At 50.0% G+C, this 70,600-nt stretch overlaps 2 protein-coding genes and 1 pseudogene across 3 annotated transcripts in view; 2 read left to right on the top strand and 1 right to left on the bottom strand.

Annotated features, from left to right (window-relative positions):
* Positions 1-25,939: 25,939 nt before the first annotated feature.
* Positions 25,940-34,599, top strand: LOC132319008 (uncharacterized; annotated as a pseudogene).
* An 8,877-nt stretch (positions 34,600-43,476) lies between these two features.
* Positions 43,477-63,980, top strand: CSNK1D (casein kinase 1 delta). 2 transcript variants are annotated; one of them, XM_059828359.1, is made up of 10 exons: positions 43,516-43,639; positions 49,014-49,124; positions 50,042-50,190; positions 50,675-50,903; positions 51,276-51,446; positions 53,057-53,205; positions 53,776-53,947; positions 54,322-54,461; positions 59,715-59,781; positions 61,649-61,686. In XM_059828359.1, the coding sequence occupies exons 1-9, from the start codon at positions 43,564-43,566 to the stop codon at positions 59,745-59,747; spliced, it is 1,230 nt and encodes a 409-aa protein (XP_059684342.1). In that variant the 5' UTR covers positions 43,516-43,563; the 3' UTR covers positions 59,748-59,781; positions 61,649-61,686. The 2 variants fall into 2 exon arrangements, with proteins under 2 accessions (XP_059684343.1, XP_059684342.1); XM_059828360.1 differs by lacking the exon at positions 59,715-59,781 and having other exon boundaries at positions 43,477-43,639; positions 61,649-63,980.
* A 6,567-nt stretch (positions 63,981-70,547) lies between these two features.
* SLC16A3 (solute carrier family 16 member 3) overlaps positions 70,548-70,600 on the bottom strand; it is a 5,688-nt gene continuing 5,635 nt past the window's right edge. Inside the window, exon 4 of the mRNA XM_009810812.2 lies at positions 70,548-70,600. This exon is cut by the window's right edge and continues 2,271 nt beyond it. The gene's annotated coding sequence lies outside the window, so the exon portion shown is untranslated.

Here is a 70,600-nt window from a genome sequence, read left to right as displayed (position 1 = left end):
CTCGCCGTTCCACACGACGCCTCTTCTTTCTTCTCCGCCAGCTGCTGCCAAGGAAGGAGGACGCAGTTAGCCCTGAGAAGCGCCAACTCCTCCGCCCAAAGGACACGGGGTCCCCTACCCCTGGAGGGAGCTCCTCAAGGCACAAACCCAGCCACCACCCACCCACCCGCCCGCCCGCCCACAGAGCCCCCACCTCCACAACACCCCTCCTACTTCAGCTTGTCTCACCCAAGCGACACACAGCAGAGTCCCAGCCGGTGCTGGAGCTGGCCTCAGAGGCGGGCACCCTGGGCAAATGGAGCTGGGCATGCAAGGCAGTGGCCAAAGAGGCTGCACCCCTGCTTACAGGGGGCTCGAGCCACTGCCTGGACTGCAAAGCGCCCGGGACTCCAGGGCACTGGCCGGGCCCCGACTTACAGGGCAGCCCTGGTCCCAAAGGCCCACGGAGGCTCCTTCTCTCCGGATTCAGGGGCACCCTGACCCGCACCCCGCTAACGGGGCGGTCACCCCACACAGGCTGCCAGCTGAGCACAAAGGCTCCCAGACCCAGACCCCGATTACAGGCGGGTCGACACCCAGGGAGCCAGAGAGCTCGGCCTTCCCCCGCAGCAACAGGAACGAGACTCAACAGCCAGGCAGTGGAGCTTCACGGCCAAAGGCCGGGGGGGGCCGGGGCCCCAGCCCCGAGACCAGGGGGGGCACACGCCCGGCCCCACGCAGCCTGGCCCCACGCCTCTGAAAGGCCGGGGCCAGGGGCACCCGCCTGCTTACAGGGGGTCCCTCCAAGCACGGGGGGCACGCGCAGCCCTGCTTACAGGGCGGTCCCCCTCGGCTCGGCACGCACTCCCAACAAGCCCCACGGAGCCCGAGGCTCCGACCCGCGCCCGAGTTACGGGCTGGCCATCCTGGCTGCAGCACAACACCACATCTTCAGGAGCCCAGGGAGCGACCTCGACCCCAACCGCGGGGAGGTCGCCCCAGCCAAAAGCAGCGCCAAAGGCGGGACTGCGCCCTCCGGCACAGCGCTTCCTCAACCTGCACCCTCTAAAGGGCGAGGGAGGGCTCGTTCCTGTTGGCTGGCTAAAGGAGCCTCCCCGGCCCTGCTTACAGGGAGGTCGGGCTGCTCCTGGGGACAGAGGGCTCCACAGCTCGTGACACACGCCCCGACTCCAGGGGGTCCCGCGGGCCAGGCCGCCAGCAGGACAGGCAGCCACGCAGGCAGAGACCCAGGCCCTGACTACAGGCGGGTCGCATTACCCGCGCTACGACTAAGCGGCTTCGCTCCATCCTTAGAAAGAAGGGGCAAGCCCGCACTCTCCCTCCGCTCGCGGGCTCAGAGGGGACTCCCCGTAGCTGCACAGAGCCCTTCTTTCCCTCCTGGGAAGTTTAAGCTAAGCTGCAGCGACTTTAACAGGGGCCTAAAGGACAAGCTCACTCACACCAACAAGGACAAGGACACACAGACAGAACTTCCCAGAAGGGAGCGCGAGCTCTGTGCAGCCAATGGCTGGGGAGCCATCCCTACCGCCGAGCAGGAGAGGAGAGCCTCAGACCTGCCCCCCGGGCTGCTGCGTGGAGGCCAGAGGGGCCTCAACACGCCAAGGGACAAATGCTGTGACACGCCCCAACTCCAGGGGGTCACGGGGGCCAGGCCGCCAGCAGGCAGAAAGCCGCGGGGCCAGAGGAGGGGGACAGGGAAAGGGCCCTCCCCTGCTTACAGGGTGGGCTTGGGGTCCAGAGAGCTCCATTTCCCCCTCGGGTGCGGAGACGGTGGCTCTCACCCTCCTTACAGGGTTGCCACTCTCTCCGGGCAGCCAAAGGAGCAAGGTGGCAAAAGGCCAACAACAGCAAAAGCAAAGACCGAGCCCTGGTTACAGGGCGGTCGCCCAGCGCAACGCCAGCCAAGGGCACCCCAAAGGTGCCCGCGAGGCTCTTACGTGACCACGCCCTGCTGACAGGGAGGTCCCTTTGCCCAGAGCGCCTTTCTCGTGCCCCCTCTTCAGCCCGACGCCGCTCCTCTTCTCGCTCACTCTTGCCTCGCCGTTCCACACGACGCCTCTTCTTTCTTCTCCGCCAGCTGCTGCCAAGGAAGGAGGACGCAGTTAGCCCTGAGAAGCGCCAACTCCTCCGCCCAAAGGACACGGGGTCCCCTACCCCTGGAGGGAGCTCCTCAAGGCACAAACCCAGCCACCACCCACCCACCCGCCCGCCCGCTCACAGAGCCCCCACCTCCACAACACCCCTCCTACTTCAGCTTGTCTCACCCAAGCGACACACAGCAGAGTCCCAGCCGGTGCTGGAGCTGGCCTCAGAGGCGGGCACCCTGGGCAAATGGAGCTGGGCATGCAAGGCAGTGGCCAAAGAGGCTGCACCCCTGCTTACAGGGGGCTCGAGCCACTGCCTGGACTGCAAAGCGCCCGGGACTCCAGGGCACTGGCCGGGCCCCGACTTACAGGGCAGCCCTGATCCCAAAGGCCCACGGAGGCTCCTTCTCTCCGGATTCAGGGGCACCCTGACCCGCACCCCGCTAACGGGGCGGTCACCCCACACAGGCTGCCAGCTGAGCACAAAGGCTCCCAGACCCAGACCCCGATTACAGGCGGGTCGACACCCAGGGAGCCAGAGAGCTCGGCCTTCCCCCGCAGCAACAGGAACGAGACTCAACAGCCAGGCAGTGGAGCTTCACGGCCAAAGGCCGGGGGGGGCCGGGGCCCCAGCCCCAAGACCAGGGGGGGCACACGCCCGGCCCCACGCAGCCTGGCCCCACGCCTCTGAAAGGCCGGGGCCAGGGGCACCCGCCTGCTTACAGGGGGTCCCTCCAAGCACGGGGGGCACGCGCAGCCCTGCTTACAGGGCGGTCCCCCTCAGCTCGGCACGCACTCCCAACAAGCCCCACGGAGCCCGAGGCTCCGACCCGCGCCCGAGTTACGGGCTGGCCATCCTGGCTGCAGCACAACACCACATCTTCAGGAGCCCAGGGAGCGACCTCGACCCCAACCGCGGGGAGGTCGCCCCAGCCAAAAGCAGCGCCAAAGGCGGGACTGCGCCCTCCGGCACAGCGCTTCCTCAACCTGCACCCTCTAAAGGGCGAGGGAGGGCTCGTTCCTGTTGGCTGGCTAAAGGAGCCTCCCCGGCCCTGCTTACAGGGAGGTCGGGCTGCTCCTGGGGACAGAGGGCTCCACAGCTCGTGACACACGCCCCGACTCCAGGGGGTCCCGCGGGCCAGGCCGCCAGCAGGACAGGCAGCCACGCAGGCAGAGACCCAGGCCCTGACTACAGGCGGGTCGCATTACCCGCGCTACGACTAAGCGGCTTCGCTCCATCCTTAGAAAGAAGGGGCAAGCCCGCACTCTCCCTCCGCTCGCGGGCTCAGAGGGGACTCCCCGTAGCTGCACAGAGCCCTTCTTTCCCTCCTGGGAAGTTTAAGCTAAGCTGCAGCGACTTTAACAGGGGCCTAAAGGACAAGCTCACTCACACCAACAAGGACAAGGACACACAGACAGAACTTCCCAGAAGGGAGCGCGAGCTCTGTGCAGCCAATGGCTGGGGAGCCATCCCTACCGCCGAGCAGGAGAGGAGAGCCTCAGACCTGCCCCCCGGGCTGCTGCGTGGAGGCCAGAGGGGCCTCAACACGCCAAGGGACAAATGCTGTGACACGCCCCGACTCCAGGGGGTCACGGGGGCCAGGCCGCCAGCAGGCAGAAAGCAGCGGGGCCAGAGGAGGGGGACAAGGAAAGGGCCCTCCCCTGCTTACAAGGTGGGCTTGGGGTCCAGAGAGCTCCATTTCCCCCTCGGGTGCGGAGACGGTGGCTCTCACCCTCCTTACAGGGTTGCCACTCTCTCCGGGCAGCCAAAGGAGCAAGGTGGCAAAAGGCCAACAACAGCAAAAGCAAAGACCGAGCCCTGGTTACAGGGCGGTCGCCCAGCGCAACGCCAGCCAAGGGCACCCCAAAGGTGCCCGCAAGGCTCTTACGTGACCACGCCCTGCTGACAGGGAGGTCCCTTTGCCCAGAGCGCCTTTCTCGTGCCCCCTCTTCAGCCCGACGCCGCTCCTCTTCTCGCTCACTCTTGCCTCGCCGTTCCACACGACGCCTCTTCTTTCTTCTCCGCCAGCTGCTGCCAAGGAAGGAGGACACAGTTAGCCCTGAGAAGCGCCAACTCCTCCGCCCAAAGGACACGGGGTCCCCTACCCCTGGAGGGAGCTCCTCAAGGCACAAACCCAGCCACCACCCACCCGCCCGCCCGCCCACAGAGCCCCCACCTCCACAACACCCCTCCTACTTCAGCTTGTCTCACCCAAGCGACACACAGCAGAGTCCCAGCCGGTGCTGGAGCTGGCCTCAGAGGCGGGCACCCTGGGCAAATGGAGCTGGGCATGCAAGGCAGTGGCCAAAGAGGCTGCACCCCTGCTTACAGGGGGCTTGAGCCGCTGCCTGGACTGCAAAGCGCCCGGGACTCCAGGGCACTGGCCGGGCCCCGACTTACAGGGCAGCCCTGGTCCCAAAGGCCCACGGAGGCTCCTTCTCTCCGGATTCAGGGGCACCCTGACCCGCACCCCGCTAACGGGGCGGTCACCCCACACAGGCTGCCAGCTGAGCACAAAGGCTCCCAGACCCAGACCCCGATTACAGGCGGGTCGACACCCAGGGAGCCAGAGAGCTCGGCCTTCCCCCGCAGCAACAGGAACGAGACTCAACAGCCAGGCAGTGGAGCTTCACGGCCAAAGGCCGGGGGGGGCCAGGGCCCCAGCCCCGAGAACAGGGCAGGCACACGCCCGGCCCCACGCAGCCTGGCCCCACGCCTCTGAAAGGCCGGGGCCAGGGGCACCCGCCTGCTTACAGGGGGTCCCTCCAAGCACGGGGGGCACGCGCAGCCCTGCTTACAGGGCGGTCCCCCTCGGCTCGGCACGCACTCCCAACAAGCCCCACGGAGCCCGAGGCTCCGACCCGCGCCCGAGTTACGGGCTGGCCATCCTGGCTGCAGCACAACACCACATCTTCAGGAGCCCAGGGAGCGACCTCGACCCCAACCGCGGGGAGGTCGCCCCAGCCAAAAGCAGCGCCAAAGGCGGGACTGCGCCCTCCGGCACAGCGCTTCCTCAACCTGCACCCTCTAAAGGGCGAGGGAGGGCTCGTTCCTGTTGGCTGGCTAAAGGAGCCTCCCCGGCCCTGCTTACAGGGAGGTCGGGCTGCTCCTGGGGACAGAGGGCTCCACAGCTCGTGACACACGCCCCGACTCCAGGGGGTCCCGCGGGCCAGGCCGCCAGCAGGACAGGCAGCCACGCAGACAGAGACCCAGGCCCTGACTACAGGCGGGTCGCATTACCCGCGCTACGACTAAGCGGCTTCGCTCCATCCTTAGAAAGAAGGGGCAAGCCCGCACTCTCCCTCCGCTCGCGGGCTCAGAGGGGACTCCCCGTAGCTGCACAGAGCCCTTCTTTCCCTCCTGGGAAGTTTAAGCTAAGCTGCAGCGACTTTAACAGGGGCCTAAAGGACAAGCTCACTCACACCAACAAGGACAAGGACACACAGACAGAACTTCCCAGAAGGGAGCGCGAGCTCTGTGCAGCCAATGGCTGGGGAGCCATCCCTACCGCCGAGCAGGAGAGGAGAGCCTCAGACCTGCCCCCCGGGCTGCTGCGTGGAGGCCAGAGGGGCCTCAACACGCCAAGGGACAAATGCTGTGACACGCCCCGACTCCAGGGGGTCACGGGGGCCAGGCCGCCAGCAGGCAGAAAGCCGCGGGGCCAGAGGAGGGGGACAGGGAAAGGGCCCTCCCCTGCTTACAGGGTGGGCTTGGGGTCCAGAGAGCTCCATTTCCCCCTCGGGTGCGGAGACGGTGGCTCTCACCCTCCTTACAGGGTTGCCACTCTCTCCGGGCAGCCAAAGGAGCAAGGTGGCAAAAGGCCAACAACAGCAAAAGCAAAGACCGAGCCCTGGTTACAGGGCGGTCGCCCAGCGCAACGCCAGCCAAGGGCACCCCAAAGGTGCCCGCGAGGCTCTTACGTGACCACGCCCTGCTGACAGGGAGGTCCCTTTGCCCAGAGCGCCTTTCTCGTGCCCCCTCTTCAGCCCGACGCCGCTCCTCTTCTCGCTCACTCTTGCCTCGCCGTTCCACACGACGCCTCTTCTTTCTTCTCCGCCAGCTGCTGCCAAGGAAGGAGGACACAGTTAGCCCTGAGAAGCGCCAACTCCTCCGCCCAAAGGACACGGGGTCCCCTACCCCTGGAGGGAGCTCCTCAAGGCACAAACCCAGCCACCACCCACCCGCCCGCCCGCCCGCCCACAGAGCCCCCACCTCCACAACACCCCTCCTACTTCAGCTTGTCTCACCCAAGCGACACACAGCAGAGTCCCAGCCGGTGCTGGAGCTGGCCTCAGAGGCGGGCACCCTGGGCAAATGGAGCTGGGCATGCAAGGCAGTGGCCAAAGAGGCTGCACCCCTGCTTACAGGGGGCTCGAGCCACTGCCTGGACTGCAAAGCGCCCGGGACTCCAGGGCACTGGCCGGGCCCTGACTTACAGGGCAGCCCTGGTCCCAAAGGCCCACGGAGGCTCCTTCTCTCCGGATTCAGGGGCACCCTGACCCGCACCCCGCTAACGGGGCGGTCACCCCACACAGGCTGCCAGCTGAGCACAAAGGCTCCCAGACCCAGACCCCGATTACAGGCGGGTCGACACCCAGGGAGCCAGAGAGCTCGGCCTTCCCCCGCAGCAACAGGAACGAGACTCAACAGCCAGGCAGTGGAGCTTCACGGCCAAAGGCCGGGGGGGCCAGGGCCCCAGCCCCGAGACCAGGGCAGGCACACGCCCGGCCCCACGCAGCCTGGCCCCACGCCTCTGAAAGGCCGGGGCCAGGGGCACCCGCCTGCTTACAGGGGGTCCCTCCAAGCACGGGGGGCACGCGCAGCCCTGCTTACAGGGCGGTCCCCCTCGGCTCGGCACGCACTCCCAACAAGCCCCACGGAGCCCGAGGCTCCGACCCGCGCCCGAGTTACGGGCTGGCCACCCTGGCTGCAGCACAACACCACATCTTCAGGAGCCCAGGGAGCGACCTCGACCCCAACCGCGGGGAGGTCGCCCCAGCCAAAAGCAGCGCCAAAGGCGGGACTGCGCCCTCCGGCACAGCGCTTCCTCAACCTGCACCCTCTAAAGGGCGAGGGAGGGCTCGTTCCTGTTGGCTGGCTAAAGGAGCCTCCCCGGCCCTGCTTACAGGGAGGTCGGGCTGCTCCTGGGGACAGAGGGCTCCACAGCTCGTGACACACGCCCCGACTCCAGGGGGTCCCGCGGGCCAGGCCGCCAGCAGGACAGGCAGCCACGCAGGCAGAGACCCAGGCCCTGACTACAGGCGGGTCGCATTACCCGCGCTACGACTAAGCGGCTTCGCTCCATCCTTAGAAAGAAGGGGCAAGCCCGCACTCTCCCTCCGCTCGCGGGCTCAGAGGGGACTCCCCGTAGCTGCACAGAGCCCTTCTTTCCCTCCTGGGAAGTTTAAGCTAAGCTGCAGCGACTTTAACAGGGGCCTAAAGGACAAGCTCACTCACACCAACAAGGACAAGGACACACAGACAGAACTTCCCAGAAGGGAGCGCGAGCTCTGTGCAGCCAATGGCTGGGGAGCCATCCCTACCGCCGAGCAGGAGAGGAGAGCCTCAGACCTGCCCCCCGGGCTGCTGCGTGGAGGCCAGAGGGGCCTCAACACGCCAAGGGACAAATGCTGTGACACGCCCCGACTCCAGGGGGTCACGGGGGCCAGGCCGCCAGCAGGCAGAAAGCCGCGGGGCCAGAGGAGGGGGACAGGGAAAGGGCCCTCCCCTGCTTACAGGGTGGGCTTGGGGTCCAGAGAGCTCCATTTCCCCCTCGGGTGCGGAGACGGTGGCTCTCACCCTCCTTACAGGGTTGCCACTCTCTCCGGGCAGCCAAAGGAGCAAGGTGGCAAAAGGCCAACAACAGCAAAAGCAAAGACCGAGCCCTGGTTACAGGGCGGTCGCCCAGTGCAACGCCAGCCAAGGGCACCCCAAAGGTGCCCGCGAGGCTCTTACGTGACCACGCCCTGCTGACAGGGAGGTCCCTTTGCCCAGAGCGCCTTTCTCGTGCCCCCTCTTCAGCCCGACGCCGCTCCTCTTCTCGCTCACTCTTGCCTCGCCGTTCCACACGACGCCTCTTCTTTCTTCTCCGCCAGCTGCTGCCAAGGAAGGAGGACACAGTTAGCCCTGAGAAGCGCCAACTCCTCCGCCCAAAGGACACGGGGTCCCCTACCCCTGGAGGGAGCTCCTCAAGGCACAAACCCAGCCACCACCCACCCACCCGCCCGCCCGCCCGCCCACAGAGCCCCCACCTCCACAACACCCCTCCTACTTCAGCTTGTCTCACCCAAGCGACACACAGCAGAGTCCCAGCCGGTGCTGGAGCTGGCCTCAGAGGCGGGCACCCTGGGCAAATGGAGCTGGGCATGCAAGGCAGCGGCCAAAGAGGCTGCACCCCTGCTTACAGGGGGCTCGAGCCACTGCCTGGACTGCAAAGCGCCCGGGACTCCAGGGCACTGGCCGGGCCCTGACTTACAGGGCAGCCCTGGTCCCAAAGGCCCACGGAGGCTCCTTCTCTCCGGATTCAGGGGCACCCTGACCCGCACCCCGCTAACGGGGCGGTCACCCCACACAGGCTGCCAGCTGAGCACAAAGGCTCCCAGACCCAGACCCCGATTACAGGCGGGTCGACACCCAGGGAGCCAGAGAGCTCGGCCTTCCCCCGCAGCAACAGGAACGAGACTCAACAGCCAGGCAGTGGAGCTTCACGGCCAAAGGCCGGGGGGGGCCAGGGCCCCAGCCCCGAGACCAGGGGGGGCACACGCCCGGCCCCACGCAGCCTGGCCCCACGCCTCTGAAAGGCCGGGGCCAGGGGCACCCGCCTGCTTACAGGGGGTCCCTCCAAGCACGGGGGGCACGCGCAGCCCTGCTTACAGGGCGGTCCCCCTCGGCTCGGCACGCACTCCCAACAAGCCCCACGGAGCCCGAGGCTCCGACCCGCGCCCGAGATACGGGCTGGCCATCCTGGCTGCAGCACAACACCACATCTTCAGGAGCCCAGGGAGCGACCTCGACCCCAACCGCGGGGAGGTCGCCCCAGCCAAAAGCAGCGCCAAAGGCGGGACTGCGCCCTCCGGCACAGCGCTTCCTCAACCTGCACCCTCTAAAGGGCGAGGGAGGGCTCGTTCCTGTTGGCTGGCTAAAGGAGCCTCCCCGGCCCTGCTTACAGGGAGGTCGGGCTGCTCCTGGGGACAGAGGGCTCCACAGCTCGTGACACACGCCCCGACTCCAGGGGGTCCCGCGGGCCAGGCCGCCAGCAGGCAGAAAGCCGCGGGGCCAGAGGAGGGGGATAGGGAAAGAGCCCTCCCCAGCTTACAGGGTGGGCTTGGGGTCCAGAGAGCTCCATTTCCCCCTCGGGTGCGGAGATGGTGGCTCTCACCCTCCTTACAGGGTTGCCACTCTCTCCGGGCAGCCAAAGGAGCAAGGTGGCAAAAGGCCAACAACAGCAAAAGCAAAGACTGAGCCCTGGTTACAGGGCGGTCGCCCAGCGCAACGCCAGCCAAGGGCACCCCAAAGGTGCCCGCGAGGCTCTTACGTGACCACGCCCTGCTGACAGGGAGGTCCCTTTGCCCAGAGCGCCTTTCTCGTGCCCCCTCTTCAGCCCGACGCCGCTCCTCTTCTCGCTCACTCTTGCCTCGCCGTTCCACACGACGCCTCTTCTTTCTTCTCCGCCAGCTGCTGCCAAGGAAGGAGGACGCAGTTAGCCCTGAGAAGCGCCAACTCCTCCGCCCAAAGGACACGGGGTCCCCTACCCCTGGAGGGAGCTCCTCAAGGCACAAACCCAGCCACCACCCACCCGCCCGCCCGCCCACAGAGCCCCCACCTCCACAACACCCCTCCTACTTCAGCTTGTCTCACCCAAGCGACACACAGTAGAGTCCCAGCCGGTGCTGGAGCTGGCCTCAGAGGCGGGCACCCTGGGCAAATGGAGCTGGGCATGCAAGGCAGTGGCCAAAGAGGCTGCACCCCTGCTTACAGGGGGCTCGAGCCGCTGCCTGGACTGCAAAGCGCCCGGGACTCCAGGGCACTGGCCAGGCCCTGACTTACAGGGCAGCCCTGGTCCCAAAGGCCCACGGCGGCTCCTTCTCTCCGGATTCAGGGGCACCCTGACCCGCACCCCGCTAACGGGGCGGTCACCCCACACAGGCTGCCAGCTGAGCACAAAGGCTCCCAGACCCAGACCCCGATTACAGGCGGGTCGACACCCAGGGAGCCAGAGAGCTCGGCCTTCCCCCGCAGCAACAGGAACGAGACTCAACAGCCAGGCAGTGGAGCTTCACGGCCAAAGGCCGGGGGGGGCCGGGGCCCCAGCCCCGAGAACAGGGCAGGCACACGCCCGGCCCCACGCAGCCTGGCCCCACGCCTCTGAAAGGCCGGGGCCAGGGGCACCCGCCTGCTTACAGGGGGTCCCTCCAAGCACGGGGGGCACGCGCAGCCCTGCTTACAGGGCGGTCCCCCTCGGCTCGGCACGCACTCCCAACAAGCCCCACGGAGCCCGAGGCTCCGACCCGCGCCCGAGTTACGGGCTGGCCATCCTGGCTGCAGCACAACACCACATCTTCAGGAGCCCAGGGAGCGACCTCGACCCCAACCGCGGGGAGGTCGCCCCAGCCAAAAGCGGCGCCAAAGGCGGGACTGCGCCCTCCGGCACAGCGCTTCCTCAACCTGCACCCTCTAAAGGGCGAGGGAGGGCTCGTTCCTGTTGGCTGGCTAAAGGAGCCTCCCCGGCCCTGCTTACAGGGAGGTCGGGCTGCTCCTGGGGACAGAGGGCTCCACAGCTCGTGACACACGCCCCGACTCCAGGGGGTCCCGCGGGCCAGGCCGCCAGCAGGACAGGCAGCTACGCAGGCAGAGACCCAGGCCCTGACTACAGGCGGGTCGCATTACCCGCGCTACGACTAAGCGGCTTCGCTCCATCCTTAGAAAGAAGGGGCAAGCCCGCACTCTCCCTCCGCTCGCGGGCTCAGAGGGGACTCCCCGTAGCTGCACAGAGCCCTTCTTTCCCTCCTGGGAAGTTTAAGCTAAGCTGCAGCGACTTTAACAGGGGCCTAAAGGACAAGCTCACTCACACCAACAAGGACAAGGACACACAGACAGAACTTCCCAGAAGGGAGCGCGAGCTCTGTGCAGCCAATGGCTGGGGAGCCATCCCTACCGCCGAGCAGGAGAGGAGAGCCTCAGACCTGCCCCCCGGGCTGCTGCGTGGAGGCCAGAGGGGCCTCAACACGCCAAGGGACAAATGCTGTGACACGCCCCGACTCCAGGGGGTCACGGGGGCCAGGCCGCCAGCAGGCAGAAAGCCGCGGGGCCAGAGGAGGGGGACAGGGAAAGGGCCCTCCCCTGCTTACAGGGTGGGCTTGGGGTCCAGAGAGCTCCATTTCCCCCTCGGGTGCGGAGACGGTGGCTCTCACCCTCCTTACAGGGTTGCCACTCTCTCCGGGCAGCCAAAGGAGCAAGGTGGCAAAAGGCCAACAACAGCAAAAGCAAAGACCGAGCCCTGGTTACAGGGCGGTCGCCCAGCGCAACGCCAGCCAAGGGCACCCCAAAGGTGCCCGCGAGGCTCTTACGTGACCACGCCCTGCTGACAGGGAGGTCCCTTTGCCCAGAGCGCCTTTCTCGTGCCCCCTCTTCAGCCCGACGCCGCTCCTCTTCTCGCTCACTCTTGCCTCGCCGTTCCACACGACGCCTCTTCTTTCTTCTCCGCCAGCTGCTGCCAAGGAAGGAGGACGCAGTTAGCCCTGAGAAGCGCCAACTCCTCCGCCCAAAGGACACGGGGTCCCCTACCCCTGGAGGGAGCTCCTCAAGGCACAAACCCAGCCACCACCCACCCACCCGCCCGCCCGCCCACAGAGCCCCCACCTCCACAACACCCCTCCTACTTCAGCTTGTCTCACCCAAGCGACACACAGCAGAGTCCCAGCCGGTGCTGGAGCTGGCCTCAGAGGCGGGCACCCTGGGCAAATGGAGCTGGGCATGCAAGGCAGCGGCCAAAGAGGCTGCACCCCTGCTTACAGGGGGCTCGAGCCACTGCCTGGACTGCAAAGCACCCGGGACTCCAGGGCACTGGCCGGGCCCCGACTTACAGGGCAGCCCTGATCCCAAAGGCCCACGGAGGCTCCTTCTCTCCGGATTCAGGGGCACCCTGACCCGCACCCCGCTAACGGGGCGGTCACCCCACACAGGCTGCCAGCTGAGCACAAAGGCTCCCAGACCCAGACCCCGATTACAGGCGGGTCGACACCCAGGGAGCCAGAGAGCTCGGCCTTCCCCCGCAGCAACAGGAACGAGACTCAACAGCCAGGCAGTGGAGCTTCACGGCCAAAGGCCGGGGGGGCCGGGGCCCCAGCCCCGAGACCAGGGCAGGCACACGCCCGGCCCCACGCAGCCTGGCCCCACGCCTCTGAAAGGCCGGGGCCAGGGGCACCCGCCTGCTTACAGGGGGTCCCTCCAAGCACGGGGGGCACGCGCAGCCCTGCTTACAGGGCGGTCCCCCTCGGCTCGGCACGCACTCCCAACAAGCCCCACGGAGCCCGAGGCTCCGACCCGCGCCCGAGTTACGGGCTGGCCATCCTGGCTGCAGCACAACACCACATCTTCAGGAGCCCAGGGAGCGACCTCGACCCCAACCGCGGGGAGGTCGCCCCAGCCAAAAGCAGCGCCAAAGGCGGGACTGCGCCCTCCGGCACAGCGCTTCCTCAACCTGCACCCTCTAAAGGGCGAGGGAGGGCTCGTTCCTGTTGGCTGGCTAAAGGAGCCTCCCCGGCCCTGCTTACAGGGAGGTCGGGCTGCTCCTGGGGACAGAGGGCTCCACAGCTCGTGACACACGCCCCGACTCCAGGGGGTCCCGCGGGCCAGGCCGCCAGCAGGACAGGCAGCCACGCAGGCAGAGACCCAGGCCCTGACTACAGGCGGGTCGCATTACCCGCGCTACGACTAAGCGGCTTCGCTCCATCCTTAGAAAGAAGGGGCAAGCCCGCACTCTCCCTCCGCTCGCGGGCTCAGAGGGGACTCCCCGTAGCTGCACAGAGCCCTTCTTTCCCTCCTGGGAAGTTTAAGCTAAGCTGCAGCGACTTTAACAGGGGCCTAAAGGACAAGCTCACTCACACCAACAAGGACAAGGACACACAGACAGAACTTCCCAGAAGGGAGCGCGAGCTCTGTGCAGCCAATGGCTGGGGAGCCATCCCTACCGCCGAGCAGGAGAGGAGAGCCTCAGACCTGCCCCCCGGGCTGCTGCGTGGAGGCCAGAGGGGCCTCAACACGCCAAGGGACAAATGCTGTGACACGCCCCGACTCCAGGGGGTCACGGGGGCCAGGCCGCCAGCAGGCAGAAAGCCGCGGGGCCAGAGGAGGGGGACAGGGAAAGGGCCCTCCCCTGCTTACAGGGTGGGCTTGGGGTCCAGAGAGCTCCATTTCCCCCTCGGGTGCGGAGACGGTGGCTCTCACCCTCCTTACAGGGTTGCCACTCTCTCCGGGCAGCCAAAGGAGCAAGGTGGCAAAAGGCCAACAACAGCAAAAGCAAAGACCGAGCCCTGGTTACAGGGCGGTCGCCCAGCGCAACGCCAGCCAAGGGCACCCCAAAGGTGCCCGCAAGGCTCTTACGTGACCGCGCCCTGCTGACAGGGAGGTCCCTTTGCCCAGAGCGCCTTTCTCGTGCCCCCTCTTCAGCCCGACGCCGCTCCTCTTCTCGCTCACTCTTGCCTCGCCATTCCACACGACGCCTCTTCTTTCTTCTCCGCCAGCTGCTGCCAAGGAAGGAGGACACAGTTAGCCCTGAGAAGCACCAACTCCTAACTTCTAAACCTGGAGAAGGACTGACTCCTGGAGCAGCATTACCTTAAGTCCCTGTTCTGTCTTCAACCCGTATCAACTACAATTTTTGCTTCATGCATCCTCCTCTCCTTTCTTACCCAGCCCCATGTTCTCTCTCTCCACCCCTCCTGCCCATTCACTGCAAGTAATCCTTTTGCTGAACTCACCATTAAGTACCGGTTGATCCTTTATCTCCTTTCCTCCAGGAAGATTATGTCCATGCATTTCTGTTAAAACTGGGCTTCAGAACTCTAAATAATAGAAAATACCATTGCTAAGTTGTTATTTTGAATCAAGTCCTATGCGGATGCCTTTTTTTTTTTTATGAAAATCCCTCTCCATGACCCTCTTTTCAGCTGTCCTGCACCTTGGAGCCTAAATAACTACACAAATCATGTAGCATGACCTCCTAACATCTTCATCCTAAATCCTACTTTTAGCATCTTGCAACACCATAGCTTCTCCCACAAAAATGCTGCCAATATCTTCCCTAAGGTACCTTATATACTGCCCTCAAACATGCTCACCCCATCCTAACCATCCTCAATTTTACTCTGATAAATGATGGAGGTCTCTCCTGGTGCCTTCCCTATCATCTCAGTTACCTCAAACTTGCCCCTCAAAAATACTGTTTCTGTTCCTCTTAAGAAACCTAAGGCTTTCCATTGATAATGCTTACTCCGTCCATTTTGAGGTGCCTCAGATTTTCCATAAAAACTGTCTGGTGGTTCCCCTCTAAATTACCTCAACTATTCCCTCCCCAATGCCACCTGTCCCCTCTACATTACCTCAGATTTTCCTACGAAAACACTTGTTTTGTCCCCTTTAAATTACCCCAGCTATTCAGCTTGAAATATCACCTCTATACCCTCTAAGTTATCCCAGATTTTCTGTCGAAAATGCAGCCTCCGTCTTCTCTGAGTTACAGCACTTTCCCTTAGAAATGCTCATTTTTCCCCTCTAAATCACCCCAGATTCATCCCTCCAAAAAAGGTCATTTTGTTTCATCTAAATTACCTCAGGTTTTCTGTCAAAAATGTCACCTCTGTCCCCTCTAACTTACCTCAGCTTTTCCCGCCAATAAGTTCATCCTGTCCCCTATAGATTATCTCACATTTTACCCTCAAGATGTCCCCTCTCTGACCCTTTTAAGTTACTTCAGCTTCCCCCACCCCCATAAAGCTCACTGTCCCCTCTAAATTACCTCAGCTTTTCCCTCAGAAATTGCACTGAAACACCGTGCTGTCCCCTGAGGCTGCTGCCCAGCACTCCCTCCCTGTGCAACAGCCCAAAGCCTGCCCCACGGCCACTCCAAGACCCATTACCAAACCCTGCACAGCGCACCCCAGCCGCAGGCGCGCATTTCAGCCCGTGTGGCTGCCGTCCCTCTCGCTGAACGGCGGAGCAGTGAGGCAGCGCAGTTTCAAACCCGGCGCCGTCGGCGCCAGACGAGCCCAAGGCGGCGCGAAAGCGACACGCCCCGCCCCGCCGCTGAGGGAGGGCAGGCACAGGCGCGGCTGAGGGCGAGAAGCGCCCCCCCTGTGGCGCGCGGGAGCGATGCACCCGCGTAGCCCACGGCGGCACAGCAGCAACCCGCCGCCCCCCCCTCAGGACACTCACAGCCCGCTCAGCGACACACGGGGCACCTCCCGCCCCTTTGTCACCCTCAGGACACTCACATTCCCCTCAGCGACACACGAGGCACCTCCCACCCCTTTGTCACCCTCAGGACACTCACAGCCCCCTCAGCGACACGCGAGGCACCCCCCACCCCTTTGTCACCCTCAGGACACTCACAGCCCCCTCAGCGACACGCGGGGCACCTCCCGCCCCTTTGTCACCCTCAGGACACTCACAGCCCCCTCAGCGACACACGGGGCACCTCCCGCCCCTTTGTCACCCTCAGGACACTCACAGCCCCCTCAGCGACACGCGGGGCACCCCCCGCCCCTTTGTGACCCTCAGGACACTCACAGTCCCCTCAGCGACACGCGGGGCACCTCCCGCCCCTTTGTCACCCTCAGGACACTCACAGCCCCCTCAGCGACACGCGGGGCACCTCCTGCCCCTTTGTCACCCTCAGGACACTCACAGCCCCCTCAGCGACACGCGGGCACCTCCCGCCCCTTTGTCACCCTCAGGACACTCACAGCCCCCTCAGCGACACGCGGGGCACCTCCCGCCCGTTTGCAACCCTCAGGACACTCACAGCCCCCTCAGCAACACGCGGGGCACCCCCCGCCCGTTTGCAACCCTCAGGACACTCACAGCCCCCTCAGCGACACGCGGGGCACCCCCCGCCCCCCTTTGTGACCCTCAGGACACTCACAGCCCCCTCAGCGACACGCGGGCACCTCCCGCCCCTTTGTCACCCTCAGGACACTCACAGCCCCCTCAGCGACACGCGGGCACCTCCCGCCCCTTTGTCACCCTCAGGACACTCACAGCCCCCTCAGCGACACGCGGGCACCTCCCACCCCTTTGTCACCCTCAGGACACTCACAGCCCCCTCAGCGACACGCGAGGCACCCCCCACCCCTTTGTCACCCTCAGGACACTCACAGCCCCCTCAGCGACACGCGGGGCACCTCCCGCCCCTTTGTCACCCTCAGGACACTCACAGCCCCCTCAGCGACACACGGGGCACCTCCCGCCCCTTTGTCACCCTCAGGACACTCACAGCCCCCTCAGCGACACGCGGGGCACCCCCCGCCCCTTTGTGACCCTCAGGACACTCACAGTCCCCTCAGCGACACGCGGGGCACCTCCCGCCCCTTTGTCACCCTCAGGACACTCACAGCCCCCTCAGCGACACGCGGGGCACCTCCTGCCCCTTTGTCACCCTCAGGACACTCACAGCCCCCTCAGCGACACGCGGGCACCTCCCGCCCCTTTGTCACCCTCAGGACACTCACAGCCCCCTCAGCGACACGCGGGGCACCTCCCGCCCGTTTGCAACCCTCAGGACACTCACAGCCCCCTCAGCAACACGCGGGGCACCCCCCGCCCGTTTGCAACCCTCAGGACACTCACAGCCCCCTCAGCGACACGCGGGGCACCCTCCCGCCCCTTGGCGACCCTCAGGACACTCACAGCCCCCTCAGCGACACGCGGGGCACCTCCCGCCCCTTTGTCACCCTCAGGACACTCACAGCCCCCTCAGCGACACGCGGGCACCCCATCGGCTCTCCCGCCCAGACCGCTCGCAGCCCACCACCCCTTCTCACCTGAGGCCGGCCCCGCCCACCGGCTCTGCCCCCTCCTCCCCGCACACCCCGCCTGTCCCCGCTCTGTCCCCCACCGCCACCCCTGCGTGAGCTCTTCCCGCACCTGCATCCTGGCCCCAGCACCTCTCATCTCCTTTCCACCTGCCCTGCCTAGCTAGACCCCAGCCGAGTCCTCTGGCTTGCTCCAGCCAGCCCCCGGCAGTCCACAGGCTACTCCAGAGCTTGGCTTGACACAAGAGGCCCTCTCATTTCCTTTATTTTTTTTTTAAACTCCAAATAAGCATTATGTGCTCTGATGTGATTTCCCCCAAGTTCTCACCACATGCGCCTACTTAAGGTGATTTTTACATAAATACATCCATTTTGATCTTTGCCACATTTGTGCTGCTGTTTTCCCATAACAAACGCTTTGGCAGTATCATTCCTCTGCCAGTAAGAATTCCAAAGGGAGTAAGTATGCTGTCTTTGCACTGGAATGCGTGGTCAGACAGAGCTATAAAAGTTAAGGAAATAAGGCTGGTTTCCTATGCATTTTTAAGCACGTATTTTCTAGAACTCTCTGATCTTTCCACCTGCACAGAGGTTCTCATGGTTAGCATACATTTTCCTTTAAACAAGGTCCTGGGTCAGACTGCAACCCTGTGGATAATTCCCCAGGGATCCTACCTGACCGGGCAACTATCGTAGTCATTTTAAGGGGTGGGGAAAACTGCCAGCGACAAACACAAGCAACCTCGAGTCAGCAGAGGCACCAGGGCTAAGTGGTCTCTGCCTATGAAACTTACTCAGGACTCTCCAACGCCACAGGGCTAGCTGCTGGCCATACCCTTCAGCTTGCTCAGGTAGGTACAGAAGGGAGAACTTTGAGCATTGAGCCAGTGTACTTTGAATACCAGGGTGACATTTGAGTCCCCCTACTCCATCATAAAATCGTTTCGGTTGGAAAAGACCGTTAAGATCATCACGTCCAACCGTTAACCTAACACTGCTAAGTCCACCACTTAAACCATGTCCCTAAGCACCTCATCCACACGTCTTTGAAATATCTCCAGGGATAGTGACTCAACCACCTCCCTGGGCAGCCCATTCTCATGTGTGACAACCCTTTCAGTGAAGAAGTTTTTCCTAATATCCAATCTGAACCTCCCCTGATGCAACTTGAGGCCATTTCTTCTTGTCCTAGCACTTGTCACTTGGCAGAAGAGACCAGCACCCACCCCTCTACAGCCCCCTTTCAGGTAGTTGTAGAGAGCAATAAGGTCTCCCCTCAGCCTCCTCTTCTCCAGGCTAAACAACCCCAGCTTCCTCAGCTGCTCCTCCTAAGAGTTGTGCTCTAGACCTCAAGGCACAGCCTCACCAGTGCCAAGTACAAAGGTACCATCACTTCCCTAGGCCTGCTGGCCACACTGTTTCTGATACAAGCCAGGATGCCATGCATCGCACAGGGCTGTTGCAACCTCGGCACAGCAGCTTTGATGATCAGGCTGACCGCAATAAGCAACGGGCAGGCCAGGATTATATTGTAGCCTCATGGGTGAAGTGGTGAGCTACCTAGGGATCTTGGCTCCAGGGGACTTGACACTTCAGTTTCCAACACTCAAGAGCCTCAAGAAGAACCCCTGAGCAAGGCAAAGCAGGACCCCATAGCCAATTCATGAATTATCTTCTCTAGAGAGTCTTAGCACTCTCATGAGCTAAAGAGCTGACATCTAGTGGAACTGGAAGCTCACATCCAGGCCCTGGGTGTCTGCTACCAGCTTGGAGTTACAGCGCCAACATGAGCTTCTTAATCAGTGTAAGTTCACTCTGCTGAGTCAGGTGTGTTCCAGTGTATTATTTTGTCTGACAGAGGAAGATTTGTCCCAGCAGGTTTATGCCAGATGGGCTATCATCTCTGCTCCTGCAGCTGACACAGCCAGCACAAACAGCTCTGCATGTGCCAGCAAAGGGGACAAAACCTGTTTGTGCACTGGTATAGGTAACACCTTCATTGCCAGGTGATCCACCAACATGTGGATCCAGTACTAATCAATGCAAAACAGCAGTCTGCTACAGCTATACTCTAAAAAGGTACTAGAAATTTTGTTGGAAGGGAACAGTCTCAAGGCAGGGGACAGCTTTATAGCAGACAATAATGCAGATGCCAGCAGCAACACACAATGCCAGGTCTGGCAGAGCAGCCTTCTCGCTCCAGTTTTTTTTCCCCTAGGATTTTCATGGCATTATTTTGTGCCCAGTGAGCTCCGTAAGAGGTGCCTATGCCTGCAGCCATTGACAAGGCCTTTGGCCAGGCAGGCAGGCTGCCTGGAAAGCTCCAGGCCTGTGCCCTGTGGGAGGCATGGGCAGAGCCCAGAGCTCTGGGGCAGCCTGGGACCAGCCTCCTGCCTGGTGCTCGGAGCCCCTTATGGCTCCAGTGCTGCTTAGGAAGGGGAAGGGGCAGCACAGGCAGTGCAGCCCCAACGCCCAGCAGAGAGCACCCGGGAAGGCGGGCAGCTCAGCCCCCACATGCCGACTCAAGCCTCCAGGGTCAAACCACTTCGGAAAAGTTACAGGAGTGTTTATCCCAGAGTAAGCACACTGGTAATTGACCTAAGTAAAGCCAAAGCAAGCTACTAACACAGGCTTTACCACTCAAAGTGCATCTCAGTGCTGCAAAGCGCCTCCCCCCACCCCCAGATTAGACTCTGCATTGCCCAGGACCATTTATATTGCCTGACAAATCTGGTCTGGAGAGCAGGCCACCAGCATAGCCCACAAACTCAGAGCGGCTGACCCCTAATCTTCCCAAGCAAGGGGGAGATTTATCATCATGGTCTGTTGCTATGTTAAATTACAGGGCAGACCAGCATCCCTCCAGCAATGCCCTAGCCTCCCCCAAGGCCCCTGAAGACCTCCCAAAGGAGATAGGACCCTGCAAAGAGGTCTCAAAGCCATTCTTGAACAGTGATCCTCTACCACGTTTTTAAAGCGCCCACATTTTGGCAGGCATCAAGCCATCCATTTTTCAACAGCAGGCACCGCATCACCCAGGCTAAGCTAAGCCTGAAGCACCACCCCTTTGTACCCCTTCCATGAGCTACCTGACTTTCCTGCTCAGGCACAGCTCCCACTGGCATTACAACACTTACAGGACCACCCAGCCTCACTGGCCCTCCCTCAGCATTGTAGTTGTTAACTCAGAGCTAGAAAAAATTTGACAAATATCCTACTCTCCCCAGGTAACCACTTAACTAAAATGTAAGCCCCTTCATGAAATCCACAACCCCAAAAAATATTTTAGGAACTCTGTTTCCAAAAACACTTAGACCCAACCTCCAGCCAAACACCTGTATCAGCCCATTTTTCTCTGAAGCTTTAATCCTGAACACATTGAGGACCCTTCCAGCACCTCTCAGCTCCCTCACACCAGACCACAGCACAAGCAGAAACCCTCATCCACTGTTGGGAAGCTACTTATAGGGAGCCCAGCTGCATTCCTGGGGTGCCAGAGGCAGAAGCCCTCATTGGCAGCATCTGAGGCACAATTAATAGCACACAGGTGCAGCCCAGCCTGATTTCTTGAGCAGATCCATTAATCCTTGCATTTATATAATTCTGGAGTTGAATTCTGAACAAAATATTTTAGGCCCTTTAACATGCAAAAATACTGTCACTGTAGAGTATATGACCAGGAAATTACTGCTATTTTTCAGTGGTCTCCTCGGTTTCTTTTAGAAATCAACTTATCAAGAAGCCCCCCTTCTCCACCCTTCCTGTGCAATGGCAGGAAAAAAATGTGGGCAAAAAGATTTATGCTATCTCCTCCTAGCTCTGCTTCTCAAGCCTGCATCCTTCCTCTCCCTGCAACTGGATTTGTACTTTTCTTTGCCTTGAAATTCCTGGATACAAAGCACTGGCCAGTCTGAGTATCACAATATTCTCCTAGCTTGCTAAACTGAGCCCTCTGAGACATTCAAAGTCCTGAAACAAGATTATAAATCATGAGATTATAAAGCTTATAAAACAAGCTTATAAACATGAGATTATTAAAAAACCAAAAAGAAATTGCTGCTTAAGTTCATATGCTGGCTTAGAAACCTTTTGAGCAAGTAAGTTTCTCAGCTTGTTATTGCAAGGATAAAGTCAATCATTTGACTTTCTTTACTATGGTTATTTACATACTTCATTTACTATGTTTATATACATATAAACTGTGTTTATTTACATAGTTCTTTATTATGTGAGCAGTGGAGGGTGTTTGTGATGAGTCAGTCCTAACATGATGTGTCATTTTACTCTTTACACAGGGTAGATTTTTTTTTAGGTTGTGATTTTTTTTTAATGTTGTGAATTCCTGTTTTGAAGAGATTCACATTTCAGTCAAAAAGTGTGTTGGGCAAGATACTCCAAAAAAGCAATGTTTAGGATCATGACCACAATCTAGGCTAGGGCTAGGAATAGTAAAGAAAATATATTTCTCAAAATAGATGTTATTGGAATTTATGCAGCTGTTACACGGGGGAAATATGGGTGTTTCTGAGCATCTTATTCAGTAAGATTCCTTTTCTTTCTTGCTATTTCTTAACTTGAAGGAAGTACTTATAGGTATTTCTGAGGCCACACATTAGTGTGAAACTCAGAAACCCCCCGAAGAACAAGTTATTTGCAACCAAAGGAAAAATGGAAAGTTCTGTCGGTTAAAATCAGAGGCAGGGACAGAGAGATGGGCAAAATGAGAAAGATAGGGAAAGAATTAGATGAAAAACACGTACTGTCAGAGGAAAACAGTGCTACTATAATCATGCATGCACACAGACACAGGGGAAGGTTCCACTTACATACAAACACACACTTAACAAAAAGGGTATTTATTAAGCATCACAATGTAATCTGCTGTTTACTACAAGAATAGTAAATAAATGCTAGGAACTAAACCACAGCCTATTTTAATGCAATTCCTGTCTGCGCTGGCAGGCCAGGGCTACACTTCTGAAAATATATTAGAAATAAACCACAAAAAGCTGTATTCAACCGAAGCAAACTTTGTAAATATGAATTAATCAAGCGTGAAGGGCCAACAAAAACTGCCCTGAAGTCTCCATGTGTCCTCCTCATGCAAAGCAATGACTGGATAGAGCTAGCTTCTTCCTCCATTCTCCTTAACACGACATTCAGTGCTTTTGCTGTTGAGATACAGGAGGGAATTTACGCTGACACCAGCTGAGTCAGAAACAGCTTTAACAGGGGGAGGGGAAGAAAACCGCTCCCTGGCCTGCACGGGTGAGAGTGAGCACAGCCCCTTGCACCTTGCTGCGTGTAATTGATGGCTTTCCCTGGCAGAGGTGGTCTGTGTTATTGGGGTGAGGGGGTGGGTCAGTGAGCATGGTCGGTTATCTCTTCCCAGTGTAGTCTTTTAGGGAGCCCAGGGTGCTATGGCTCTCCATGATAAAGCTGCATGATACAGGGAAGCTGGCCTGTATGAGGGATGGGGGGAAGCAGCGTGATGTTAACACCCGTGGCTTGCAGCCCCTGTGTTAGCTCTGGTGACTGGTGGGCAGACCGGTTATTCTGCTAGGAAGCGCCCGAGGGCAGCATTGCCTTTTGCTGGAGTACGCTCCTGAGAACCAGCGTAGTGCTGCAGTCTTCCCTAAGGATCGTGAGGCTTGTTGGGGTGGAGCAGGTTGGATCCTAAGGTCCTGCCGTGGTCTGTTCTTACATGTGAAAAGAAATGCACTGTAGAAGCCGAAAGTCCTATGATTTGTTTATGGACTGCAGTCCATTGGTAGGGTGGGGTTTGATTTTTTTTTTTAATGATCCTTGGGTTTTCAGGGTTTAGCCTTGTCTTCCCTGGTAGGGTAGATAGGAGGGATGAAAGTGAGCTTTATGGACTCACCTTGTCATGAGTCCTACAGCTCTATTTTGTGTCTATGCTAGTAGGTCTAAGTTACTGCGGCAGGCTTTTAGCAGAGAAGCACAGATTTCAGTGGGGAGGACTGCTCCGAGCTGTACGGGAAGGGGGAGTGGGAAGAAGTTAAAAAATGCTGATCTCTTAGAAGCTTACTAGATGAAATGGTTAAAAGTAATAGCAGTACAACTTCTGAATGCTGGCAATGATGTGTCTCATGTGTGTAATGAGTTCCAGGAAGCTGTATGGTTGTATCAAAGGGGCAAGGCAGACTTCAGTGGGGAGCGCTGGCAGGGAGAGAGTTACAGCATTGCTGGAAAGCCAGACTGGTAGTAGTGTCTCTGAACACTGTTAAAGTCTGCCTTCTCTGTCCCAGGCTTTCCAGGGCCAGCAACACTGCTGGCATACCTGTGTTTGGTGGTGAGGGAGTGAGGGGCTTAGAAGGGGGAGCTCTCCTGGATTGGCCTTCCAGACCTAATGTGTTCTTCTTTTGCAGGTATGGACCAGGCTGAGGAAGGACCCTGAACCTGCCTTGATGGCTGTAGACCTCAGAGTTGCACTGTGCTGCCTGCCTGGCTGCAGCTCAAGCTACCTTGACCTATAAAATAATTTCCAGCCTCTTGCGAAACACAGTCAGTAACTGTTCTTTGATCACTTAAATATTTTCCTATCCCCCATCTAGCCAAACTCTGTCTCTTTGCCACCATTTACAACTCAGAAAAACTTCAGGCAGCAGAAAAAATTGTTTCCTTGTTTGCAAAAATAAAAAGAAAATAACACTACCCCACTCAAGGGGCATGGGGACCTTGTTTGCCCTGCTTCAGCTTGAAGTGAGGTTTTTATGGGCGGGTTATAAACCCCTGCACAGCAAGCTCTGTAATATTGACAGAGCTTTCAGCGTAGCTGCTTTAATACCTCTGCTCTGACAGCAGCAACACCGTGCATCTCAGGGGATGAGATCAGAAGCAGGCAGACATTTTCAGCTATTGGCAGGCTTGTGTATACTTCACAGAAGCCTTTATCTTGCTAAGGAAGTGGAGACCTTTCAGTGTCTCTTGGTGGGGAGGGGGGAGGAATTCAACATGAGCAAGGCAAACCCATTCCAGTCCTGCCAAAGCTACTGGTTTGCTTTGAGCCTCCGGTTGCCTGCAGCAAGGGCTGCTTCTCTGTGCTATGGAATAGTGATGGTGTCCTGCTTCAGAGGTAGCTGCATAATTTTCTACCCACAGCAGAGCTTGGGATCCTTCTGTGAGTGGCATTAATGGAAGGTAGGCCAGAGCTTAACAAAGTGTTGGCCACCCGATTTCCCATGCAGTTTAGTGGGATGCCATGGCCTACCTTCACCTAAGCGATGCTCGAGTGTGGAAATACAGTAGCTTTCAAGGTCACTCAGCAATACTGGCCAGTGGTTCAAGGGCCAAATCCTACAGAGTCTGCAATGTTAGCTCAGCTCTGGGTAGGGGTAAAAGCCCAAGCAAACTCTTTTGTGGGGTGGGGGAAACAGGACCTCGCTTCCCCCTCGAGAGGCTCTGGAGAATCGTTTTGGGAAGGTGAGGGCTGCAGTATGCCATCCTCAAGTTCTGTATTTTTCCGTGAGAGACACTAAAGTGGAACTATGTTGGGAACAAGCAGAATCCTGTCTGCAAGGTAGCTTGGACTCTGGAGGTCCCGTCAAAATCTGTTTTGTACTGTACGTGTACTATGGCATTGCCTTTCTCAGCCCCTCTAGTTTCCAGCAGTTTTGGAGTACTATTACTCCAGTTGTAGCAGTAGGGAAGTAGAGTCCCTGACAGACCATGCTCAAGTAAGGTCACGCTGTCTTCTGCAGACTTGGGGTTGCCTAGAGTTTGCTAGATAGGCGCAGGGAGGAGATACGCAGAGCCAGCATGGTGCCTGTTTGCCCCAGCTGAACTTGGTCTTGGTGGTGAATCCTGCTGGAGGATGGGGGTCTGGTAACTGGCTCAATATGGAGAGCGGGGACCTTTTCTCTGTGACTGGCAACTCAGATCCCTGCTTGCTGGAAGTTGAGGAATTTACTCTACTTGAACTCCCTAGCTCCTGGCAGCCTGCTGGTAGATGTTCTCCAAGGAGATACTTGAGGCAGAAACTTGGTACCGTATACAAGGGAGAAGCAGCCAGCAGGGTGTGATGGGGTGGACCTTGTTCTAGAGCCGTCACCGGGCCAGCGTCCAGCCACCAGTGTCACAGCGCTGAGGACCTGCAAACACCCCTCTGTGTTTCCCGTGCCCTCTGTCTGGCACGTTTTCTTCCGCAGCCTTTGGTTCTTCCTTATCGTAAATCCTGTAGGATTTAACTTCTAGCTACTGATCCTGTTGACAGTAATGGACCATTAACTAACTAGACATAAAATTGAAAGTGTAAATCCCTCTCCCTTGGGGAATCAGAAAGCAGGTTTAGGATGCAGGCCATGAAATGCAGGAGTTCATTGTAATCACAAAAGAGGCCTGATTGACTCTGCCTGCCCAGCATCCCCAGGTCTGTGCTAGCTGATGAACAAGAAAGCAGAAGCTGAGGCTGGTACTGCAGAACCATTTGCATCTGCCAGGGGAAAGCCTTTAGTCTCAGCGTTTGAGCTTGTTTATCCCATTGCCAGGGTCTGCCCTGTAAGACAGTGAGGGGAGTCTCGGTTGCTAAGGAATGAATTATTTCTGGAGTCTGATGCTGTCTCTGATTGCAAGCTTGGTGCTTTTTCCTTTTTTGGGACAGGGTGAGAAGGGAAGACCAGGAGCTTTGCTCGCGTCAGAGGTGAGGGGGGAAAAAGCACAAGGTGCCTCTGCCCCAGGGGAATGGCCCACACTGCTCCCACCAGGGAGAAGGATGAGATGATGCAGCAGCTCTGCAGGTTGGTGTGTACCAAGTCTAGTTCCCAACACTTTCCCTGAAATCTCCAATAATGTGGCAGGACTCCGCTATGTACCTGCGGGAGTGAGTTTGCTGCTGACTCTGTTCTCTGACCTTGAGATGTCAGGATCTGAGATTCAAAATAGTTTTATTTTTTTTCCTCCTACTTCAAAAAGAAAGCCGCAGGCTCGTTGCCATGGGCTTGAGGAAGATAATTCTATTGAATTTCACAGAAAGGATCCTGTTTCACTGTGGATTTATGAGGAGCTTAGAAGAGTGAAGCTAAGTCATATTAGCAATAATTAGATTTGGAAATTAAGAGTGATCTATAAAGAAAGAAAGAATCAGCTGCCAGAACTGTATGGAGCTGACTGAATATAGAAACGTGTGGAAGATACAGTGGACCATCAGCTAAAACACTTTTCCAGCAGAGAAAATCTACTAAGAATTAGTGAAAGTAGACATTTGGTCCTGCTGTTCCTCTGTCCCTTGTGTGCCCCAGTCGCAGGTTTGCCGGCTTTTCCCAGGGCTGATGCCCTGCGTTAGACAACACCCGTGGGAGACACGCTGGAATAAACTGCCCAGGGAGATGGTGGAGTCACCCTCCCTGGAGGTATTCAAGGAACGTGTGGATGCGGCATTGTGGGACATGGTTTATTGGGCATGGTGGTGTTGGGTTGATGGTTGGACTTGATGATCTTACAGGTCTTTTCCAACCTTAGTGATTCTGTGATTCTGTGATTCTGTGAGATCAGTGCCCACTGATTAAAAAATTAATTACCTTCCCCTTGAAGGAATGACTGTACTTTCAAGGTCTCCCAGGCCCTTAATCAAGCATCTCCCTTTGAAAGAAGTTTTGATTGAATTGCAGTAAGCTGTCACTAGAGCCAGGATGGCCAGGTTAGAGGGGGATGAGTTCAGAGACCTAACTGAGCTCTGCTTGTGGTGAATGGAGTGGTTCCAAACTTCTCAGAGAGAAGAGGGGGAAATGGGTTCAAAAGCAGTTTAGTTATGCAGAAACTAAGTATCTTGGGCAGTCTGAGTACCGGCCAGAAATTATACAGGTTGCAGTAGAAAAACTAGCTGCATGTATGGAGGCTATCCAACATGGGAACAGTGTAGGAGAAGGAGAGGACCTGGACTAGATTCTCACTGGGCTGGAGATGCGGTTTTTACAGATTTGAGTGCTCAGTAGTAAGTAGCTTGAGGCTTTCTCTTCTCTGTGCCATGTTCTTCATGCTCTGCTTTGCAACCCCAGAGTTAGAGGATAATTTGCTCCTCAAACACCAGGTTCTCCAGTAATCACTTGATCATAGCAGCTGGGCTTTGGGAGGAGCAATGCTGGCAGGGGACTGGCAAGGCCATGTCACCTGCCCTCACACCACCTCTGAGGTTCCTCTGGGCCTGCAATGGGAGGGACTCCAGGCATGGTGCTGATAGTAGGAAGGGCTGGGTGTGGTCTGTATCGCCTGGCCAGTGGCCCCAGCACGCCTCAGCCAGCCTCACCTCGTGTGTATGCTCTGGCATTTCCCTCCTTTCCTTGCAGCCCATGGCCACGCTCCTGCAGCCGAGCTGCGTGCTGGTGCCTGTGCTATTCATCATGCCAACAGCACAAGAGCAACTGGAAAAAGTGTCTGGAATTTATCACCTGTGGCAGGAGCTTTTGTCTGTAATAAAAAACACTTTCCCCCTCCTCTCTTCTAGTACTTTCCCCCTTCCTTTCTCTCATTATTATTAAGAAGCTTAATGCCATACGTCTTGCTGTTTCATAAATAACCCCTATAATCAAGCAGCACTGGGTAAATGGGCAGTCCAGCTTGTGCAATTTGTTTGGCAAAATGAATCCAGAACAATACGAGTCTGTGGAGGAAAGACAAATAGAGCAGCTTGGATTAATGTGTTAACCAAGAGAAAAACGGCTTGGCAGCGTGGTTGATGCTGTATTTATCCACACAAATGGAGGTCAGGGCTAATTTATTAAAAATAGAGTACAGAGCTTGCCAGAGCAGTCAGTGTCTCCGGGGAGGGACAGCAAGAAACACGGTCCTGCCAGGGTCATGGAGGGGAGCTGATCTCAGGCTTGTCTGGGGGGGTTAGGCCTTTCTGCGCTGTGGGGAGGCAGGCAGTGTTGAGAGGCTAAAGGGACCCCACCCTCAGCTGACGGACACACGGGCTGCAGCAGTAGGGCTAGTGTTTGTATTCCTTGTGTGTATTGGCAATGCAAGTAGCCCTGGCCTGGTCTAGGTGCTGGGCATACCTGCAGAGAGACATTGCTGCAAGGAGCAGACAGTCTAGTAAAAATCATCAGCAGGTTCTTGTTGACTCTTTGATCTTCTGGGCTTTTTTCATGCCTTTCTTCTGAATCTCTGAAAGTGTCCAGCAGACTTTCATTCAGCATCAGGCCTTCCCTGGCCTATTTGGTGCATTTTAATTGCTTGCGGGGGAACCAGGAGTCCTGACTCCCTATTTTGGGACTGAGCAGGTCAGAGCTGGCTACTGGCAAAAACGTTCCAGCCCTGCCTGACGTGGAGAACCTGCAGAATGTCCTCTTCTTGGACACGGTGCCCGAGTCCTGGATAAAGAGAGCTCACCCTTCCACAGCCAGCCTGGGCACATGGTTTGCTGACCTCCTCACTCGCGTCAAGGAGCTGGAGGCCTGGACAGGAGACTTTTCCTTACCCTCCTCAGTGTGGCTTGCTCCACGTCAGGCAGGGCTCACGGATCCTGAGCTGGCAGCTTCTGCCCTGGCTGGAGCTCCTGAGGAAGAGGGGCACTGTGCTCCCGGGGCACAAGTGGAGGGCAAGGCACCAGCTTCTCCTGTCTTGGGCGAGCAGGCCGGCGCAGCACAGGCAGAGAGCCAGGCACCTGCCCCGCACAGCCCCGCAGCCTATGAGGCAGCTCTGCGGGAGACAGCCCGGTGCCTCGTGAATGAGGCCCTGGGCAAGGCTTTCACTGGGAGCCGGGGACCCAGGCAGCAGCCGGCGCCACAGCGGGACCTGGCACAAAGCATGGATGTGGCAATGGCAGCAAGAACACCTGCAGCGCCTCGGGACACAGAGTCTCCCTTGGCTGGAGAGCCTCAGGGAGAGGCCAGCACAGCCCCTCTCGTCCCCGCGGCATGCCAGGATGGAGAAAACATGGCTTCTCCCATGTCTGGAGACCATCAAGGAGAGGCCAGCACAGCCTGGTAGCGCACAAGGATGAAGTGGCTTCTTCGATGCCTCAAACCCCTGCAGCAGACACTGGCACACCCCACCTTGCCCCAGCAGCGGACAATGAAAGAGACCCAGTGGCTTCTCCCTTGGCTTGGGACCCTCAGGCAACAGGTGAGCCAGGCACGTGTGGTCAGCAGCAGGCATCCCGAGGTGCCAGAGGCAGACGCAGTGCCTGAGCTGTGTGCGGCAGGGAGATGCCTGGTGCTCTCTGTGTCATCCCGCCGACATCCCTTCCCTCCCCTACCTGTGCTCTTGCTCTCCCCATGCAGGCGGCCTCAGAGCACAGAGGCGATGCACAGCCCTCCTCTGCCTCCAGGGACATGCCCGAGGATGACCCAGGTACGTCCCCGAGTCGAGCACTGCCCTGGCAAGGGCAGGCCTGGCCCGGCTCTCCCAGTGAGCGGCACCCAGGCCAGGCCGGCAGCACTGTTCACCTGGGGCCTGGCCATGCCCTGGCCACCCCTCCCTGGGGAAAGCCCTCAGTGGCGAGTGGCAGGCGGGAGCTTGCCTGTCACCCACCCAGCCCCTTGCCTACAGCTCTCCTTCCCCCACAGGCATGGCCACCCTCCCGCACACCCCAGCTTGACGGTGATGGCCCTCCTTCTTCAGGAGGGCGCTCAGGGCTCTGCGCACAGCTTTCCGCTGTACCTGCATCACGGGACAGCAAGAGGAACAGCGCCCCGCTGCCAGCACCATGTGGGTCTCCGAAGACAGCAGCTGGCCCTGAGCCTGCACAACATCCATAAGGAGCAGCAAGGGGAGGCACGCGAGGGATGGGTGCATGGACAGCACCCCAGGCATTCAGCTGCCCTGAGGACATTCTGCTGCCAGCCTCTGCTCGGCTGTAGAAGCTTTCTGAGGCCAATAAAAGATGACAATTTTCCCCCAGTGCTCGTCAGTGCCTGTTCCATCTCAGGAGAAAGACAGGCAGGCAGAGCTGGAGAGCCCCTGTGCTCCCTCTTCTCCAGGCTGAGCAGAGCCTACGCCCTTGGCCTCTGCCCGTGCCTCCGGTGCTCCAGCTCCCAACCAGCTGGGGCCTCCGCTGGCCTCGCTCCACCGTGGCCGTGTCTGCCGGGACCCGGGCAGCCCCAGCCCACAGCCAGCGCCCAGGCACGGCCTCCCCTGGGCCCAGCGGCGCGGAGGAACCCCTTCCCCACGGTGCCACCCACGCCCTTGCAGCACAGCCTGGGCTGCATGCCTGTCCTTGCTGCCCGGGCACGCTGCCCACCCCTGTGCGCCTTGGCCTCCGGGGCCTTTCCCACAGCCACTGCTGCTGTCCAGCCACCCAGCCCCGGCCCCACCTCTGCCCATCCCCAGGCCAGTGCTTGGTGCTTGCCTTTGCCAGACTTACTGGGGTCCCCGGCAGCCCATTCCTCTGCTCCAGCCAAGTCCCTCCCAAGAGCAGCCCAACCGCCAGCACCGCCACTGCCACCCCCAGCGTGGAGATCTCCCCTGGCCTGGCTGGCAGCGCGATCCCTTGCACGCTCCACCTCTGAGGAAAGCCACTGAACAGGAGGGGACCTCTCCTGTAAGCAGCCACCAGCCAGGCTCGGGACACCGAGTGCCACCACCCCTGGCACCCAAACGACCGGCCAATGTACCACCCACCGCTGGCGCTGGTTGCAGAGCCTCCCCTCTCTGCTCAGGCCCCCAGCCGGGGGCAATCCCAGAGGGCCTCAAGCCTGTCTGGCACCATTGGCCCCGGGAAGAGCCCAGCTGGCTCTTCCCAGTCCCCTGCTCCTCCAGCATGTCCCTGGGAACGACATCCAGGAGCGGTTGTGCCACCACCTTCCTGGGGTCAGAGCAGCCTGGAGGTTCTCCCACCGCTCCTCCTTGCCTTTCTGGAAGATGGCTCCAGCAGTTGCTCGGATTGCCAGGAGCCTCCCCAGATCAGCAGGCCCTTCCAGAGAGTAGAGTGTGGCCTCGCACTGGCACGGCACGGCTCCCCTCAGCCCTGCGATGCTCCCCAGCCAGTCACACAGCCATTTGGTAAATGGTTTAATTAATATACTGAAGGGACCACTGCCAGCCCAAGCTGCAGTTCACCTGCTGCTCTGCTTGGCCGCCAGTCTCTTGTCTCTCTCTTCAGCAATGGTCAGGCGGATGCCCTTTCCAGAGAGAGAGAGAGAGAGAGAGAGAGAGAAAAGCAACAAAGAACAGGGCAGGGAGGGAGGAATGAAAGAACAGGGACAGGGAGCTGGGACAACAAATGATGGGAGGAAGGTGGACAGGTACACAGCACAAACCAAACCACAAAGCTACACAGTCTGCAGGGCTGTTTCACACTCACATTTTCTCTATCACAGCTTCTCCACAGCATTTTTTAACCCTTTTTAAATACGTCATCCCAGAGGCACTATCAGCATTGCTGATGGGCTCAGCTTTGACCAGCAGCAGAGCGGTCTCTGAGCTGGAACTGGCTGCATCCAACACGGGGGCAACTCCTGGTGTCTTCTCACAGAACCCAGCCCTGCAGCCCCTACCCGCCCCAGCTAACAAGACAATACAACAGGCAGCTGCTAAGGGACAAAGAGGGGGGATTGAAGAATAGGGAAAGGGAGCCACAGAGAGAGACAGAGGCAGAGCGGAAGAAAAAAAAAAAATAGCAATGGGCTACAGGCCAGAGAGGAGGAAGGGACCGGGAAGCAGACCGAGAGAGATGGAGAAGAGCAAATAGCGATGGGCCACAGGGCAGAGAGGGAGGAGTTAAAAAAAGGGGACAGTGAGGTGGACAGAGAGAGACTGAGAAATACCAAAAAACCTCGATGAGCTAAAAGGGCAGAGACAGAGGAACTAAAGAACAGGGACAGGGAGCCAGACAGAGAGAGAACAGTAAAGAGAAAAAACAGGCTATAGGCCAGAGAGGGAAGAAATTGAAACACAGGGACAGGGACCTGGAATGAGAAAATCTAAGACAGCAAAAGTATATATAGAATACAGGGCAGAGAGAGAGGAATTTAAAAATAGGGACACGGCGCCAGACAGAGAGAGGTGTGGGGGGTGGGAATTGTGAAGGGCTAAAAGGCAGGCAGGGAGGAATTGAAAAAAATTGGGACAGGAAGACAGACAGATAGATGGAGAAAGACAAAAATAGTCATGGGCTGCAGGACAGAGAGGATGAAAAAAAGAGTGACGGGGAACAGGGCAGAAGCGCAGAGAGAAGGAGAAGATGGAGAGGTAGAATGACAGGGGAAGAGGGAGACTTGAAGAGAGGGAGAGATACAGGGAAGCGGAAAAAAATGACAGCAGCAAGAGAAAGAGAATGGGAGGGCAGGGAGGGACTGGGATGCAGAAGAGGGGTGACAGGGCCCCAAGGGTCCAGGACTCACCGTAGCTCCCACTCTCGGAGCTGCTGGGAGAATTTGACAGTTCAGACGCATCTTTCTCTGTCTCTCTCTCCCCCTCCCTTCCTCCTCTGTGGCTCCGGTTGCTTGACTGTCATCCACCTAAAAGAATAGATTGGCATCTTACAGCTCTTACAACGTGAGGCTTCCCAGATACATAGCCTCACACCCGCACACGCTCTGTAACCGTCCCGTGCTTTTGGCTACGCGTAGAGACCCTGCTGTGCACACTGGTGATCGGATCTGCTGAGGACTATGCTAAGAGGGATCCTTCCTCACCCGGAGAGGCAGGCTGTCTCCTGTCTGCAGCTGGAGGCAGCTGTTGGCTGGATCCCCTTGGTTTTATTCTTCAGCCACTTTACCTTTTTCTGGCCTCTCCAGCTTCAGCCGCGGCAGCTCCTGCCCACAGTCAGTAAGCCGTCCAGCTGTCCCTTTTCGCCCAAGCTGCTAGGAGGATGAGGGCAAAGGCAAGCCACACAAACCTGAGCCAGATGCGTGAACAACATCCCCAGAGAGGAACTGACAGCCGAGTCCTCAGTGCTGCCTCTGGGAGAGGGAAAGAACAAGCAACTGTTATCCATAGCAATTACGGTAGCTCTCCTCAGGCAGGAAGCCCTCCTTCAGCAGGTGCTCCTGGAGCCGCTGCTCCTTCCCCAAACTCATGGTAATGGCACCTGCATTTATGGAGAATAAAGCATGTTCAAGGGGCAGCTCGCTGCCGTGAGGACAGGGCTCGGGGGCAGTCTGTGGCTGCAGGACAGGCTTCAGGGCAGGTGCCGGAGCTGGGGGCAGCTGCAGAGGGTGAGCAGGGCTGGAGGAGTTTTGCTGAGTTGGGGAGGCACCCAGCACCTTTTCCAGGGGGTGGGAAGCCCTTAGGTACCTGGAGGGGTGGGAGCAGCCATCTCCTGCCCCTCTTCCTGCTTCCTCTCCACCAGCTCTCCAAAAATGCCTGGGAGCTGCCTCCATGGGGACTGACTCCAACCGACCATCAACCTGTTGCACTGGTCAGTTGGAAACATCCGTGCAGCTTGCCAGCACTCTCAGGAAGGCATGTCCCAGTGGCACCATCCCGTGGGGCTGCAGCCCTTTTACACGGAAGGGCTTTAGCTCCTTCCCCGCACGGCTGCCAATGGCACCCGTGTTAAGGGAGAATCAAGCGCGTTCGAGGGCCAGCTTGCCACAGGGCTCGGGGGTGACCTGGGGCTACGTGACAGGCTTCAGGGGAGGTGCCAGAGCTGGGGGCAGCTGCGCGGCCGGGGGAGGCTCGGGGGCAGGTCGGGCGAGCTGGGGGGGGCAGCTGGTGGCTGCGCCTGGGCGGGTGTCCGCCTCCTTCCCCTCTTCCCTTCTGCCAGCTCTCAGGTGGCTCCCGGGGGCTGCCAAGGCCCGGCTCGCCTCCAGCTGACCGGGAGCCGGCCGCAGCGGGCGGTTCGAAGCCTCCCGTCCCGCCACCTCCGGGCGGCCGGTGGGCAGGAGACTGCCCTACACCTTTCAAAGGGGCTCGCTCGTCTCACCGGTGGTCCTGGGCCTCACCCACCGGGAATCCCGCCCGGGACACAGCCATGCTGTGGCAGCAGCGCTGCTGCGCCCCTGTGCGGTGCCGGCGCTGCAATACCCCGCCTCGGCCACGAGGCGGCAGCAACAGCGAGCACCCGCCGGGCGGCGCCTGCCCAGGGACGGCACCGGCGCTGCCCTTCCGCGTTTTGCGCGCCGAGCACTCGCCGACAACGCGCACGTCGGGTGGCAGTGGAGTTTCCTTAACGGGAGGCAGCAACGAGCGCGAGGGCACCATCCCGCAGGCACCGCAGCATCGCATTGCCGTTACCGGCGGACGGCAGCGTGGAGCACGACGCCAGCACCGCGCATGCGCGCCACCCCACGTGCAGCACCGCCTTATGGTCGCCGAGCGGCAGCAGCGAGCGCGGGGATCACCACCATGCATGCGCGGCTCCCGCGCTGCAGCACAGACTTTTGGTCGCCGGGCGGCAGCGGCGAACAAGGCGTGCGCGCCACAGCGCGTGGGTAGCGCTTTAGCTGCAATACCGACTTTTGATCGGTGGGCGGCAGCAGCGAGCCCGGCGGAGTCCGCTACCGCGCCTGCGCGGCAGTACCGCATTCTGCTCGCTAGGCGGCAGCAGCGAGAACATCGGAGTGCAGCGATGCGCATGCGCTGAGCACCACCTGCAGCACCGCCTTTTAGTCGCCGGGCGGCAGCAGCGAGCCGCATGCTTTGCGTAACAACGTGGCTGCCTTGCAGTCCCCTGCCGCAACACTGCGGCTACCGGCATGCGTCGCAAAGCAACTCGCTCCTCCGCGAGTCCGGCGTCAGAGGAGTACACCTCCCGCGTTGCTTCGCGGGTCCTCCGTTTTGTGAGTTTTGACCCTGCAGAGATCCCGTTCCTCCTCTCCCCGCCCGCGTAGCCTGAAGCGCAGCCCCGGGATCCACGATACTGGCCCGGTGCTCCCCTACGATCAGCTCCCCCTCGGGTCCGACGCGGCCCCAACCCCCCCCTCGCCAGCATCGCCCCTCACTTCCAGCACGACCACGTACCGCCCCTGGCGCCCTGTCACCCCCCAGCCCTTCTTTGGACTTCCGAGGGGTCCCCCGGCCTTCGCAAGGCCCGCACCCAACTTAGTGCCCCCCCAGAACTACTGCGGTCCCACACTGAGGGCCGCCGGCTCCCGCGCTTGAGCAGCCCCACTCCGGTTCAGTGCTGCTCCCCCGCCCCGCCCCGCCCCGCCGCTGGCGATGCTCGGTGGCAGCCCCATTTTCCCAGACTGGCATGAGCACGGCCACCCTGGGCAGCGCAATTATCCCCAGCTACTTACCTGTGGCTGCAACCCGTTGGCCAGAGGGGGTACTGCTGTTCACACCTGGGGCTTGCTCCCCCATCCCTGCCCCACAGCCCACAGCTGCAGCCCATCAGGAACACAGGGCCGTCATTGTCAACCCCATAAGGATTAGCTGGGGCTACCAGAGCGGCAGAGGTGCCCAGCTCCGGAGGGCAGCTTGCCAGAGGGTAACGGGAGAGACCTGGGGTGCATCAAAAGGAATAAGGATGACTATTAAGGGGACAAATGGAGAGCTCTGGGGTGCAACAAAAGGGAAGAAAACCCAAACCATCAGGGGGTTGCTGTATATGGAATCAGATTATAGCAATGGAATTCAGGTATCCTTAAGGACGGAGATGGAGGCTCACCCTGGTAACGAAGATATGCATCCTGGTCAAGACAAGGGTACTTTACAAGAACCTTCAAGTAGACAATAACCTATTTAGTGTGTGTAATGGTGTGTAGTCATATATGATTTGTTGTAGAGAAGTATTTTGGAATTTAATCAAGACTTGTATCCTAAGCTAACCTCAGGTGATTTTAATACTAAAAAATACACCCCTAGGAGGAGATTTTAGATGCAAATATAAGTCCACCTTAGTATAATGAGTTACATTAAAATTGAGACATGCACAGGTGGACCTTAGTATGAGTGACCAATCAGTTATTGTAATGTGATTCTTTCTTTGCTATTGTTTCATATAGAAGACCCTGTGTGTTTCTGAGAGGCGTGCTGGCTGATGTTAAATGGCTGGCACCCCACTCTGCAGGGTGGCAATAAAGTCAAATAATCTTGACTCAAGTGTGTTGACTGGCATTTTGCACACCAGGTGAAGAACCCTGATTTAGGGACAACAGAGTGATAGAGCAAACAAAAGATTCTGGGAGCACAGAAGAGCAAAGGGAGAGCCTTGGTGCATAAAGGAAGGGAAACATAATTCTGGAGCACACCAGAAAGTACCCAGAAAATTCTGGGACAGGGAAGAAAACTAAACAGAAAACTTTCTGGCACACTGCAAGACACAGGGCCCAGGGGCACATGTAAAGGCACAGGGAGGGTTTGGGGGCAATTCAAATTGTGAACTGAGAGTCTCAGTGGGGCTCCGGAGCACATGTAGAGTCTCGGTACATACCAAAGGGGCCATAAGGCAGGCTGGAATGGACTTCAGCTGTTACAGAACATCTCAAAACACAAGGTCAACATAAGTGAGAAAGAATGTAAAGAAGATACTTTGTAAGGAATGCACCTGGTATTTAGACATATTAAAAACTCTCCACTAACTAACAAGGATTAACACAAGGACGAATTCTAGGAAAATAGAATAGAGTGCCAAAAGTGTCCTGAGGCTGACCTGCCTCATTATAATGTTAAAACCCACACCTCCTAGCTAGGGAACAGCCCCAATGCAAATAAGCCCCCTATGCTCTGCGCATGCGTAGTGAATTAAAAGAGAACTGTATCTTTAGGCTGAAGTAAGAAAGGTACGAACCAACAGTTAATCAAGGGGTGGGACCAGTAGGCGTATCTAACTTTGTCAACTGTTTTAAATACCTGCCATGATTTTAACTGGGTGTGCATGCTAGGTGGAGAGATCCTCCATGCACCTGGTGCCAAATAAAGTAATGCCTGCTCTTTAATACACTCCGTGTTAAGGAGTTCCATTCCCGATTTCGGTGACACAGCCACAGCAATCAATCTAAATAGTAGGTGTTACATCTTTCCCTTTTCACATATGCATACCTGGTGACAAAACAAACAAGAAATTACCAAAGCAAGGCTAATCCAGACACAATTAACAATATCCGCAGGGTGGGAATGGATTATTTAGTCTTTAGAGCTGCCCCTGAGAGACAGAAATAATTTTTATCGATAGCTATCTTAGCTATGCAGGCAGGAACACCTTCTCTAGGAGTTTCCAGTGATAGCAAGGATCTGCTGAACTGCGTTTTTGCCTCCCTGTTTCATCCCATTTGTTAGATATTAGTCATAAAAATCTGTTAACCAGCCTTCTCTCTCTTATCTGTCCGCATTTTCTGTCACTGATTGCATTTCTATAGCAAAGAGACAAACTGTGCACTTAGAATGCCGTGCTGCTCCGTAGAACCCAGACACTGCCAGGCTGCGCTCCCCGTGCCCCAGCACACAGCAGCAGGGAGGTTCTATCGTATTGAAGGGAGTGCCATTAATTGTCCGTGAAGGACAGTCATTGATCGTATATGATTCTTTAGAGGGCTGGACATACAAGCCATGGCACTTCGTGCAGCGTCTCCCAGTGTGCATGTGTGAGCGGTGGGCTGCAGTACCAGGGGCGGATGCATGGGCAAGGCGCGGACACCCACGGAGAAGACCAAGCACCGTGAACCCGTTACCGAGGTATGCACGCGTGAAGGTGGCAGAGAGGGAGACCGGCTGTGGTACTGCCCTGTGAACACCGGTCTTGCTGCTCACGCAGACAGCTGGCAGTCAAGGCGAGCCTTTCTCTTTTTGCAGCACTGGCTATGACTCCGTCTCCCTGTAATCCCCCCTTTTCTTCAGCGTGTTCACAGAGTGGCTGTGAAACTCACTGGGCAGCAGCTGAACATTTATTTCTCCCTAGAGTTCTGGACAGCAGTTTAGCAAAGACCACAGCTTGAAAGTGCATGTGTAATCTCTTGTGTTTATCACTTTGTACTGTAGTCCTGTCTTTCCTCCCACCAGTCAGGAGGAAAACCCCTCCATGTTTAAAATTTGTTTGAAGGGGATACTAAACAGAGTACACAGAGATCAAATGAAACTGGGGGAAGGGAACCAAAGACCCTGATATAACTCTCCCAAAAGAGGGGAAGAGCTCTGGGCACAGCCAAACTGCCCCCAAACACCAGGAAACGGATCCCACGATACTGCTAAGACCCATCTCCAAAGCTGCAGAGACCTGAGAGCCCTCCTGCACCACCCCAAACATGGTAGTAACATGACGGGGATAGCCTTGCAGACTCCCAAATGCCTCCCCCCACTAAGAACAGAGCCCACAGGCAAGGAGGAAAAGCCCTGCCGGCCATTCCCAATGTCCCAGAGACTTTGATAAAGTCCCAGAAAGACCACAGCATCCTGCAAACCCACAAGCAGCCCACTGCAGGCCTCCAAAACAGCTCCACTGAGATGACCAGAGCGCATCAGGGGCCCCAGCCTTGGGGAGGCTGCCTGGCTGGGTCCTTACTGTGTCCCCTAATGAATATAATGACCTCTGCATTAATTGAGAATAAAGTGCAGCCAAGGGCTAGCTTGTGCTTATCTTCCTGGGATGGGAACAGGGAGTGCAGGGGGCGGTGCCTCAGGAGCATCTGTCCCCTGCTGGGTCTTTGACAGGCTGTCCCCCCATCCCAGTAGCATCGGGCCATCTATCCTGTTTCCCTGGGATGTCAGACTAGGGGCACACAATTCTCCACTGGGCACCAGGAGGTCAGGGCTGCCCAGCAGAGACATCCAGAATTGAGGGGGAGCCTGCAAGCAGGGATGATGTGGTATAGTTTGGGGGTGGTATTGGGGCATTGTTTGGGGGAGTGGGTTTGGGAGCACTGGGGTTCTGGGATCGGGTTCAAGGCAGCGTTGGAATCATTGATGGTCTTGGGGCAGGGGTTGGAGTTGGAGGCTTTTCATCCAGGCCTGGGGGTGTTTTGAAGTCCTGGGACTTTAAGGGTTGATGGTGGATTTGGGGCAGGGTTAAGCAGCTGTGGGGGAGTTGGGGACTGGTTTGAGGGACATCTGCAGAGCCTTTGGGCAGAGGGCTTTTGCTGGCAGCATGTCAAGGTGGCAGTCCCATCCCAGAGTGGTGCTGTATTTGTGCAAATGCCAGTGCCTTGGGTGCTTTGTGTCGCTGTTGGAGTTCCTGGAGGAGCCATGGGGGACCTTGTGAGTGACCCTGTGTGCCTGGGAAGCCATCGGAGAGGAAAAGCCTGCACCCTATGCTACTTCAGATCCTCCTGCCTTTCCCCTCCCTCCCTGTGTGCCCCAGACCAGATAGCCCAGCCCACCCCTCTGCATGCTCCAGCTACACTCACCTCCCACACGCCTAGCACACAGGTTCTTTCTTCACCGATGACGCCAAGGCTCAGCATAACTCCAAATTCTTTCCAACTTTACCAACTTCAGTAGTCAGGGTACTTAGCTTTTCCTCTGTTTCAAACCTTCCTTGCACTTCCCTTTCTTCTTAATGCTCCTAGGCTCCTTGTATACTTACATGCTGCCTTAAAATATCACCAAAATCAACACATCAGGTCAAGCTGTGTCTCTTCAAGTTGTTGGCCCTCAAAGTACTACCCTGCAAAACAAACCAAAAAGACTGTTGAGGCCATTAATTTATCGTATTTTCAGCGTACTTTTCCAAAGCTTTAACTGTGATTGATGGAACCACTTCTCTTCACATTACACAAAGCCACATTAATTTTACTCATTCTATTATTTGAGCAGAAACTGTTTCTTCTAGTTTGGACCTCCCTGAGGTCTTCATGCCTCTGGCTGAGCAGCATTGGGGCATACATCCCATTCTCCTGTGGCACGGGACTGAGGGTGCACTGATGTCTCCATGAGTGCCAGAAAACCAGAACCAGGCAGCAGAAGGAAGTTGGAGACGTCTAAAGTTACCTGGGGCCTGCAGACAGGGATATGGGTAGTTTCTGGGTGTTGGGGCAGGCTTTTTTACATTAGTTGCCATGACTGAAGTTAAAAGCAAGAGGAATATACACCCAAAGGGAGGAAATAAAAGAAAACGCACCTAGTTTAAAAGCACCTTTGTCTTCAAACAAGTTAAACCCTATTTCTGTTGATGAGGCTTGATGTATTAACACTATTTCAACAGTGATCGTGCTTAATAGACCACCGACATATATTGTAACATCTGCGTATGGAATATACGTGTGTACATATACATTTTTTAATATATATACACATCTCTGTGTGTGTGATACTAAGAGCCACAAGAGCTACAAGACATTAAAAGCTACAAGAAACCAAGTTACTACCTCATGTAGATGATATTCCAGTGACTGGAGCTACAGAAGATGCGTGAGAGAAGTTTTAAAAGTAAGAGATCAACTTGAGTAAGGTATCGTTACTGCAACCCCCACTTAATTACCTGGGTGTTGCAACTGGGGAAACAGGAAGCCAGATACTTAGAAGAAAGATTAGTGTCTCATATGAAGTAAAGACTCCTACTAATCAATCTCAAAACAGAGTTCAGAGATGTTAATTTCTTACAGCAGCATATCCATGTGTGCACCAGATATCCTCATGCTTATAAAGTAACTTTTCTGGTTTATGCTTTTCTGCAGGCCATTGAATTTTACTGTATGTTTTTGAAGAATGACAGATTTTACCACAACTGCATCAATAAGCAATGGCTGACAAAGTTATAATGCCACGATGGAGGCTCTGAGGCAAGACTGAGGAGCTAAGATACATGGCCTGCCAGAAGAACATTGCTGAGCAGCGATTGCTAGCCTTCAGTTATAGGTACTGTGCATACGTCTCTCATTCTGTCAGACTCCGAGACATTTTCAGCAATTGCAGAGATTTCTCATTTGGTTCTATGCTCTATGGTAATAATTTCAGCCATTATACTCAGGTTTATTAATTGTGTTAGTTATAGACATTTAGCAAACCGTGTAATAGCCATGCACTGCCAAAAAGAACTACAAGCTACTATGCTCAGACCTTTAGCGGTCATCACGAGGCAAGACTACAGAGGAGAAGGCAAATGGCTCTAATTGGTCCTGATCAGAAAGCTAGAGTGACAGGCAGCTGTGCAACATCCTTGCCGGAGCCGTGAGTAATAACCCGTGATTTGCTAACTACTGAGAGAAAGGGGGGACGCTGACCTGTAGCCAGCCTTTGGTAGATGACATTCCAAGACACCACACTGTTCCCTCTATATACCCACCCCTACACTTTTTGGTGAAAACCAAGGGCATGGAAATTCTCTTACTCAGCTGTGATCAACAGTTCTGGTCCTATGGTCAGCCTGCCTCCTACTACAAAGGCCAAGACGGTAGAAAAAAAATGTTTCCATTGACGTGGCAGCACTGCAGCTTCCTCCACATGTACAAGGTTAAGTACCTAAGCAGAAATCAACAACGCTTGCCCTCTTAGGAACACAAGTAGAACCCACTGCCTCTGCCACTGTGCCCTAAACCTTCATTGCCTTAAGTAACTCAATATGACTACACAACCCACATCTCCATCTGTACTCGTGGTCCAACACCCCAACTAATAGAGCACTGCTTCCTTCCCTGTCTCTGGCTGCACGCCCTCGTTTGAGCTACTCTTGTGTACTTCTGCTACTAGTTCTGCCCAGCCCATTAGGACACCCCCAACTCCAAGGCTGCACAGTGCACCCCCTAATACATACAGCAAGGAGGATGCTACCTTCATTTTCTCCATTCTAGCACATATACCACAGCATAGATCTTCCTCTCAGCACAGGAGATTGCAGGGAACCATGATTATCTCACCGCTGCTGCAGGCCAAATTATAGGGATCACATGCATGACAGGGAGAAAAACAGCCAAAGCCCCCCATTGTTCAGTACAAAGATCCCTTCCAATTTTGAGTCTGCAGTGCTCTACAAGCAGTTCCCATGCAAAATCGACACATACTCACATCCATTTTCCATAGGGAAACTCTGCAATACCACATCCTGACACATACAACATTTTGCTGGTATTTTGATCCCTCTCTACGCAGCAGGACTTAGGCCTTGATGGTGCAGGGAAGAGTATGCAACACATGCCGCCCATCTGAAGAGGGGTGAGATGGTCCCATCAGCTTCCTAATGCACACATTCTCTGACTCACCCCTCCCTGTGCACTTACACTGCAGGCTCTTAACAACCACCCTCCACAGAAAAATATGAGTACCCATGTAGCCTAGTCCTCCTGCTCAGATACTACTTCTTACCTCCGAGGAGCATACAGCAGCTCCTGCTCGACAGGCAGCCGTAGCTTAGGCCTTGGCACACAACACAGCAATCACTGCCCACACAGATGGGTCTGCAACACCACCCAGGCAGAATGATCCAGAAAACCCTGCATCTCAGTAGCATTACTGGCAGGAAGCAAGTGTCTTCAAGATGCAGGCTTACACAGTTTGTTCACTTTCAGGACACAGAAAAATTCCCCCTTGCAGGACGACACATGAAACAACTGGAAGGGTACTCAGAGACTCTTTGCCGGGAAACCTATTGTGACTTTACTTTCCCTCCCTCTGCCACCCTACACCTCTGCCACACACACCTCTCCCAATACTCCCAGCCCTTTTACATCATGGTCCACTGCCATCTGTGGCCCAACCCCGCTCATGCCAGAAGCTGGCTTCGTAACCCATCTCCCCACTTGCAAGCGCAGTCCCCTGCTTGCCGCAAGAGAACGCAACCTCAAATCGCCCAATATAAGACGACCACTGGCCTATCAAGGTCGTGCTTTCAAGGGGCGTTGCTGCAAGAAAAGGAGAAAACATGCAAACAGAAACATATTTTCTCACCACTCCTCTTCCGCGGTAGCAGAGGTAGGTGGTTTCTCCACCCCACGACAGGCCGCAGAGGAGATCCCAACACTCCTCCACAGTAGGAATGACACGTTTTTCCCCTGAAATTTGAGGGGTCGTGACTCGGACCTTGTCCCTGACGCCCCACGGTCACACGAGCACTCCTCGGAGCCCCGCGCAGCCAGAGTACCTCTCCACTGCAGCGACCCACGGCGGGGGGACGACGACGGCACACGCACCCGAAGGCTGCGGACCGCATTCCGCGTCCGGCAGACCCCTCGCGGCGCGGCGCAGGCGGCTGGGACGGCCCTGGCGGGGCCAGGTGGGCCCGGTGGGGCGGCGCCGTGCGATGCCCTGCGATGGGGCAGCAGCCAGTGCCGCCGCGAACGGCTCCCCCGCGCGAGGCCGCGCGGCCGGCAGCGACGCCTGAACGCAACACGGGAAGACACGGGGCACACGTGAGGCGGGACCGCAGCCGCCCGCCACAGGCAGCCACGAGAGGAATGGCGCCGGCCCCACAGCCAGCGCGCCCCGCCCCCGTTGCTAGGGAAGTGAGGTCACGCAGTATGGCGGCCCGGAGCCGAAGCGGCTGAGGGGCAGGTCTTGCGGGGAATCCGCGTCCATCCTTCCTGAGAGCTGCGGTGGCGGTGCTGCCTGTCTCGCTAGTATCGAGCGGCGGGACCAAACCCGCGATGGCATCAGGAACCGCGGGGCTGTGAGGCGGCAGAGCGCGAGCCGGCAGGGCGGGCGGAGCAACAGAACCGGGTCGCGGACGAACCGAGCTGCCGCCATGGAGCTGAGGGTTGGGAACCGGTACCGGCTGGGCCGGAAGATCGGGAGCGGCTCCTTCGGGGACATCTACTTGGGTAAGGAGGGTGGCTCGCTGGGGACGTACCTGGCGGGTCTGTGGCTCTGTGGAGAACGTCGGGGGCCGGGCCGGGGTGGACGCTGCTCGCTGCCGTGCCTGTTCCCAGCCCCCGACGAGGTTGGGCCGGGGCCACCCCCGGGACCTCATTTCACCCCGGGTGGAGCTCATGCTGCGCTGCTGTCCAAGAAATGTCCTTTGATACGAAGTACCTTGCTAGGGGCGCAGCAGTAGCAATTTAATATTTCGTTGGCATCATGTCCTAATTTGGCCAGTGCAGAAATCGGGAATTCTGGCTTATTTAGCTGCCTCTTCCCGTTGTTGTCTTGTGACCTTGGGCACCGTTAATCTTCCCATGTGTAAAATAGGGATAAGGGTATAAATCCCCTCATTTGGAAAAAAAAAAAAAAACAACAAAAACCAACCAACCCAAAACCCACCACGTTCAGAAAAATGTTTTGGGGAAGAAAGATGTGCATCAGGGTTAAACATCACTGCAGTGGACCGGGAAAAATTGCTGTCATAGGGATATTTGTTTCTTCTGTGAGGCCTAAAAAAAAAAATTACACAATTAGGCATGACTAGGTTACAGTTAAAAAAATCCTCAAATCCTTCAAAGAATCATCATAGTTTGGCTCTCCTGTTGCTTGAATGTCGCCCTAATGTCTTGTTGCGTATATTTTATTCTGCTACCGTGATTTCTATGCAGTTGTAAAGTTTGCAGGATTGGCATTGTCTTTTGCCTGTCCGTTTATGGAGCTCTCTATCATAATGGCTCAGTGCTTATGATTATGACAAGCAGTGGTGGGCACAACAAGTTTTGAAAGCAAGTATTTTTAAAATGCTCAGTATATTCTGCAAACTCTCAAACCATAAGAAATGGGTTAAATCCAGAGAAATATAAATTTTATATCCTGCCACACAGAAACAAGTACTCTGCATTTGAAAATTGTGGTAACTTAGAAAAACAAGTCAAAAATGGGTGGAGGTGGAACTTGCAGGGGCTAAGGTACGTTAACTGTGTATGTTTGGAGGGTAAAAACCAATGTCACTAGCTAACATATGTGGTATGTTTGGCAGTGTATGCAGTATGAGAGGTGTTTTTTCTTCCTAGACAGCAGTGCTTCATGTTGCAGCGCACAGCTGGCATTCCAGAATAATTTGTTAGCTAAAGCTGCTTGTTTACAGATAATGAAATACTGGTTATGTGTAATGTAGATCATATGCCTGATGAAAAATCCATGTTTCTAGCTGAAGGCATGTGGTTGTCTAGAGGCAGAGAACAGGATTCTTTCTCTCTGCAATGCTTACATAAAAGATTGAAGACTATTGTGAGAAAGATGGTGGTAATGCTTGTGCAAAAATCCTCATTAGCTACGGTTGGGATTTTGGGTGGAGATTAAGACAGCAGTTAAAATCTGAAAAATCTTAGATGATTTGAGAAACTCCTACTTTAGTATTTGACTACTGCTCAGGTAAATCAGTTTATATTATGGTAAAAATTTAAAGTGCAAGTACAATAAACATTTTTTTATTCATCACTTTTATCTTCATGTGTACAGCCCACACCGGTAAAGTTGCACAGGAAATAATAGTTCTGTGTATATTAGTACTACTGCCATGCTGCATTTTGCACAAGAATTCCTCATCCTCAGTTTTTGACCTCTTCTTTTTAGCTCTAAGTAGCCAGCGTGGATTTACTTCTAGGGCTTGCTGCAAATGTCATGGCTGAACCAGTAACTAGCAGAGAATTATATGCCTGGAAGATCCAGCTAATGGCATGGATTTCTTTTTCCAGGGGAAATTACTGTCTCTCAAGAACTGAACTCTTTTGTAGAGGCCATTTGGTTTGCCTACCATTATATGGTAAAACAGATGTGTTCAAGATCTATGCTTTTTGTGATAATGAAGTGTGGGTTTTTTTGAAAAACAAGTTTCTACTTGGTTGTTCAGACTGTACAGTAGGACATAAGTGCCTTAAAATAACTTAAAATTCTATCAGAAGTCATGAATTATTTTTTTTATGTACCCATGCCTTCTGATAGCCCTTAGTGAATTCGTAGATTACCTCAATGTAGATTTCCAGCTCGGTTTAATGCTTTGAAAGGGAAGATTTGATTATTTTTGCCTGTTTCCAGTCCCCCCCTGTATTTTTTTTTTTTAATGCAGCTACAAAGGTGTTGAAGACATTCCAGAGTAGAGCAAAGGGACCTTCTTTCTTTCTTTCAATCACTTCTTTGGTATATGGAGCCAGTGACTCTGTTGTTGTTATTATCATAGTTCTTTCATATCCTTTCCTGTTCTCCCTCATACCTCAAAATATGTCTTCTGGAACTTGGAATGGCCCCAGCTGTGTTTGCTTACAATGGCAGGGTCTGTGGGACAGGATTTTGAAATGTAAGGCACTACTGTAAATAAAGGAGTGTGGACAACTTGAAGGAAGTATGGGTTAGGAATTTAGTGTACCTGCATCTTTTGAAGTTACCCTTCAGAGGAAGATACAAAAGACATGGATTCCCAGATATTCTAAATAGTATGAATGGTGGACAAGGAGCAAAGGGGGTAGGAGGGGATCGGAATAAGCATTTGTTTTGTTGCTCAGTCCATGAGGGCAAATAGATATGAGTCATGAAGGCATTGCAGTCGCTGTGTTTTAATTATTTTTGCATTACGTATATATTTTTCTTAAGAATGAGTTTTGGATTGTAAACTAATTAAAATAATTTGCAAGGCTTTCCTTATGTAGAGGATTTTGCAATTCCAAGTAAACTGGAACTTTGCAGTTTAAAAGAAAATACTTTCACAACTCTAGACTTTCTTTTTCACTTACAAATGGTGACTTCTCGTTATACTGCTTGTTATTACTTTTTAATTATTGATTCTTCTCATAATACCGCTTCTTGCTACTTCTTGAATATTATTATGTTTTCCTGAAAGGAAACTAAGCTTTTGGTGGTTAGAGTTATTTTAGAAATTTTGCCCAGGGTTTAAGTGGGGACAAAAGTCCCTGCTTGGGGACTGGATTGCTTGGAAGAATGATTTGTATTTTTGTCCCCCTGTCATCAGTTTTGCTGGACTCAAATATTTTGATGTCATTATTTTTAATACAAAATCTCTTGTCTTGAAGGAGAGGGTTTGTACAGAAGCAGAGTTCAGGCTAAGGATCTTGCCTGTCTTAGGTGATAAAGACTTCTTAGGAAGAGCAACTATCCTAAGAAATGACCTACTAGGTCGAGACCGTGGTCCATCAAGTAGCAGTTTAATACTGTGTTGAGCAGTATACCAATAATACAGGTCTTGATCCTACTGTGTGGTTTTTGCCCTAATCAAACACAGAAGTCTGCAGCTGTTTATAGAGATGTGTCTTTCAGTATACTCAGACAGCAATTTGTGTCAGTTTTGGATCGGAAAAGTTTAAAAAAAAGACCAAACAAACCAAGACCAAACAAACCAAAAGCCCAAAACAACCATGTCTGTTGCTGATCACCCATCAGATAATACTGTCCACACTTTTCCTGATCTTAGCTACTGTGGGATTGGGGAGAACAGGTAGTGAATATAGGGATAAGCAAGAAAGGTCTAGAGTTCTGTGGGTCAAAATCAAGATTTTTAGTTGTTTGGGATGTTAGATCAGAAGATAATGCCTTCCTTCTTATATTGTTGAAATGTCCTTTCACATTTCTGGATTGATGTGCACCATAACTCATTTCAAGTCCACCAGAATAATTTATTAATAAAATGTGAAAACCTTAGATTACGGATTGAAGAGTTTCCAGTTACTGCTACTGCACTGTGGCCAAAGTGGCAAGCGGGTATACTGCCACCTATTATGCCAGTTACAAAGGAGTCATATGAGACAGATATATGTACAGCCTTATTTTTTCTTTGTGTCTTCCAGTTGTTCGTTCACCCTTGAGTAGTGCTTATTGTACCTGGAATGAGCTTCAGATGGTTTGTTTTCTTAAGGTGCATTGTGAAATGCCTAATAAATATCGAGCCTGGTGTCCACTCAGAACAACTCACTGTACCAGCAACACCACCTTAATACTCATGTGTGCATGCACACAAAAAGACATTTTATTAACCTAAAAAAAAAAAGCATAGTCTTGTGTGAACTTAATCTCAGGACCAAGATTTTGCAGTTATAGTAGTTAGGTGAATACGTCAGCTCAGTACTCTGTAGTGGTCAAAAAAAAGCATATGAAAAAAAATAGGTAAGTAGAAAAACATTACAATTGTGCATCTCTCTTAATTGCTTTGTGTGACTCTCAAAAAGGGCATTACAGAACTGGAAAAGGTACAGATAAGGGAAATGGGGAAAAATTAGGGGTAATTAAAAATTACTTCTATACAAAGAATGACAAGAATTTTTGAAATCTCAAAAGAGTTGAGGGAAAGTGAGGTAGGGTAGAAGTCTGTGAAATCCTGATCATCATGGAGAAAGTAAATACAAAATGATTGCTTACTGTTTCTTTCCCCCAAAAACCTAGCGGATCTCAAGTTAAGTTTTTAAGAGTGGGGATCAGAACAAGCAGCAGATGATGTACTTCATGTGATCCTAAACCATGAGGTAATGCAGAAAAGAGAAAGCCAAATTCTGAAAGTAGAGAGACTCGGCGATATGTCTAAAAAGTGTCACACATCTCCTTTTGCCAATTCCTGTTTACCTGTAGTTCCCAAGTTGCTTGGCTGTGACCATATGTATTTTCTTGACTCAGTGTTTCTTTTTAAGAATGTCAGTTTTTCCCTACATACGTTTAAACTTGAAAGTGAACAGGTAATCCAATTTTTCAGTCACTTGATTCCTGAAACAAAAATTTAATGAGATTTTTTAAAAAATTCTTTGGGAGGGCAAATTCTTGGTTCTAGATAATTTGCCTTCCAACTGGATAAAACCATAAGGTATCAGAATACATCTGGAGTATGTTGAGGTTTAAGGAAATTGTAGTCTTTGTTTCCAAGGCGTAAGAGGAGGTGATCTGAATTCCTAGCATTTCTTAGATTGGCAGGGATATGTGTCACACCTGTAAACATTCATTCTGAGCACTTCTGCCACAAACTGGAAGTGGAAAGACACCCCTCAGAAGATGCACTCGAGTTGGTTTTCTTTTTTTTTTTTTTTTTGCAATGGGATAGCAGCAGTTTTGGCTTCCTGTGCTATGATGTCTAATAGTCGTCTCTTAAACTGCTAGTCTGTTGGAGATAATCTGTAAGGCTTCAGAAGAATTTTTAGATAATCGTGGCTGAAAGTACTTAATCTCTGGATGTTTGCCATTGAGAAGTAGTTTGTCAATATTTGTTTAGTTTCAGTCTTGAGAAAGGAAATGCATCTTAAAAAATATTTTGACCAATGTTTTAAATTATTCTGGTTTTAGGAACTGATATTGCTGCCGGAGAGGAGGTTGCAATTAAGTTGGAATGTGTGAAAACCAAACATCCTCAGCTCCACATCGAGAGTAAAATCTACAAAATGATGCAGGGTGGAGGCAAGCAAATTATCTTCCTTCTTCAGAGATTTAACTGGTTTTATGTCTTTGATGTATCTGCCACCTGGAAATATTTAATGGTTAAGATCTTTTGACATACAAGGAGAAGGTGGGAAAGGTGGCAGGGTAGATAAAGAGTGGTAACTCAGCTCTTCTGCGAGCAATGTAGAGTAGCAGTTCCAAATCTATGGCTACCAAACTTCATGATAACCACTACAATCCTTCAGTGTTGCTCATGGTCCCAGAATATTAAAATATGAAAACTGTGAGCAATGTGGAACAAAGTTTGGTCCCCAGTACACTGGTTGACTTTTGTTTCTCATGGGTCACTGAAAGTTGGTAACCACTATTCTGAAGCGTTTACCTGACTTGCTTATTATAGTATCACAATTCTAAACTTACTAAATTCAGGTTAATTTTTGTTATATATGTTAGTATTCTTTCTTTGAAGTTAAAAATAAATAGTTTAAAATAAATTGCTGTGGGAATTCTAAGACAAAATGGTATTAGTAGTAGAGAACAGGAGTGAAGCAACTTCATACCTACCGCGTGGTACTCTGCTAGAATAACTCACTCATATATTTTGGATTTTTGCAAATCTAAGATTCCCATGCAGCAAAAACGCAAAATACTTTCAAGTTACAAGCTAAGCACAAAAGCTGGGAGGTTTTTGGGAAGAGGAAAAAGGCTATTTTTAGACCTCTGTTGCTATAATTTTATATTGGTTCTGCTGTGAAATTATCAAACTTTCCCTTTCGGAATGGCTGAAGGTAGCATAAAATATTAAGCTTCACTGTAAATACAAACATTCACAGTAATGACCCTCTTAGAATTCATCTTAAGAGCCTTGAAGATCAGTGTGTATGAACTGTATAAATCTAATCGTTATATTGAATAAACTGTTTTGTTTTTTCTAGTGGGTATTCCCACAATTAAGTGGTGTGGAGCTGAAGGGGACTACAACGTAATGGTGATGGAGCTGTTGGGACCGAGTCTTGAAGATCTCTTCAATTTTTGTTCAAGGAAATTTAGTCTCAAGACAGTCCTATTACTCGCTGACCAAATGGTAGGAAACTGCTTTGTTGATCTTGATAGTGCAGTATATTGGGATATTAAAATTTCTTGAGAGATCATAATCAACTCCATTTTATTTCTGTAATTTAGAGGTGAATAGGCTGTATCATTAGAGAAAAGACTCAAAATTAGTTTTGATTCTGTAAATACAAAGTGTCCCATCAAAAGTGATTACAAATTCTTAATTTGATTTTTAAAAACCGGACCTGAACTGTTTGCAAACCAGGTGTTACACTGCTCAAAGACAAAGAAATTCCCCCAAGAAAGTTTTTGGAAACAAATGTAAAATAGACACAGGGAAAGAGCTGGAGAGAAGGTTTATTGTCTTCTAAATTACATTCTCTTTACTGCCCTTACATTTTACAATAAAAAGTTCCTTCTTTTATCATTAAGACAGTGTTGCTAGTGTTTTATAAGAAAAAAGGTGTATGCACAGTCTCTCAAGAGTTACTTCTTTTTTTCCCCTCTGTATTTAGATTAGTCGAATTGAATATATTCACTCTAAGAACTTCATCCACCGAGATGTGAAGCCAGATAACTTCTTAATGGGCCTGGGGAAGAAAGGCAATCTTGTGTACATAATAGACTTTGGATTAGCAAAGAAGTATCGAGATGCTCGAACTCACCAACATATTCCATATCGTGAAAATAAAAACTTAACAGGAACTGCCCGTTATGCATCCATCAACACTCATCTTGGAATTGGTGAGCTGGGGAAAGCAATAAATAGAAACTTTAAAAGTGTCTATGCACATAATTTTAGTGCAAGTAGATGTTGCTTTGTGGAGGTATAGAAGACAGTCCCTATTTCTGGCACAAACAGTGCAGCGTGCTTGGCCTTGTATCTTTTGATTGGGTGGGATTTGGTCAGTTTGTAATTCTCAGGAATTAGCGCATTTTTTAATAACTGCAAGGGTGTTAGGCTTTTTCTTGCACTGGATGAGTTTATCATGGGCATAGTAACTCTCAGCTATGTCTTGTTTTTCTAAGGGTTTTTATGACAGTCTTGTTACACAGTCTTTTGTTTTTCCAGTAGAAAATGAAACCTAATGAGTCCACTTTTTTATGCTGTTGTAGAGCAATCTCGCAGAGATGACTTGGAGTCCTTGGGCTATGTACTGATGTATTTTAACCTGGGCTCCCTCCCCTGGCAGGGACTGAAAGCAGCAACAAAGAGGCAGAAATATGAACGTATCAGTGAAAAGAAAATGTCTACACCCATTGAGGTTTTGTGTAAAGGATATCCTTGTAAGTTAACTCTTTTGTGGCACTAGATCTCCATGTTCATGTTTTAGCGCTAGTTCTTTTTTCTTTACCCTGAATTCTACCAGTCTTTTTTACTTCTCTCTTTCTCTTTTTTTTTTCCCCTCCCCCTCACCCCCCCCCATGATTGGGCATGTCCGTGATAAAGATACTGTGCTTTCAAGACTGGGATCTTTGTGTGATCGTAGACCATTTCTAATTATCCCTTGTCTTAACTATTAGTAATCAATGATTGCGGTGCCCTCGAGTCGAATGGTAGCTTGGTATCTGGTTTGCGCTGCATTGTGTGTGCATGTGTCTATGCTGGCTGAATAACTCTAACAGACAAATAGCTTTTTGAGAAACTACCTGTTTCTTCATGTGTGGGTACTGTTTGGATGAATTGGATTGTATAGTCAGATGCACCTCCTACTTTTTGCAGTTGTTTCACTTGGGAATTTTCATTCCAGGTTCATCTAGTTTGGCCTGTTGATGGTCAGCATCTGTGAGAGGCATAAGAAACCCTCCTATATCCTAGCATCATGCGTCAAAGCTGTTCTGTTTCTCAGTTTGGTATTTACACCACAGTAATAACCAGGCATTTTTGAGCCGTGCAAAATGATACTTAAATCTGTTTTAAAACTTGTTAACATTAGCTGCTGTCAGAGAGTATTGTTGGTCTTTCATCAAGAGTTCTGTCTCTATTCTTTCCATGCTCTCGGCTTCGACAGCTAGGTACAACAGTGAGAACTATAGTTTTTGTTGGGGTTGTATGAAAACTTACTGTATTCAGTCTGTTTCACATGTTGCTTCATATGTGTTCCTTTACATTCATTAACTATGTTTTTTCTCTGGGGTTAACAGGCAGGGAAGATGAATCAACTTTTCTTGTGCTGCTTGTTAGAATTTCTTTCTTAATGTAAATTATTAATATATTATTTCAGCCAGAAAGGCTTGACCTCAAAAGCTGGTATTTTGATGCTGCTGTTATCTCTGGTGCATTGAATTCACAACAATATTCACTTTTTTGCTGTGTAACTAATATTTTGTGTGCCATGTAAAAACAGGTGTTCAGACTATTGGAAATCTAAAATTGTGACATGACTTACATGGGAAATTCCTATAGGTCCCCGAGTTTTGCGTGTTTTGTGAGGTAGCAGACATGAATCTTTATGCAGCTTAACAACAAAGAGACACTATTCTGTGTCCTGTAAGAAATTGCATTTAGATATATTCAAAGCAAAGAAAGGCAACAAAATCTCCTTTCTTTGCTCAACTGTAGTTATAAACCTGTCCTCTCCATCCTCGACCCCGCCCCCCCCGGCACTGTTCGTTAAAGAACTCTAATATTGGATCCTCTCTGCTGTTGACAGATGAGATCTTTGCCTACTCTGTGATAGACAAATAATTTCCTTTTCAGGCTTGACTTGATAGATGGGCTATAGTGTTGCCTTCAGTAGATTTCTAGTACGAGATCATTATTCTTTTTCTTATGTTTAGGAGATTCCCTGTTTGTTGGGTTTGGAGTGGTTGGTGGGGTGTTTTTTGTGTTTCAGAATTATAAATAGCAAATATGAAGCTGAAGGAAAAAAAAAACAGGCTTTCTTTTATTACAGCTGAATTTGCCACATACTTGAATTTCTGCCGTTCTTTGCGTTTTGATGACAAACCGGACTATTCCTACCTAAGGCAGTTATTCAGAAACCTCTTCCATCGACAAGGGTTCTCGTATGACTATGTATTTGACTGGAACATGCTGAAATTTGTGAGTAGCTGACATAGCTTTCTAAAACTTTTTTTTTTTTAAATAGTATTTTTTTACTACATCGTCAGTTTTGTGTATCTTAACTGATACTGTAAGATTGTCTTGCCTTTTTCCTCCTGGAAGCTCTATTGTCTAGAAAAAAAGATCGGGAAATGAGAAAAGGCAGGCGATACAGGAGCCATGAGATGGGGGTTGAATGACAACTGAGTTGAAGTTACAGGGTTTTAAATGTGTAAGGCTTCTGAGATACTTCCTTTAGGGCAGTTACCAGGCTAGGTTGCAGAATTATTATTTTCTCCCACCTTGATCTTCAGCACAGGTCATTTGCAACTGTTGAGGAGGTATCCAGCTGCCATCACAGTATGTGTGTACATTAATACTTTGAAGACTATTCCAGCAGTTGTATGAACAAAATTTACGGCAGTTCTCAAGAAATTTTACCAAAATAATTAATGCCCTAGCAAACTTCAATTCACGGGTTGTCCAGTTCTTTATTTTCAGTATTTTTTTCCAAACATATAGTTGTAAGCTCAATAATCCCCCAAGTTGTTCACTAGTCTTGACCCGTAGGGTGCAAGCAGAGCAGCTGAAGATGCTGAACGTGAAAGGCGAGAACGAGAGGAAAGATTGAGACATACACGAAATCCAGCTGTGCGTGGATTACCCTCCACTGCTTCTGGCAGGCTCAGAGGAACGCAAGATGTAGCTCCTCCTACTCCTCTTACCCCAACTTCACATGCTGGTAAGTAAGCAAATACGTAGATGCTAGGTGGCTAGATGCACCTTGTAGACTACTGTAATTTGCAGTTTGTTCCTGGTCATTGGAAATTCAAAATTAGAATTAGGATACCTGAGTGGTATTTGTCTCTGGTCAGGGTTTGGGGTATTTTGTTTGTTTTTTCTCCCCCTTTCTTTTCAGTAGATGGAAGGTCATTATATACACTCACTACCTGCCAATTGCTACTTAGATTTCTGTGAATGTAAAACAAAGGCATTGATTTCTCTTGTTTGACTCCGTGGAAGTTTTATATACAGACAGCAAGAGTGTAATTTTTCCAGTGACCATGTTATAATCCCATTTCTTGGTACAAGAATCTAATGCAGTTTTTCTCACAGCCAACACCTCTCCTCGGCCAGTATCTGGTATGGAAAGAGAAAGGAAAGTGAGTATGAGGTTGCATCGTGGTGCCCCAGTCAATATCTCGTCATCTGACCTAACAGGCCGACAAGATACCTCTCGCATGTCAACTTCGCAGGTAAAAAAGATTTCTGTGTAATGGAAAAATGAGGGTGATTTGATAACGTTAATTTGCCAAAAGAACATACCAGCTAATTGATGTGATTTCATACTGATTTTGCAGATGATGTTGACTTGTATGAATACTTGACATTTTAACTGAATGTTTGTGATGTGGCTGTAGACTACTGTAAAGAAAAAAAAATACTTTTTTTTTTTACCTTGGCAGCAGTAAGCATAAAATACTTAAAGTAATACAGAGTCATTGGTGTATGAGATGATGCAAAAACCTAGAGATACAGCATTTTTACTGACAATTATGGTGTTTAGCTCCTTTGCTCATTGATTTTCTTTTATCTGTTATCAATGAGGAAGCAGAGTAAGTTAGAGGCAGTTGCGAGTCATGTTTCCAGATCAACAGATCAGAGAATATTGGTGCAGAACAGACAAGAGATGGTTGGTGAAGAACAGAAAAGTGCAAAAATGAAGAAATGTTGTAGTGCAGTACTATAATTCAGAGCAGATAAGAAGCCACATACGTGGATGATGGATAGGTTGCAGAAGGCTCATTTGAAGAGGATGGCAGGAAGATGAATGATACAGTGATTCATAGCCATAGTCAGCACTGAAATCATCCTCATTGGTCATGGTGACTTAGCAAAGGGATTTTGGGAATGCTTCTTTTTAAGACTGACAAACAATGTTTAAATACATTTTTAACTCTTTATGCTATAGCTGAAACTTTCCTTTTTCAGGGTATTCACACAGACTTGTCCTAAGTAGTGTGTGTGGCCTGGCTTTGTACAGCTTACCTTCAGTCTTACCTACAGAATGGGCAATCACCTGTACTATAGGCGTACTGCAACGTTACTGGGAGAGCAGTCTGTTACGAGGACTGGTGGAGTTGCCTAGGGGTTTTTCCATCACGCCTCAACGCAGTGCTGGACTTCTAACTGCGTAATTGTTGCCGTGGACTCATGTTATTCCTCGTTGATGAAGCGTATTGATAGAAATCAACTCAGTCCCTTTTGGCTTCATCATTTAATTGGCAGAATTAATTATTTTGGATAGTATGTGTTCTTACATATAAATCTTCCTGCTAGAGGGAATGCTTTTTTTTGATGGAGGCCAGGTGCATATCTCTAATGAAGACTGAGGGTGAACTGGATTGGGGAAACAATTCTGCTGTAACAAAAGTGAAGTGGGATTTCTTGGGTTGGTTTTCAGCTGAATGAATTGTTTCAGCATGTAGCTGCACAAATGTTTGTGCTTGCACAAGGGATGAACAGTTCAGGAGCAGAAATGACTGGGCGAGAATAGAAGACAGGTGAGGTTTTCTGTGTTGGCTTTGGTGGCAATTTTTGCCAGCTTAAATTGTTCATTGAACTACAGTTGTTGCCACCAGAATTTCTCACATTGAAATATTTTATGGCTGAAGTTTGTAAACAGTATGAAAACAAAGAGGGAAGAACTGCGCATAGTTACGGAGCTTGTAAATATGCATAAATACTTGACAGAAGGATGTAAAGAAGGTGCAGCCAGACTCTTCTCAGTGATGTCCAGTGAATGGACAACGGACAGTGAGCACAAATTGAAATATAAGAAATTACATTTAGACGTAAGAAAAAAATTCTTTAATGTGAGGGTGGGCGAGGACTGGAACAGGTTGCCTTAAGAGGTTGTGGAGTCTCCCTCTTTCAAATTACTCTGAACCCAGCTGGACATTGTCCTGAGCGGCCTGCTCTAGTTGACTGCACTTTCGGTAGTGGAATTGGACTAGATGTTCTCCAGGGGTCCCTTCTGACCTTGGCTGATCTGTGAAGCTGCGATGCCGAGTTCCCTCTGAACGTTTACTCAAATGTAAAGAAGGTTTCCTGGTAAAGTGTGTATGCCCAGGCCTTGTCTCTGGCATTCTGAGCAAGTCTCAGATGCTTTGTCTCTGTTGCCAGTAATTAATGGGAGTAACAGAAATAAGTGCAGTGATGTTACTTGACTATGTTAGGAGAAAGTATATCTTTCATTTTTTTGCTATATTACTGACATGTAGCTCAGTGTGCATGTGACACGTTTCTAAACATTGTAAGGTATGAGTAATCCAGGTGGGTTTGCAGATACATTTTGGTTCAGCCTAACTTCTAAAATGGGAATACTCTGAGATTGTGTAGGGCTGTGGGTTTTTTTGAGTAATCTTTGAATATCCAGATATATAATTTGTGGTGTGGGCCAACAGTACAGTCTGGCTTAATGGCACATTTCCATATCCACCCTTTTTAACACTCTGCTCCAAGTATGGGATCACTCGCTTGACTTCTTTACAATCCCAATAGCGTCCTAGTCGGGATCTTTTCTGAGTTTGTTAGAATTAATCATTCATCATCTGTTGTCTTCATTTAGCTCTTACCAAGGCAGTGAACCACTGCTGATCTCCACTCGTGGTGACTGAATAACACTGTGGGAGTGTAGTATAATTTAAACAGCTTCCCATGGGCCTTTTGGATTTGGAAGGCAAGAGAGATTTACTTAGACTTTACCTTATAACACTTCCCCTCGGACTTGTTAGAGAAAATTAGCTTTTTATTTTCCCAGTTCTCACTTACTCTGTAGCAGGCAAGATGGCTCAAGTTGCAAGCTTTCATAGCTCTACACTCTTGCTGTCTTCATAAAGTTAAAGTAGTTCTTCCATAATCAGAATTTATCCTTAGATGTTAACCAGGTTACTAAGTAAAGCCATGGGTTTCCCATTATCTTTATACCTTGTTCTTAGTCAGGAAAACCTGAAGTATCCACTCGCATGTCAATGTTATTAAGGAGAAATTTGAGGGGCTAGGTGAAAGAAAATAGAAAATCATCCATACCACTTTTTATCAAGAGAACAGTAAAGAAAAGCAACTGTTTGTCCACGCCCATTCCAAGTGTGTTAGTTTCCTTTGTAAGTCTTAAGTAAATATGCTACCACTGTTCCTTTTTCAGGAAGTGCTTAGACCAAACTGCTGGAAGAAAGCAGCTTTTAAAGTTTGCTATGCAGATCTACAGTAGTTTTATGTTAACAACTCTTAACAAATGTAGTTCTTATTTATAACTTGATAAATTAGTTTTGTTACTTTATTTTATTTGGATACCTTGGTTTGGTAAGGCAACACTGCATCTGTAATCTCCACGTCTCATCATCTAGAGAAAGGGCTACTGCTTGTTAAACTCTGGGCAATGGAAATGTGCAGAGGTTACTCAAAGAAATAATGAAAGCTACTTACCTCTAATAGAGTTCTTAAAAATGACTCCACATTTTTATCTTTCTTTTTTCCAAAATGAGTTCTGATCAGTTCAGGCTGAAACTGAAAACTAAGGCTGGGAGTGTAGATAGTATGAACCAAAATTCTGTTAAGGAAAATAGGTCTTCTCAGAGAAATTCAACACTCATGGAAAAATGGTAATTGGTAAGGATAGCAAAATAGGTGTCATGTGTATTCCCCACCTCCAAGGTACTGTCCACACAGTACCTAAATCATTCTCATTAGAAAGACTAGCACTTTGTAACACTAAGTACTAAGTGTTTATTGGCGTAACAACTAGGATGTCTATGAAACGGTTCGTGTTTATAATGAAATTACGTGAATGCTATGGCACATGTTATTCAGTACTTTTCTCGATTATATGGAAGTGAATGCAACAGCTAAAAACCTGCAAGTTGTGAGATGTTTGACAGCCATAAACATTAGTGAGAGTTCAGCAGTCAGGTAAAGCCTACTCAAATAAAATGTGTATTACTGCAGTACTCCAAAACCTGATGAGGATGAAGGAGTGGAGCCCACTGTCTTATATGTGAGAACTGTATCTGTGGTAAGCGATTATTGAGGAGGCATTAGGTGTAACGTTGGAGAGGTTAGTGTGATGTCATAATGAAAGAGCGTAATTTCATCCTTGAATTTGTGTATGATACAGTAATGAACAGAAATGGAGAGGTTATTTCACGTCATTAATGAGACGGATGCTGGAATATTATGCTTAGTTCAGTTCTCAGCATCTTAAATTGTTGGAAAACTTCAAGTAACACAAAGAAGAGCCATAAAAATTGAGCTTGGGAAAACAGATTGTACAATGCAAGAATTTCAAATTGGTGTCTTTCAGTTTGTCTGGAAGGTAAGAGATCATCTTGAGTTAGTTGGTGTAGTATTTTAGAGACAATGATTTTAATAGGAACTGACGTTTAAGCAGAAAACAAATATGTGTGAAGAACCTATTGCTTAAAATTAAAACCACTCGCATTTAAAGAAGAGCAAAACAGAGGTCTAAGTGAAGGCAGTTAGCCACTGAAACAACTTCTAAAAGAAGTAGATCATCTGTCCTCTTTGCCCTTGCATCAAAACTGGATTCATTGCTAGGTGATGTATTGAGGTCTAAAGCAAACCTGAATTACAGGTCTCTGTGCAGTGAAGAGTTGCGATCTGTGCTGGACAGAAAATCATACCAGCTGTTAAAAGATCCTTCTGCTCTTACACTATGTGAGTGATTTGTTCACTAAGTCTCCTTTACATAGTCAGTCTTTTAAAAGTCAAAAAACGTAGTAAAGGAGGTCATGAGTATTCCAGTAAACACTACTTTGAATCAGTTCTGTCAGTCCACATCACACAGGCTGCATCCCGAAAGCAGTGATCATCTCAAGAGTCTAGTTATGGGTGAGTAGCCTTCATTTCCTTTCACAGACAGTTCGATCCGACTGCTCATGGTATACAGTAAGTTGTTTAATTTTTTTTTTTTCATGAATGTAGCATGTTCAGCACCCAACAACAGTCAAAGCTGTGCATAATTCCTACTGGTAATAGAGGTATTCTCTCCATAGTTGGCAGAAAAGATTGGAATGCTGCACAAAGAAATAATTGATTAAGTCTTTTTGACAAGAGAAGTTTTTAGAAGACTGTAGCCAACACTGGCATTGAACAGCCTAAGTGTTGTGCCACTTCCCTGGGGAAAAAGCAACTTAGTTCCAATGCCTCTGCATTTTCCATCTCCTCATGAGCAAATCTTTCTCCATATATCCATCTTAATAGGCATCATACTCTGCATTGTTCTTCTGACCCTGTCAGCTTTCTTTGAGGAATAATGATTTGTTCCTTTTACGTATCTCTTAATAATAGAAATGTCTTACAGAGTCTGAAATCAGAGCTCCTCAAAAGATATATTTCCTACTGCAAGTTTAGGTTGGATATTTGTTAGACATCTTGATATATTGGGGCAGTGGAACTGTTACAAATTGCTGTCTTTTCCCCTACCTCAGAATAGCATTCCTTTCGAACACCATGGCAAGTAGCTGCTCGTCTCCTTTCGTTGGAAGGCAGCACTGGGTGAGTGCTTCTCATTAGACACCAAAACTTTGGATGGGGTGGGGAAAAAAAAATCTTTGGAAACATCCGACTTTGCTTCTTCTCCTCACATTATCTCATAGTTGCACCTGTGCCTTCTGGTCAGATGCTTGATGGAGCATTCATTTTTCTCTAACTTAAAAGTAAATGTCCTTCCAAAAGTTGAATTATTGCTGCTGTTCCACTTGAACTCTTAAGCATAATTGACAAAAATAGTGACTTAAAAAGTCCCTAAAGTCATCCAAGCATCAACAATAAAATAAAATAACCAAGTCTAAATTTTAGCTGTTTGAGAATTACATGTCTTTCCAGGGATGTTCATGCAGCAGTGTGTCATCCATTCAAAAACAGATCTGCTTTAGAATTGTAAATCTAAAATACTTGTATGAAGACTCAATTGACTATATTACTCAAATGAGGCTCTGTCTTGTCGTGAATGGAATGTTCTACTACAGCCGTATCCATTTTTCACTGTTTTATATTCTTCTCCATTCCTTATGAGCTGTCATTTTAAAAATACTCAGATCTATTCAGATCTATATTTAAAAAATGATTACATACTAAATAAGAATAGTTTGAACATGAGCATCTTGGAGGTAGACAGACTTGGATTTGGGTATTTAGAACTCCTTTCCACTGTTCAGTGCAGCAGTAGAAGTTTCTGCCTTTCTGTGTGCAGCTTTTGGCTTTTTAGTCTGTTCTGCTTTTGGCAATAACAGGTTTCATCAGGGAAATAACAAGTTTCAATTGGAATCTGAACCTTGATGGCTGAAGGATGCTTTCTTAAGTCTTTCAGGAGCTTCTTTGCTTTGCTTCTTATTAAAAGGCTGTGAGATTTTTCTGTTCCTTAATAAATTCTGTGAGATTTTTCTGTTCCTTAATAAATTCTGTTGTATAACTCCATCTGCTGCCTCATTTTCTCTATAAAGCCTAAGCTTGCACTAATCCTGTATCTCTAGTTGGTCAAAAATCCTGCTATTCCTCTTCCGTTTTCTCCTCCTGCTTTGTGTGCTTGGCTGACTGTGCACAAGCTGCTTCGTGAACAGTTTGTAACATTAAAAAGATCCAACTGTAAATGGCAGCTTAACACTTTAAAGCCAATTATCAGACCTTAGTTAAAAAAAAAGAAAAAAAAAATTTAAAAAAGGCAAACCTAAAGCTTTGCATTGGAAAGCTTGTGTGCGGGAGATGTGCAGATTCTGGTCTGCTCCGGGCTGTGTCTGCGTTGGTTGGCCTTTACTGTATGCCTTACTATTTGTAGCTGTTTACAACTGAAATTAATACTGAATACTGATTCAGCTACTTGGACGTTTCTTGCTTCTTAAATTGCAGTGATGTGTGGTTGTTTTTCACTTTCATAGTGAAAGTGTTATTGAAATAATGTTACACTGTTACTGAAATAGGTCAAGCTGTGGAAATTAATGAAGTGTCTTTTAACACAAAGTCCCATTAAAAATGAAAAGCCATTGAAAATAATTCAATTTTTTTTCACCTTCTTATTGGGATTTTTTTTTCCAAACTTAGTTATTCATTGAGTCTATTCTACACATTAGTAGTGTTTTCATCTGGTTTGTTCTTTCTTCTGTGCATGTTTATGCTCTGTTTACTTTTCTTCAAAACATTCCCTCTGGCTGGAAAGGTGAATTTTCCATGTTAACTTCTAATAAAGGAGGAAAATGCAGGGAACTTGGTGTAGCTACAGGTGGGTGTGAAACATTGTATAGCTCAGTGGATTTTAAATTCACACACTTACTTTTGACAATGAATTATTTAAAAGTACATTGAGAGTCACTTGTATGTTAACTGGAAGGATATGTGCTGATGTTTTCTTGTTTTTTGACTTTGGTAGATTCCTGCTCGGGTAACTACCAGTGTTCTCCAGTCTGCTGTGCACCGATGAAAATTGTTTTGCCATGGAGGGCAGATAATGCATGGCTGATCTCCTATGTTACCAATGGCTTTACTAGCAAAAATACCCTAAACTAGAGCGGAAACATTACAATTGGAGTTCTCCATGTGACTTAAAAGACACTTGGAGGAACATGGACAGACTCCAGCAGCTGCCATTACAGGACGCTTTTGCCAGAAACCCAATGACCTTAAGAGAACCCTGTGGTAACAGGGCTGGAAAAGAAAGATGGTTTACAGAGTTGACCGCCTGTTATCGGATGGCCATTTCAGTTTTCCCTCCACAGGCGGCAGACTTTACCCCCTTTTTATTATTCTACTGTAACTATAAATCTTTTACTTGGTTTAAGACAGTTTTTTGTATCATTTTGCTAAAATTATTGGCTTAATTCTCTGTAAAGAACTCTTTGCTTTTGTCTGATTTAAAAATGTAGAATATAAACAAACCTAAACTAAAGACAATGACTTGAAATTTCTTGTTTCAAAAAATTAGTCTGGCAGGGAACATGTAAATTAATCAAAACCATCTGAATTTATTTAAAGTGTTTACTTATTTGTATGGTCCCATTCTGACTGAGACGGTTTTCTCATGAGATTTTTAAAACTGTTAGAATTTTACTTTGCTGTTTGCTGTCTTCATTCACTTAACATTTAACTTTCCGTGTAACACAAAGGAATTTTAAATACTTGTTCTTTTTCGTAAAAGAGGAGAAGTAAATACTCTGCAAGAGAGTCTAAGTATAGTAGAGATGGTGATAACAGATTTCTTTTTTTGTAAAGAATATGAAGGACAAAGTGAAAGACTCTGGCATTTGAGGGATTTAGAATTTGAAAGCTTGTGCTATATATCTGCTTAGTTTGGGTAAATGGATTGTTTTTAGTGGTAAAATTTTGTTTTCTGCACTCTGAGGCTGGTTAGCTTGGAGGGTATTGCAAGTGGAAAATACATGTTGCTACTGAGTCTTCAGTGAATTTGCACGTTTCATTCAGTATCTACCTGTTTTAAAATAAATAAATAAATTTATTCAGGCCTTCTGTTTCATGCCAAGACTCAAAAAAGGAATTATTTTAAAACAAAACAGAACAACCTGTTCTTGCTGTGCAATCCTGAGAATTTTTACAGTTCAGATGCCAAGACTCAAAAAGGAATTCAGGCCAAGACTCAAAAAAGGAATTCTTTTTAAAAAAAACCCCAAACCAAACCTATTCTTCCTGTGAAATTCTGAGAATTTTTACAATTCAGGTGCGTACCATATTTAATTCTTAACTGTATTCAACCTGAGTATACCCAGAATCATTAGCTAGGAATGAATGACTCGACATGCTTAGGTTTTCCAAAAAACTGTTGCAGGTGTTGTTAGCACCTGTTGGTTATGGAGTGTGGGAGATTCTTCATATCGTTTGTTACTGTAAATGGTCTCATAAAATAAAAGTAGGTATTCTGTCCTCACTGTACTTGGAACAGTTATCAGAAGTACTGTTTATACTAGTATCTCTGAAGTAATGGGAAGTTCCACGTTGGAAATGAAAGTATATACAGAGATTTTGTTTGAACAGTTAGGTATTGTGAGAAATTCTCCCCTGCTTGAAAACAAATTTTTTTAAAGGCTGATTGGTCTTTACATTTTTATGAAGAGTAATTTTTATTGTTTCGGTGTTTACAAATTCTTTTTTGTCCCTCTCAAAAGTCCACGGATTAAGTATAGTCACTCTTCTTTGGATGTTTTCCGAACATCAGCTACTTTGTTGTGCGTACTCTGGGTCTGACTGGGGAAACCTGTGTTTGGGGACATTATAGTGGAAAAGCTTAAGAGTTTGATCCATGGATAAGTTTGCATATGTGAATTATTTCCTCAGTTACTAAAAACTTCAGTATTTCAGGCATGTGCACTACCATTTGAACAGTTTTACACTTCACTGTGCTTTCGTTGTAAATAGCTGTGGTTAATAATGTACTGTTAGAGGGACTTACAAAGGCAGCCTCTTTATTCTCTCTGTATCTGGAACATTAGATTGCTGTACTATACTTAAAAGTTGACTGCAAACTTCTAGAATTGTACTCACTTGTGGGCAATTTTTGTCCTTCGTAATAGTTAAATTCCATCATGCGGAAAATAGTTAGACTGTCTATATAAACCTGTGTATTGGAAACCAGTATCTCAGAGCACTTCATTTGTACTACCACTGTATTTGTGTACTTTAACAATTGTGTAAATACATTCATAATAACTTCTATTCTTCTTTGGTGTAACTTACTTACAATGAATCCTTACTCTTTACTTGGTGTAACTTCTTTCTTTCTTTTTTTTTTTATTTTTTTAAAGGGGTTTCTGTACCTACAAAGAGCATTGTCAGTTGCAAACATTTGAAGAAATTGTCATGGTACTAAAACTTTCACTGAAGAATTTTTGGTAGTCATGGTCAGAATGCAGCAGTTAGGGTCTACAGGAAGAAAGAGAAGGCATTCATTGCTTTGCTCACAGAAAGCATGTCTTTTGTCTCTTTAAAGGTAAATGTTTTTGTTTGCATATTACTTTTTTTTTTTTACGAACACTTTCTCTTATGAAGTCATACATTGTATTGATAGGAAGTATGGGAAGAAAATTGCTATTTAGACTTGATCAATTATGGGAGCTAGGATAAAAGCAAGAAAAATACTGAGCTCTACCCACAATGCCCTGTATAAGGAAAGTCCTGGCTTTTGCTGTGTAATTCTCAAAAGTCTATTCATAATCTGGGGGTAAATGCACCTTCAAGAATCCTGTGTTTCTGATTAGCGGGCCTTTAAAAGTTGGAAGGATATTTAATTTATCCTCACAGTTTTCATTTAGAACTGGCTATGTGTTTTTATGTGGAAAATACCACCTGTGCTGCTGTTTTACATAATCTTGATGGTTACAGAGTTCCTGAATTCTTTGTGGTACAAGTACCTTGAATACAATTGAAAATAAATCCTACGCTTTAAGAAAGATAGTAAGTAAAAGCATTTAAGGACTCCATATATTCCATGTTAGCTTCATGAAAGTACTCAGAATCTTCCTTGGAGGAAGGCATGTAGAACTCAGAGGCATCTCATCCTTCATTCTCCAGTGAGGAAAAATATGATAAGCACAACTATTTGTTGTCTTCATTTCCCCACATTCCAGACCTCTGAGTAGCAGCTCCTCCATAAAATCTGTCAAAGGCAGCACTTCTAGAGATTGAATTTCCTGCCAAGAATCTTTACAATGAATTTACAGATTTGTAAGCAGATCATTGGCTAGAGCGTACATGTTCATTTCAAGAATATTTATTTTCTCTTTGTAAAAGAATGAAATAAAAAGGTATTTATTTTGTTTTTCAACTTTTGCTTTACAAAAGCAGCACTTCATGTGTACAAAATACTAAGTGAAAACAAAAAAAACGTTGCTGTTTTTTTAATAGTGCTGAGCCATCTCGTCAGAAATCTAGATTTAATCCAGTCGTGAGGAAGTGTAATCCACCATGAATGTAATTCCTCAGCAAAGTAGCTTCTAAAATTCTCTGGATGAGACAGGTTAATAATAAAATGGTTTTGCTGTTAAGGAATGCCGTACTTCATTATTAAAAACAGTGCACTTCCCTCTGGTTCATTCAGGTGACAATTATTGGCATTATGTGTATATGTCTAGATTTAAGTGATTGTATGAACCTGAATTGTATGGACTATTTGCATCATTCAGTAGTTTTGTACCAGGAGAGTGCTCAGAGGCCTGATCTTCAGTAAGAATCTGTTTCACAGCAAAATCCTAAGAACTTTATCAGCAAATATTTGCACAGGAGTAACATTTTATGATTTTTTGTCAGCCATTGGTGGTTTTTTCCTGCTTAATCTTATTAAGACTAGTATGCTTCGGTTCTTTTGACGAAACCATTGCATGCTGCAGGCAGAGGGACAACAGAAAATTAGATGAGATCTGTACATGCACGATCTACAAAAATATGCAGTCCACAAATCTTTTTTTAAGATAGTGTTCTTTGTTAATCTCATTTTGGGAAAATTCTTGACTCAAAATGCATAGATAAGGTCTAGGTGTGAGAAATATAAGCATATTGGACAAATAGGAATGTGGAAAAAGGGGAAATTGTGTGTATCATCCTAAAGCATTAAGACCTAGTCTACTGCGTCTTTGCTGTGACCAATCCTGTATACTTGGGGTGGGGTGGGATGTGGAACAAAACAGGACTTCATTTGGTACATTATGCACTAGGAGGAAAATGTCTAGTCCTGATCTCATAACCAGACAAAACATTTATTTTAATTACAGTCCTTAACTTGGTTCAGAGCTGCAAGCCTTACAGGCACAAAGGCAATGCAGAGCTTCTGGTATTTCCCGTAATCCTTAAGGGAAGGATAAACCAGCAAGTCACAGTATTTTGAGGTTATGCGTAGATATCTTCTTAAAAAGACACCAAACAGCATATGTTTCTCTGCTCTCACTGCTAAGAAATTGTATTTTAAGTTTGTGCGACATTGTCAACCACTGGATCTTATGCCACATTTTTCAGCAAGACTGAAAAGACTTTGCTATTTAAGAATTTTAAATACTAAAATCTAGATATGCTTCTTCATTGGATTCGGAGTTTTCCAGTGAAAGGCTTTAAACTGCTGAAACAGTAGTACATGAAGAGTCAGAATAGCAAGAGCTATCCTAACTTATGACTGCTCTGAAGCATTCATCTAGGGATAGTGAGGAAGGTTGCCAGCTGGAATGTTGCTGAGATGATGAAGCAGGTATTGAGATCAGTCAAGGAACAAACAGCATATAACTAGAGGTAAGTAGCTTTTTACTCTGTCTGCCTCTAACTTTCCATACTTTCTCAGACAAATGCAGGACTGCTGATCTTGCAGACTGTGTCACTAGCAAGATACTTTTAAGAGCCCTGACTTGCAGTACATGCACCTTTTTCCTGCTGGCATAAAGATGAGCTCTATTCCAGAAGCATTGAGAAGGCTGCTAAAATACTCCAAAGCCATTGCTTCTCACATGCAGTGCTTCTGCTGTTGTCAAAGTTGTTCACTCTTCAAATATTGGTGGGTCACCTTCCTTCAACAGGTCCAGCAGCAGGGAACAACAGCTGTGTAACTGGGGTCATGCCCGTTTTCCTCCACGGGGACTGGCCTGACTCCTGTCTTTCAGACTCGAAGAGTACCAGAGGCAAATACAAACCCTTTGCTTTTCTGTCACAAGGATGTGCTGACTGCATGCTAATAAATTCTGTATTTCAGTCCACCTGCTAACATTCATTCCTGTAGCAGCATACGGCTTGATCTGGCCAGCAGGATAGCACAGCATTTGATTACACCTTAAGTCTTACCAATTTAACTAAACTAGCATAAAAAAGGTAATCATATGTTTATTCAAACATGGGGTTTTATGTAAATTAGACCTACAATCGTTTCGGTGTAAATACACAGAGAAACTTTTGAAGCTGAGCTTAAGAGAGATTTCTCCAAAATTTCACAGCAGAGATCCTTAGAATTAGGCACAAATAGGTATGAGCCTTCTAGATAGCAAAATGTAGCTCTTGTTAACGCTGAAGAGACTGTAATGATTCACTTGGGTGTAGCCTTGAGATTATACCTTGAGGAGCCAGTCTTACCTGGGGTACCATAGGATCCAAAAAACCCCATCATAAATGTATTCTTAAACTACAAAATTAATAGCTATTATTTTAAATTAGTTGATGCTTTAAAATAGTCTTCAGGATCATTTACTGCAGGAGCCCATTTCCATTTTGGAAATGGCCAAACTATGAGTCATGGCAAAAGCAGTCCCTTTGCCCATATGAAATTCTGTCTGCCTGTCAGCTCTACATCACCTCTTATTTTCTTCTTTATAAGCACTCTGCTTCTGTATAGCTATTTGAGCATGTGCAAATGAAGCCAAATTTCCAAATCTGGGTGTTAAAAGTTATTTTTTCTAAGCTTATTTTCTCACACCCACAGTTTTTGACAACCAAATAAATATTTATTCACTACATTTGCAACACTTCACTAGAAAAGCATTAAAAAAAATTAAGTATGAATGTACACATTACATTAAAGTGCATTAATAAGAAACAAAAAGTCATCTCACTTGCACAAAACAGAAGTGTACTCCCATAATCCTAAAGTGTGGCAGAGAGACACAGACATACACAAGTCAGTACTTACCGCTGTAACATGTAAGATTTTGCATTCTCCTGAAAGCCCTCTGTAATTGTGTACCAAACTGAAGCTTTTCTTTGGGACATAACAAAGATGCATACGTGAGTGTATTTTGGATTTTCATTTTGAAGTTTGATTGCTTGGTTAGTGGAATCTTTTCATTTCTTTGTAGAGAATGATTTTACATTGTCCAACACACATATTTGTTTGGGTGAGATTTAATATTAACAAGCGCAAGATCTGTCCAGTCCTTCACACCATACCTCCATACCGTCTCAAGTCTCAACTTTAGGGAACTAGCTGCTTTAGCAGCAGGTACTGCCAAAGACTTGCTGTAATGTATTTAAGGACTGGAGAAAAATAGAATCTAAAGATTGTGATTTGAAACAGATAGCTGCATCACTTTAAGATTTTTAGTTCCGCTGAGATCTTCTAGGCTCCAAATAGCTACAAGATATTCAGAAATTTTAAAAAAGCAAACTTATTTTTGTATAGCAGGAGGAAGAAAACAGTTTTAATTCTCCATTGCTCATTGTCTAGTAAATAGGCAAACTGTCTCTATTCTACTCTACTGGCTATTTTGCATGTTTGATCGATATATAGATTGATACATACATACATATATATATATGCACATACATATACACCTCTTCAGATATTCTCTGTGTGTTACAGGCATTTATACACACACCCTGTCCTTGCATTAGGAAATTAAAGGCCTAAGATCCGTTACGTGATCAAACATACAGTATTTTAACCATAAATTCTATAGTACACAACTTATAGAATGTACAATGATCTAAAAAGCTTTAAAAATTACGCTAGCCTGTACAGTGGAAGACTGTTCATTAGTTTCAGAGAAATAATCTATGAAAACTATCTTTCAACTGTTTTATAGTATTATACTTGGATTTTTTGTACTTGTGTTTTTCGATTGTTTCCCTCACAGACTTCTTAAATAGCTTCATGAACTAGGTGTCTAAAGAAATTACATTTGTTCCAATAGTGTATGATGCAAGAGCAAATTATAATGTCTTTGGGATGCTTGGCAATTCAATTATACAATTATCTGCCTTCCCTTTCCTTCCCTTTTCTCTTTCTCAAATCACAAAATTTTAACCAGGTGAAGGTTGAACAAAGGTTCATCCAGGTAGATGTTGCACGGAACTGTTCTGCTTGTGTCCCCGGGCAGTTAGTGTCTCTTTAGCAATGCTTTAGGACTCTGACCATGCACGTCCTCAAAATATATGAAAAAGCACATCTCACAAACTGCTCTTAAGGGGATCTTAGTGGTTTTGAAATTAAAGAAATACTGTACCAAAACACCTGGAGGGGTTTAAAAGCAATTCCTTGTGAATTTACAATAAGTAGAGTTAAATTAGTAAGGAGCCGGGCTAGTCTTGCCAAGAGAAAGGGTTCCAATACAATCCTCTCCTTCTATATTAATAGTTCCTATGTGGTGTTCTTAAGACAGCACTGGCAACCTAAGGCCTTGCTGCTTGCTTTCTTTTTTTTTTAACATCTCGGGGTAGGAAGGAGGGAGGTCTATAAAACAGGAGCTCAATGTAAAGGCCTTTGTGGCCATGTCCATAGGAGCAGTTGGGTACATGCCTCAGCACAGACTAGCATACTGGCCTGCAGTTGTCCAGGCTAGGGATCTGGCACGCATGGAGGCTTCCTTCCCATCAGTATAGTCAATCTCTTTCCAAGGAAATAAAGGCAGCTAAACGGAAGGAGGACTGGGGGGCTAGCATACACCTGGATGTCACCCCTGAATGGGACAGAATGGAAGCAGGGAGTTTAACTGGCTCCAGAGCTCAGAAGTACTCTCAGGCCTGCCAGTTTTGATGTTGCTAAGAGAGCTGCGTTAGGAGTTTCTCGTCTCTGTGTTGATGCTTCTTGTAAATAATGAAAATGGTAAGAGATTTTATAGCCTGTGTGAAACTGCTTAGCAAATTAAATTCCAAACCTTCGTTCTCACAGTCAATAAGAGTCCTGTGATTTGATCTCTCTCATGCAGTAAACGCCTCCTGCTCTGACAAATACTGCAACCCATTGGTAGGTCTGTGCTGAAAATAGCACAAGAACACTGGCAGTCCTACTCAGAGTAGTTCATCTTTGAGTCGAGGAAAAGAACTTGTATAGGCCAACAAGGCAGTTTCTGTGAACACTAGATTTACTTTAGAAATTATGGTGTCTTGTTGAAATGTGTTTCCCTTGTCTTAATAACTTCTTCTTCTGCCTGAATCATGTAAAATTGTAACGTAACACTTCTTATTTCCAGCTTAACCATAAAGGTATTATGTATGGAAAATGAAACAGTGTGGAAAGTCTGTATGATAAGCCCAAGTTTCAAGATGTTACAGTCTAGACAATTTGCAGAATGTAGGAAAACTTAAAATTGTGCCAAAACCTGAGGTCAAAGGAATAACCCTTTAGTTCTGTGATAACAGTATAGCATTATCTAGCAAAGAAATCTGGTGATCAAAACCCACAGTAAGACAAAAATGGCTATTTGAAAATCTGAATTCACCTTTGGGAATGTTTCTAGTTTTTGCTTTTTGAAACAGAACAGGGAACTCCAATCTGAAAGCTGTATCAGGCCTTCACGTATCATCTGAAGCAGCCTCCAGGGATATTATAAACTGATCTGTGGATTCCATTTTGCTCTTGTCCTTTCATATATGGTGGCCTTCTGGAGCTAGCAGTGTTGTGTTTCAAGTA

The sequence above is a fragment of the Gavia stellata genome, chromosome 22 (assembly GCF_030936135.1).
Source record: "Gavia stellata isolate bGavSte3 chromosome 22, bGavSte3.hap2, whole genome shotgun sequence".
Taxonomy (NCBI): domain Eukaryota; kingdom Metazoa; phylum Chordata; class Aves; order Gaviiformes; family Gaviidae; genus Gavia; species Gavia stellata.
Note: the sequence above shows the minus strand (reverse complement) of the source record. Positions and strands in the feature narration are given on the sequence as shown.

What these genes read in the sequence shown, in the direction of transcription:
- CSNK1D (XM_059828360.1), top strand. Translation starts at nt 43,564, where the DNA reads ATGGAGCTGAGGGTTGGGAACCGGTACCGGCTGGGCCGGAAGATCGGG. An exon ending in ACTGGAACATGCTGAAATTT is followed by an intron (nt 53,206 to 53,775) that starts GTGAGTAGCTGA and finishes CTTGACCCGTAG; the next exon opens with GGTGCAAGCAGAGCAGCTGA. An exon ending in CTCGCATGTCAACTTCGCAG is followed by an intron (nt 54,462 to 61,648) that starts GTAAAAAAGATT and finishes TGACTTTGGTAG; the next exon opens with ATTCCTGCTCGGGTAACTAC.